Source organism: Arachis ipaensis, chromosome B7 (genome assembly GCF_059453495.1).
Source record: "Arachis ipaensis isolate K30076 ecotype BB chromosome B7, ASM5945349v1, whole genome shotgun sequence".
Classification (NCBI taxonomy): Eukaryota; Viridiplantae; Streptophyta; class Magnoliopsida; order Fabales; family Fabaceae; genus Arachis; species Arachis ipaensis.
Window position 1 is genome coordinate 137955899 of NC_142442.1, and position 72089 is coordinate 138027987.

Consider the following 72089-nt stretch of genomic DNA (forward strand, 5'->3'; position numbering starts at 1 on the left):
AAATAAATAAGAGAATTTTATTAATATTTTTAATGTGTATTTTATTATAATTAAAATTTTATAACACATTCTCAATAATAATATACTTATCATTATAAATAATACTCTTTAAATTTTTTTTTTTTGTAAATTGTTTGATGAGTAAAGATTCTTTTATGGGTTATACTAGATAATCAATGATTTTTTTGAATAACATGAACAACATGTCCTAAATTTAGTTATTATTAGATATTAATTACTCATGTCACTAATTAAATTTAAAATTAATTTACTTTTTTAATCCTATTATTCATATTTTTCAACAATATTATTGTCTACTTATACTTTTCCTTCTTTTATTTGTATGTTTGGTATGTAAATCGAGACAAAATTTACTCTTTTCGAAATCTTTTATCTCAAACTTTTTTTTAAGTTTTTATAATTATTAGAATTTCTTTAGAAATTTTAATAATATTTAAATCATCAACATACACTAAACACTATATACAATTATAATAAATTTAGATGTAAATTTTTTTATAAAAACATATAGATATATATTATTATATTCTTGAATCTCTTTTTCGTCGGATACTTAATAAAATAATTATATCACATTTGCCCAAATTAATTTAGACTATAAATCTTTGTAATTTGACTAAATAGTTAATTGTATTCACTGAAATAATTGGATTCATTAATTGTTAATCGTATTAATTGGGTTCATTAATTGTATATAATGTTATAATAGTTAATTGCATTCACTGTAATAATTGCATATTCTAAAAATTTCGTGAAATATGCACGGTAATATGACATATTAATATTCAAATATAATTACGTGTTCAAACCTTTATTTTAATTTTTAGCATTCAAATAGAAAAATGTACACGTGATATACCGATAAATTAAAAGAAAAATTAACATCTATCTCTATGTTACGGTGGCTGATTTGTTGGTCCCAACTATCTTTGGGATTAATGTTAGTCTCTTAATATGGTTTTTAATTTAAACCGTTAGATCATTTTATTATTATATCTAACGGTGTAGATTAAATACAAATATATATTTTTATTTTTATTAAATACTCCCTGATATTTACCGTTTTTACAAATAATTCCCTTCTTTTTTCTCTTATTATATGTTTTGCAGATGGGGTCTCTTCTTCTTCTTCACTACTGCGATGAAAACTGGCACTAGCATCAACTGTTAGGTCTGGTTCGAGACTACCCATGTACGCATGCAACTATCAGAGCCTGGATCGACACTATTTCGCACCCCTGCCCACTCCGCCTCTAAAATTTGTGTTCTTCTCCTCTCTTGGTCATCTACTTCGTGTGGTGTGTTCTTCAAAAAGGAAGTCTTTTTCATGGAAGCTGCCACACATACATACACAAAGACATATACTTCACACTTGAGACAGAAAATCAGAAAAGAAACAAAAAAAGAAAAGAAAATCTTCGCAGAAGATTATGGCCTCAAAGGAGACCCAAGACTTCTAGCCATTTCTCAAGCCATCAGAGTCGTTTCTCAGGTTTCCATTTTTTATTTTTTCTTTTTTCTTATTCATCAACAGATCTATAGCTGTGACTGTTTAGTTTCATAATATTTTTATGTTTAGAAGTCTGAAATTGATGGTGTTCCACACAGAAGATCAATGAAAAGACATGCATGAGATTAACTATAAACTAATAGAATAAATCTAACCATGAAACAAGAAAGCTCAGTAAATAATCTTACATTTTTCTTTCCCAAATGTATTTGTTGAAACTTATAGTTGAGTAGGACATAATTGAACTTTGTTAACCAGAGGAAGTGAGTGAATAATTGTTGATGAATAATTGTTGATGAATATTTTTTTAATAGTTAATTGGTGTTAAGAATATATTAATGAGAATACTCATAGCTCTTTGAAATGACCCACACTTAACTATCTGCTGTAGATTTATGTCCCAATTAAGTAAGAAGGTGACCACTGGTATATGGTTATTAGCTTATTGGATGAAAAATTATATCAGTTTGATTCTAATCTAAATGATGATCAAGTTGAGCCAAGATAAGAAATTATGAAATCCTTGGTAAGATGTCCATAACCCATTTCTTTATACACAGACTATATGTAAAATAATACATGAATCTTAACAGATTAGTCATGAACAAAATTTTCAGGCTATAAGATTATCAGATATGGTAACTTTTGGGCATTACCTAAAAGGTGACATTCCTGAAAGAAAAGATTCCATGAATTTTGATGTGAAAGAGGTTAGGGGGTGCCAATTGTCCTCAAAGGTACACATAATTGCAGTGAATCTTTTATTTACATCTTTAATTAAAGTGATTTTTTATTGATACTAACTAGTTAATATTGCCACTGAACTTTTAGCCGCGACTCTGGTGTTTGGGTTCTTCAATGGTTGTCTACGACAGAGAAGTTTAATCCCACGGTGTTGGTATTGTAAGTTTCAAAGACATATTGATTAATTATATACATGCTGCCATATTATTTAACTAATTAATCCATATTTGCAGCTAAATGAGCAATATATTCGGACATTCGTTGTGATAGATCTTTTGTTGGAGATGTTCAATGACCACAAATATGAGTTTCAGAAGAAGAATAATGATTTTTAGGCTAGGTTTTAGAGTGAATAGTATGGAGATCAACATTTTTGCCTATTTTGTTATTATTTGAAAAATTTGTTGTAATCCTCAATTATAAATGAGATTAGTGATATTTATAATTTATTTGTTGAATTATTATTTTAAAAAAAAAATTTTGTCTGATCTGAAAATTTTGGTACATTTTTATATAGGTAATAAATACAGAGATCAATAATATTTTTCTATCTTTATGTTTGTGTATTAATTTGGTCATTGGTGTAAGTAAATAATTGTAACTTTGTGCTCACCTATTATCATCTAAATAATCTGTGCCAAAGATTATTATTATGATCATAGATATCTAAGAATATATTCATCATGTGTTCTTTGCCATTTCAAATTAGAAATGATTAGTTAGAGATTCATACATGATTCTTTGTCATTCTAACATTCAGACACTTGTGTCTCAACAAACACATAACCACACCATCATAATACCCTCATGCCATAGCTAAGAAGCTTTTCATGCATCATGCACATATTCATCTGATTCTATTTTATATTGGTATGAAATACACACTATTTATTTGTGAACAAAACTTTGAAAGCAAATCATTAAATAGTAAGCCAAATTCTAGGCATGATGCCCAGAAATCTATTCACCAAATTTTATTCACCAAAACAAATTCAGAATTCCATTCACTAAGTTCTATTGAATTACCAAATTCATCATAAAAATTCATACACAAAGTTCTATTACCCAAGTTTTATTCAATTAGCACATAATAAAAATTCATATAATATTACAATGAAAACTCTTCAATAAGTTCCATGTCGGCACTTGCATCACAACCTCCTGTCCAAAATTCTTGTTCTTCATAATCTTTTTCAATATCAGATGCAATCCTGCAAACAAAATATTGATGAATCTCCACTCTTATTAATAAAAATTATATAATTAACATGTTGTGGTACGCAAATCGTTAAACCAAATATTATCATTTCTCCATCTGCATCCAAACCTTTTTCAAAAGGGTTCCTAATTATGCCATGAGAAGTTGCACAGCTCGCATTAGTCTGCTGAATGTCATTTGTCAATGGACAAAATTTTTTATTGTGCCCTTCCATGCGACAAATACCACATCGTTGTAGTTTTCGTTTGACTTCTTCAACTTGATACATTCTTTGGAATTTCTCTCTATCATCCGAACTCTTCTATCATCTCATCAAAGAATACTCTATCTTCTATTTGATCATATACTTCAAGATCTTACTCAACAATTTTATTTGTAACTGGAAAAACATAAAACAAATAGTATTCTAATAAATTAAAGTGCAGAGACCACTAACATGAAAATAATAGCACTGTTCTGGTTCTATATTTTTTTTAAAATTTATTAAATTCTAAAATAAGTAAAATAGAAGAAAGCATTGAAACTGTAGAAAACAATCTTCCTTATGCTATCAAACCCAATATCGATTAAAAAAACAAAAGGAAGAAGAAACATTAATGTCCAAGCAAGAAATATAGATAACTATATGCAAGAAACAGATTTAAATCTATGAAAAAATGAACATAAAACCACAGAGAATCGTTAATGTGGAAGGAAGAAGAAATTATGTGATAAAATACAATATTCATACATTAGAGAGAATTTACCAGGATCACACTTCTCTTGTGCCACCATCTGAACTGCCATTGTTGCCTCCAGTAAAATCTGCGTGCTTCATATGAACCCTAAGAGGTTTCAGATTTCTATTGTTTTGTTATTTAGAAGACTAATTATTTTATTTAATATTTAAATTAGTCATTAATGTAGTTTTAAATGACACAATAAAGAAGTAGGGATATAATGGTAAATGATCAATATTGAGTTATTCTTGTAATAAAGAAGAGATATAATATTGATATTGCAATAATAGGCTAAGGATGTTTTTGCAAAAAAAAAAATTCAATTATATTAGTCAAAAATCATGAAGGACCAACGTAAATGCCACCCTATGTTACTACTTACTAGTGCTAAACGCAGTACCTTGGTTAGAAAGAACCGAAGATTTTGAATAACTTTTGGATTCATATAACGAGAATGTTGCTAATACAGCTTTTCAAAACCATGGAAATTCACGCGAGATATGACGCAGTATGATTTCAATTAATTTGATAGTTTTTAATTGATATTTATATTTGTGTTTATTTATTGATTCTAATTTTTTTCTGTTAAGCATTTTATCTAAAAATTTGTTTAATATTTTTTTCTATATTTTTTTTTATTTTTATGACAATCCATATATAAAAATATGAGTTGTATGTATAGTAAAATTTATGAAAATATTTTTAATTTTTTTTAATTTTATGACAATCTATATATAAAAATATGAGTTGGATGGTAAAAGATTTAATTATTCTATTAATTTTTATAATTTTATAAAAATTTTAATTAAAACTCTATATTTTTTTTTTAATTAGGTCCCTGCACTAAATTTTTAATATCTTTAACTTAATATTCATAATTTTACACGCATAACATACATAATTTCATGTCCATAACATTTGTAATTTCATAAATATAATATTTATAACTAACGTATTTTTATAGCTAATATTATCCCATTCCAAACTATATATTATTGTATAGTTTAGATTAGGGGTAAGTACGATTTTGGTCCCTAAAGTTTAGCGCCAGAATCGATTTCGTCCTTCTTCTAATTTTGGTATTAAAATCGTCCTTAACGTTTTTTTTCGTATTAAAATCGTCCTTTTAATTTTTTTTGGACAAAAATACCCTCACCACTACTAATATAATTACCTCCTCCACCACCACCACCAACTGCCACTCCACCACCATTATTAACATCATCATCACTATCATCATCATCATCATCAACACCAACTGCCACTCCACCACCATCAACACCACCACCACCAACGCCGCCGCCGTCCCCCTCCCCCCTTTCCGCCCTTCCCCCTCCCCTTCCCCCCACCCCGCGTCCCCTCCCCTCCCCCTCACTGCCTCCCCCTTCCCCCACCCAGCGTCCCGTCCCCACCCGTCCCCTCCCCCTCCCTGTCTGCCCTTCCCCCCACCTCCACCTCCACCTCCACCTCCACCTCCACTTCCACACAGAGAAGCAGAAACAGGAAATCAACAAATCAGCAACAAATCAGCAACAATAATTCAGAAATCAATTAACAAACTTCTTCCATCAACAGCAAACAATTCAGAAATCAAGAAATTCAGAAATCAAGAAAACCAACAACTCAAAACTAATAATGATTCAACAAATCAAGAAGCAGAAAAAGCAGAAGACGAAGCAGAAACAGAAATCGAAGCAAGAAGCAGAGGCGGCGAGCAGCAGCGGCGAGGCGACGACCAGCAGCGGAGCGAAATTCGACGATGACGAGGAGGTCACGGCGGCGACCTCCCTGTTTCTCTCCCCTTCTTTCTCTCTCCACCCCCGGTAACGTGGTGAGGACGACGGCGGCAGCGCGGCGAGGACGCGGTGGTGATGAAGGCGCGGCGGCTCCAAGCCCGTGACCCCCTCACTCGCGATCCATCTCTCTTCATGGTTCTGCTCACGATGGCACGACGCAAACGGCGCGATGGTGGCGGTGACTGAAGCACGAACGGCGGCGACAGGGTCTGACGGCAGCAACGCGAGCAGCAGCGAGCTGCTCCCTCTCCGGCTCCATCCCCCTCCCCCCTTCCCCTCCCCTCCCCTCCCTTCCCCTGCCCCTGCACCTTCGTATACCCCCCCCACCCACCCACGCGTTCTCAACTTCAATGGACTACACCAGCAAATTGACAAAGAATATTGGAACTCCGCTTAGCTCAACATCTGAATATAGAAGATTAATTGAAAGATTACTCTATCTAATCAATACAAGGCCAGATATATGTTATGCAGTTGGAAGATTGAGTCAATTTTTAGAGTGTGCTACTGACAAACACTTTGAGGCAGCTATAAGGATACTTAGATATTTTAAGAATGAGCCAGCATTGTGGCTGTTTTTTTCATCTCAGACAGATTTGGAGCCAACCAATTTTTTAGACAGGGACTGGGGTACCTGTTCGGACACAAGAAGATCAGTATCTGGTCATTGCTTCTTCATAGGTACATCTATTGTATCCTGCAAAAGCAAAAAACAAAGTACAGTAGCTGTATCATCATGTGAAGCAGAATACAGGGCACTTGCTATGGCCACCAGGGAGGCACAATGGATTACTTACATCTTAGAGGATTTGCAAGTGAAATTGCAGAAGCCAATTGCTATATATTGTGACAGCCAATCAGCCTTGCATATTGCGGCAAATCCCGTCTTCCACGAGAGAACCAAACATATAGAGATGGATTGTCATGTCGTAAGAGATAATGGCAAGAATAAGTAATCAAGTTGTTGCCTATTACCACAATTAACCAAACAGCTTACATATTAACCAAAGCATTAGCTCCTAACATGTTTCAAAAATGTTGTGGCAAACTCAGAATGATGAATGTCACCGATGCTGGTTTGAGAAAGGGTGTTACGTAAGCTAATGAGTCATGTATAATAGTTAGCAAATTAATTAGTTAGGAGTTGCGTATATAAGCAGATTCTGTTAGTGAGTGATTAGAAAATAAGTTTGTTAGAGTGCTGACTAGATAGTTAGTTATGCAGCTCATTAAGTTGCTGCTATTTATTAATTAGAAAAGGTAAATTGAACTTGATTTTTTTAGTGTAATCAGAAAATGAATTAAAAAGTGACAAAATTATGACAAAACACACTCTTTTCTGTTTTCAAATTTCGTGAAATTTTTTTCTTCATCTCTTTTAAACTCACCATTTCAATAATTAGTTCAACAAATAATTTATCAATTAAATTAATAAACTAAAAATTATTAATCTGACCAATTCCATCACCAATTCAATTCTAATAATTATGCGGGATATATTAGATCCAAGATAATTTATAGATAGTAGCAACTTTAGGCTTTGGACTGAAGTTTTCCAAGTTCAAAATTTGCTACTACCACGTACATGCACTTTAATTTATGCAAGATTTGAAGAATGCAGATCTAGAGACGCACGTGTATTAACGTAAAAGAAAATGTTTCGATAAAAAGGGCAAAAGGGTATGGGTGCCGTTAACGTTTAGATAAGGTTTTTATCTTTTCAATATTTCATGAGTGTCACTTTCCCAGAGAAACTAGCTCAAAGTCTATATGTACTACTAGCGAAGAAGAATATACACACACATTTATTTGTAGGGTGCACATGACTTAGACCGACTTTTAATATTTTAGGATTAATTTAAGTGAATTTTATGATGTAGAAAGAAAGATTCTTTTATATATGTATGTTTGTGTTGTCAAAAGAATAGTGTGATAAGTGTTTAGAAAGAGAGTAATTGAAGAGATAAGATTTGACATGTTGCAAGTAAAATGTAGTGTATTTTGTCTTATGTAACATGTAAATGATGTATTGATTAAATAGGCTAATTATATTTATATTAATTAATTATTAAAGATAATATTGGATCTTGTATGATTTTCTTATTTTTGGACTTTTTGAATGTAAGCTCTCTCCCCAAAAATATTAACTTTACACACAAAAATTTATTAATATTTATTTATTTTAATATATTCCTTTTTTCTTTTTTGATGATTTAGATATATTCAGTTTCACAAATATAAAAATGTATTTATTTACATATTTTAACCAACAAAAAACATATAACTTTACGTATTTACATACATTTAAATTAACGGTAATATTTATATATATTTAATTTAAATATTATATTAATATATCTGTCAATATTACTCTGGGTACATATAGATATTTATAAAAAAATATTATTCAAACACCACATATTCTTGACATCTTATAAAAATAGTTTGTTATTAATTATTTTTATATTAAAATTTTTTAATTAATAAAACAAAAAAAAGATTATATTTAATTGTTTAAAAATTATTGATGTCAAAATAGCATTTGTAATACTGTCATTTTTATGGTGCAGAAAGAGAGAATATATATTTTGGGAGAATTAATTTTTTTTAAAAATGAAAATTGTAATAAGAAATTTTGCTTTTTGTTTTAAAGAGAAATTAAAAATAAATTTAATTTTAATGTAGTGTTAGTATAAAATAATTTTATATTTACATCTAATGACGTAACACTGTATTAACAAAAATAATTACTTTTTATAGACGGTGTAAATTGTCATCCAAAAGACCAAATATAATTACACTACTATGTAAAACACATTTTACACTGTCAATACATTAAAATTAAACTCACTAAAAATATGTGCACCCAAAATTTATATAACACCAGACATATAAAAAAACATGGTAGATACAAAAAAAAAATATAAGAAAATATAGTTATTTTTTAATATTATGTAGATGATATCTTGTTATTTTGTTTGCATTAAAATATCTATTTACAGTTGTTTATAAAAAATAATTAAAAGAAAATTTCAAATACTAAAAAAAAATCTTTTAATAATTAATACTTCAGACAAAAAATTGTCTAAAAAAAATTAAGTACTTCAAGTTATTATTGGAATATTTTAGATGCAACCTATTATTTATAATTAAATTATTAATTTTTTAAAATGAATAAACTATGTTATTGAGTGAATATTTAATATTTATTATTTTATTAAACGAAAATAGTATGTCTGAACAGATTTAATAAAATTATACGATTAGTTTCTTTTTGAGGGCATAGAAGTATGTTGAAGAAAGATGATAATTTTTCTAATATATATTATACATTCATTAATTTAATTTAAAATAAATATTAATAAATTTTTGTGTGTAAAAATTAATTTTTCAGATAATATTTATTATGTAAATAAAAATAATTAATTAAATTTTTTTTTAAGTAACATGAGTTGGAAGAAAAATTATTAACTTAGATGAAAAATTAATAAAAAAGAAAAATTCAATTAATTATTTTTCTTTCAACTCATGTTACTTGAAAAAGAAAATTCAATTAATTATTTTTATTTACATAATAAATATCATCTGAATAATTATTTTTATAAGATGTCAAGAATATGTGGCGTTTGAATAATATTTTTTTTATAAATATCTATATGTATCCAGAATAATATTGACAGATATATTGATATAATATTTAAATTAAATATATATAAATATTATCGTTAATTTAAATGTATGTAAATACGTAAAGTTATATGTTTTTTTGTTGGTTAAAATATGTAAATAAATACATTTTTATATTTGTGAAACTGAATATATCTGAGTCATCAAAAAAGAAAAAAAATATATTAAAATAAATAAATATTAATAATTTTTTGTGTGTAAAGTTAATATTTTTGGAGAAAGAGAGCGTAAATTCAAAAAGTTCAAAAATAAGAAAATCATACAAGGTCCAATATTATCTTTAATAATTAATTAACATAAATATAATTAGCCTATTTAATCAATACATCATTTACATGTTACATAAGACAAAATACACTATATTTTACTTGCAACATATCAAATCTTGTCTCTTCAATTACTCTCTTTCTAAACACTTGTCACACTATTTTTTTAACAACACAAACATACACATGTAAAAGAATCTTTCTTTCTACATCATAGAATTCACCTTAATTTAATATAATTTTATCGAATTTAGAATTAAATAGGAGTCTCAAAAATATATTTGATTATTTTTTAGAGTCGAATTTAGGTCGATAAGAATTTAATTTCATCCCATTTATCTACATCTTAAAAAAATTAAAAAATATATATATTTTAAATTAATTCTAATCTTATATTATATTTATTCTAAATTTATTATTTTATTTTTAATTATATTTGTTAAATTAAGAAATAGATTAAAGAAGCATAAAATTAAAATTTATGGACAAATTTAAATTAGGGACCACTTAAATAAAGACGCATAAAACGTCTTTTTTTTTTAAATATTTTTCGGTAATTAAAATTTTACATATATAATCAATTAAATCATGTTATTTTTGTCAAAATTAGGCTAGACAAATTAATTTAACCGAAAAAATAGTGAATTAAATCTTGAACTGATCTAAATTAATATTATTTTTTTTATAAAAAATAACTACAATATCCGATCCTTATTATAGAGAATGATTAAAATACTCTTATTATATATATATATATATATATATATATATATATATATATATATATATATATATATATATATATATATATATATATATATATATATGGTGAATTCTACTTTACCCCCTCTAAAATAACATGTAAGTTACCCTTCATGATGTATCACACTTTAATTGGTTATTATCTTAACTATAGTTGGGTTATTTTGTAATTTATTATTTGAGATGGGTAATTGTATAATTTCTTAAAATATTAAAATTCTACCCGCCTTTCACGCAATCTCTTTCTACAGTGCATCATTCCTTAACGAGTCGTTGAATTCTCATGGCTTGTCTTCGTTCTTCCCCAGTATAGTCAGCACCGACTTCATTGCTATCTCATGTCCTCTCACTCAATCTTTTTTTTTTTTTTTTTTTTGCCATGGATCACTCCTTACCAATATAATTAATGGTTAGTTTGGTTATTAAATTTTTTTCATTAAAAATAATATATGGAATATATATTCATATGTAAAATATAATATAATATAATATAATATAATAAATTTATTCAGAGTACTTAAAAGTATAATTAAAATCAGAAATATACAAATATAATAATAAAATTTGTACTCTAAACAAGTAAACATATCTTTTATCATACATAAATTATTTTAAAAAAATATAAATTGTTAAAATTAATAACACAAATTTAAAATGATAAAATTTAACTTTCTTACAAGTAATTTTTATAGTATTTTTATTCTTTTAATTTTTAATTTATTAATATTTTATTATTTAATTAATGATTAAACAAATTATTTTCATGAAAAATATTTTTTGTATAATCTTAAAGAAGAGACCAATATACCAATTTAAAAATTAATGTAAAAATGATATTTTAAATAAAAAATAGTTAATATTAAAATTTTTAAATACAAAAACAAATTATATAGATATTCAGGATATAAATATGAAATACATGTTTAAAATAAATAAAGGAGACAAAAATAATTATTTATTTTTCATGAGTACTCCCATTTTATCTGTTTTATTTATTTTAAGTATATATTTTATATTTATCTTTTAAATATTTATACAAATTATTTTTGTATTTAAAAATTTTAATATTAAATATTTTTTATTTAAAATTTTATTTTTACTTTATTTTTTAAACTACTATATTGGTCTCTTCTATAAGATAATACAAAAAATAATTTTTTATAAAAATAATTTGTTTAATCATTAATTAAATAATAAAGTACTAATAAATTGTAAATTAAAAGAATAAAAATATTATAAAAAATACGATAAAAAAGTTGGATTTTATTATTTTAAATTTGTATTATTAATTTTAATAATATATTTATTTTTTAAATAATTTATGTATGATAAAAAATATATTTACTTGTTTAGAGTACAAATTTTATTATTATATTTATATATTCATGATTTTAATTATACTTTTAAGTATTTTAAATAGATTTATTTTATTATATTATATTTTAAATATGAATATATATTCCATCTTGTAATTAAATAAAGATATATTTTTTTAATGAAAAAATTTAATAACTGAACTGACCATTAAAAAAAAGAGATTGAGTGAGAGGACAAGAGATAGCAATGAAGTCGGTGCTGGCTATACTGGGAAGAACAGGGAAGTTACGAGGCATGGGAATTCAACGACCCGTTAAGAAATGATGCAATGTAGAAAGAGATTGCGTGAGAACGTGCTTCAATTAACGGGGAAGAATTTTAATATTTTAAGAAATTATACAATTACCCATCTCAAATAATAAATTACAAAATAACCCAACTATAGTTAAGTAATGACCAATTAAAATGTGACACATCATAAAGGGTAACTTACATGTTATTTTAGAGGGGGTTGGGTAGAATTCACCTATATATATATATATATATATATATATATATATATATATATATATATATATATATTAAAAATTCTAACTCCTAACTCTACGATATAAAAATAAAGGACTAAAATTTAAAATTCTCAAAATTAATATATATAATAGAAGTATTTTAGTCATTTTCTATAATAGGATATTGTAGTCATTTTCTATAAAAATAATATTAATTTAGACCAGTTCAAGATTTGATTCACTATTTTTCGGTCAAATCAATTTGTCTAGCCTAATTTTGACAAAAATAACACGATTTAATCGATTATATGAATTAAATTTTAATTATTAAAAGACATCTTTATAAAAAGACGTTTTTAGTGTCTTTATCTGAGTGGCTGCTATTTAAATTTAAGTATAAATATCAACTTTTTGATAACAAATATATATTTTTCTTTTTTTATAAATAAGTACATTATATTTTTTTTACATAAATAAAGTTTATCAAATCTGTCTTCATCCCGTCAAAATCTAATTTTAATGGACTCAAAAATAGTATAATTTCAACAGATTTAAGATCAAATAAAAATTTTAAAATTAAATATAATCATTATTTAGGACCAAATTCGAATAAAGCTAACCCGCCTTCACCGGCTGATGTGCACTCTTATTTATTTGTTCGAACTTATTTATCAAGATTTTCTCGTATAAGGATAATACTAAATTCTTGGGAGTAGTGGTGTGCAAAATACGCTTCTAGATTTATGGTTAAAACTTAGCTATTTGGCCTTGGAATGAGTAACTTTACTACTTTCTCCCAATATATGCATCATCAACTTAGATATCTGTATGTAAACTATATATATATATATATATATATATATATATATATATATATCTTTGCGATATGAAAGAGCTACATGTAAGTACATAGTGAGAATAACTAATGATTGAGAATTTGAGATGTATGCCACACAGCCACAGTATATTTTTTGTTTTTAGGTGACATGCTTATTCGTAATTAAGTGATTTATTAATGAAATGACACTTGCATTTTTTTTTGTACTTTTTATCATTGCCTGCGAACAGACACAAATGGCAAGGCCCAAAAATGATTATGGTATTAGATACGCGAAAAATTGCAATGACATTTTTCTTGTCATACCTTACAAGGCGTAAGCATACAAATATCGCATTCTTCCACACCAAAACCCTTTCCAATATCCAACAAAAATTAAAAGGTAGCAGCCCATCCAATAAAATTACTTTTCTAAGGCCCAAAGGGAAAACGCATTATTTCTTTCTGGGACCCTTTTTTTAATATTTGGTTAATAAATGTTCACATATTCACACCAAAGAATACTGGATTTTTTTTTTCAGAATAAATATTTTAATTCTTTTATTTACCAAAATATGTAATTTAGAGTCTATTTACATTTTTAAGTCTTATTACTTATGTCATTTACACTGTTAACGAATTGATATTGTACGTATTTCATTTACACTGTAAATGAGATAAGACACATATCTTAAACAAAGAAAATAGATGTACATGTGATTTGTGTCGAAAGAGGACCTTAATGTATCTCGTTTACGGTATCAATTCGTTTATACTGTAAACGAGATAAGGGCATAATTAACTTTATGCAGTAAAATATTAAATGAAAGAAAGTTTTCCTATCACGTCGAGTGGTAACTGGTCCAACCAAAGATGCCATTGAAGGAGTCTCTCTTCAAACTAGTCCTTACTCTGCTGGGCTATACCTATCAATCTACAATCATATACAACAATAACAGGTTATACATTGAGAAAATAAATGTAACTACCAAGAAAATCCACAATTAAGAAGCTAACAAATGTATACCTCATGTCCAATAGAAAGGTCGGTGTCTCCTTGTCAGGTGGGCACCATACCAAAAATCGATGGTATATCCATGATATCAGTAATAGCATGCATGCAGCAATGTCTGTGATGGCTCGATGTGCCTGAGTAAAACGAGTGATACGTCCATGGTAGCACGATAAAACCTCAAGAGAAATTGTGACACCTATCAAAGTCAGGCAACAAAAGGGAAGCCACCTGATGTAAATCTAATTGTTCGAATTATCTGTCATCAGGCAGCAAGATGTAACACCTCGTGTAATGTCGAAGAGTGGCCGGATCTGTACCAACTGGCATATGCTATACTCTGTCCCTAAGTCATGTCAGCTTGATAGAAAATGACTTATTTTTCTACTCTCCTTGTTGTTGAGCATGTAGAGGGCTAGCAGTCTAGCACCGATGAGCTCCTCTATCCACTCCCATGTCGGGTATTTGTACCATATCTAGAAGACCCTCAAGTAGCCACCCACTATCGTTGGTGCATAACCCAATGTGGTACGCAACATCCTGCAAAGTGATCGTGCATTCACTCCAAGGCAGGTGAAAAGTGTAGGTCTTCGGACATCAACATTGGGTGACTGTAGATTATTTGATCTTCATATGATTGCAGAAGGTTCTTTTGGCACAGGAGAGGCCCAAATTCCTTAGAGATCACTAAGAAACTTGATCGAGTTGTTACTAACAGTGCTTAGTTATTTTTTTTTTTTTTTGGAAGCTTACGTTGAAATTTTGAATAGGATGCATTCAGATCATTATCCAATCCTTGTCAGGTGTAAGGGCTGTCCGCAAGCTAAAGGCAATAGACCATTCAGGTTCCAAGTTGCTTGGTCTATTCACCCGGCTTACAAGGATGTAGTGCATCAGTCTTGGGTGAAAGTGAATAATGGGATTCATAATAAGATGGTTGAGGTGCAACGAGGTGCTCTTGATTTTAATTCCAAAATTTTTGGAAACTTTTTTACGAGAAAAAGGGAATTGGAGCGTCTCATTAATGCTGTTCAGAATTGTTTGAAAAGAGTTGATACTCTGGCTCTTATAATTAAAGAGAGGGAGTTGATTGAATATTACAATAATATTCTGATCCAAGAAGAGTTTTTGTGGTTTCAGAAGTCAAGGGAGGAATGGATGAGGTTTGGAGATAGGAAAACTAAATTTTTCCATCTTCAAACTTTCATTCATAGAAAACATAACAAGATTCATCGGCTTTTTCTGGAGGACAGAGTTCGGAAAACAGACCTGGAAGCTCTTATAAGGAAAAATGGCAATTTCTTCAAACGTTTGTTCTGTACCACTAAAGAGATAAATCTAGATAGCCTGGTTAACACCTCTACTCCCTCTCTTAATGAGGATGCTTGCCAAAATTTGACGGCTCCTATCTCTTTAGAGGAAGTTAAAGTAGTCGTTTTCAATATGAGCTCATTTAAAGCCCTGGAACTTGATGGCTTCCAAGCATTCTTTTTCAAAGAATATTGTGATACTGTTGGATTGGATATTTGGAATATGGTTTGTCAAGCTTTCATGGGCAGCCTTATTAGTACCAATATTATGAAAACCTTAATTATTCTTATCCCTTAGGTAGAAGATCCTTCCTCTATGAAAGAGTTCAAACCTATCAGTCTCTGCAATATGGTTTATAAGATCATTACACAAGTTCTTGTCAATAGACTTCGTCTTTTCCTTGCTGATATTGTTGGTCTCCTTTAAGGTGAATTTATTACTGGAAAAAGTATACAGGAGAATATAATAATTGCTCAAGAAGTCCTCCACTTCATGAAGTACACTAAGTCAAAGAAAGGTACCCTAGCTTTCAAATTTGATCTTGAAAAAGCATATGACAGAATTGATTGGAGATTTCTTGAGCACACTCTTCTCTGCTTCGGTTTCCCTACACCAACTATTAGGCTGATCATGAATTATGTAACATCATCGTCCTTAGCTATACTTTGGAATGGTAATAAGTTGAAAAGATTTTCTCCAAGATGTGGGCTTAGACAAGGTGATCCCATGTCACCTTATTTATTTTTCTTATGTATGGAATAATTAGCTTGTTATATTAAGCATCAGGTAAATGAAGTTAATTGGAATCTGGTGGTTGTGTCAAGAGGGGCGCCTAAGATATCGCATCTTAATTATGTTTACTCATGATTTACTGCTTTTTTGTAAAGCGAGAAAGACTCAGGTTCAGTTGGTAGTGGAGGTTATGAATAACTTTTGCAAGGCCTCAGGGATGAACATGTTGAAATCTGATGATGAAAGATGATTCTGCAGTTAGCATATGAAGGAAAATTAATATTCACATACATTTCCCCTTTTATATTTCCAAGGCTTTGACTCCTTCTCACTAACCCTCAATCTATTACTACCCTTTTTTAGTTTCAAGTCTATTCCTCTTCTTAGCCCCCCTCAAACTCAAGGGATCTCTTGAAGTGATCTTGAGTTTGCTCTTGAATTTTTCAAAAGCATTTAGAGACAAGGGTTTGGTACAAATATCAGCAACTTGATAAAGTTCTGGGACATGTACAATATGCAATTTTTGTTGATTCACTCTGTCCCGGACAAAATGAAGATTGAGCTCAAAATGTTTGATGCGGCTATGCATAATCGGATTTGCAGATATTTGGACAGCACTAGCATTGTCACAGTAAAGCGTAGGGGTGCCATAGACAAGAATATGTAACTCATGCAGGAGATTTTCAAGCCAAATAATTTTCGTAGAAGCATCAGCAACACTGTGAAATTCGGCTTATGTAATAGAACGACCGACGAAGTGTTGCTTCCTGCTAGACCAGGCCACCAAATTTTCACCAAAGTAAACACAGTACCTAGAGGTTGAGCACTAGTCATCCACATCAGAGCCCCAGACTACATTAGTAAAAGCAAAAATTAGAAAATGAGAAAAGGGATGAAAAATAAGACCCTAATCTGTTGTGCCTGAAAGGTATCTGAGAATACGCTTAACAACTTTCCAATGAGAGATCAAGGGTTTGTGCATGAATTGGATGACTTTGTTGATAGCAAAACAAATATCAGGTCTAGTGAGAGTACAATATTGCAAGGCACCTACAATAGACCTGTAATGTGTAGGGTCATCAAATGATTCAGCACCAAACTGAGATAGCTTTTCGGAAGATAACATAGGAGTTGGAACAAGTTTCAAATCATGCATGCCAGGTTTTAACAACAAATCTTTGATATATTTGGTTTGGCATAGAAGGTAGGAGCCAGATTTTAATTGAAGAGCCTCTATGCCAAGAAAGGAATTGAAGGTACCAAGATATTTGAGAGTAAAAATGTGATGTAGTTTAGTCATTATAGATGTTATAACTGAAGAATTGTTACCTGTGACTAGTATGTCATATACATACCCCAATATATACACACTATAATCACTAGTTTGTAAGCAAAAGAGGGAAGGATTAGACCTTGTGCTCTTGAAGCCGAACTGAACAAGAGTTGAAGATAATGTAAGATACCAGGCTCTAGGAGCCTGTTTTAGGCCATAGATGGCCTTATTAAGTTTGCAAACCTGAGAAGAAGGATGAACATGTTGAAATCTGATGATGAAAGATGATTCTGCAGTTAACATATGAAGGAAAATTAATATTCACATACATTTCCCCTTTTATATTTCCAAGGCTTTGACTCCTTCTCACTAACCCTCAATCTATTACTACCCTTTTTTAGTTTCAAGTCTATTCCTCTTCTTAGCCCCCCTCAAACTCAAGGGATCTCTTGAAGTGATCTTGAGTTTGCTTTTGAATTTTTCAAAAGCATTTAGAGACAAGGGTTTGGTACAAATATCAACAACTTGATAAAGTTCTGGGACATGTACAATATGCAATTTTTGTTGATTCACTCTGTCCCGGACAAAATGAAGATTGAGCTCAAAATGTTTGATGCGGCTATGCATAATCGGATTTGCAAATATTTGGACAGCACTAGCATTGTCACAGTAAAGCGTAGGGGTGCCATAGACAAGAATATGTAACTCATGCAGGAGATTTTCAAGCCAAATAATTTTCGTAGAAGCATCAGCAACACTGTGAAATTCGACTTATGTACTAGAACGACTGACGGAATGTTGCTTCCTGCTAGACCAGGCCACCAAATTTTTACCAAAGTAAACACAGTACCTAGAGGTTGAGCACTAGTCATCCACATCAGAGCCCCAGACTACATTAGTAAAAGCAAAAATTAGAAAATGAGAAAAGGGATGAAAAATAAGACCCTAATCTGTTGTGCCTGAAAGGTATCTGAGAATACGCTTAACAACTTTCCAATGAGAGATCAAGGATTTGTGCATGAATTGGATGACTTTGTTGATAGCAAAACAAATATCAGGTCTAGTGAGAGTACAATATTGCAAGGCACCTACAATAGACCTGTAATGTGTAGGGTCATCAAATGATTCAGCACCAAACTGAGATAGCTTTTCGGAAGATAACATAGGAGTTGGAACAAGTTTCAAATCATGCATGCCAGGTTTTAACAACAAATCTTTGATATATTTGGTTTGGCATAGAAGGTAGGAGCCAGATTTTAATTGAAGAGCCTCTATGCCAAGAAAGTAATTGAAGGTACCAAGATATTTGAGAGTAAAAATGTGATGTAGTTTAGTCATTATAGATGTTATAACTGAAGAATTGTTACCTGTGACTAGTATGTCATCTACATACCCCAATATATACACACTATAATCACTAGTTTGTAAGCAAAAGAGGGAAGGATTAGACCTTGTGCTCTTGAAGCCGAACTGAGCAAGAGTTGAAGATAATGTAAGATACCAGGCTCTAGGAGCCTGTTTTAGGCCATAGATGGCCTTATTAAGTTTGCAAACCTGAGAAGAAGGATGTAAAACAAAACCAGGAGGTTGTGTAATATAGACAGTTTCATTTAGAGTGCCGTTTAAGAAAGCATTATTAAAGTCATATTGGTGAATTGTCCAATTTTTGGAGATTGCAATAATTAAAATAACACAAATGGTAGAGGGTTTGATAACAGGACTGAATACTTCAGTAAAATCTATTCTTTGAACTTGATAATTTCCAAGGGCTATTAACCTAGCTTTGTATCTCTTTACTTCACTAGAGGAAGATCTTTTAATAGCATGCACCTATTTTGTCCCAAAAACCTTACTATTAGACGGAGGATCAACCAGTTTTCAAGTCTGAATGCATTGTAAAGCATTCAATTCAGCAAGCATAGCATCTTTCCAATGTGGTAAAGTCAGAGCTTTCTTAATAGAAGAGGGTATGGTTTGAAGATGCCGAGGATCAGAATCAGATATAGAAAATGCGGATTTAAAAACCTTTGGTTTAGAGGAGGCAGTTTTGGATCTAGTTATTATAGGATGATTATTTTTAGTAGAAGCATTTGGTTTTTGAAGGGGCAAGTGAATTTCAATGCCAGAGATAGAGATTGAAGATGAAGAGGGTGGAGGGTGAGAAGAATTTGGATCAGGTGGAATAGATGGAAAAAAGGCTACTGGATTTGAAATACAAGGATTTGTTAGTGCGTCTACAAGATGGTGAGTGTGAGAGGAAGATACTTGTGCATGAGATGAAGAAGATCCAGAATGATTTTTAGTAGTAAAGATGTCAGAAGAAGAATGCAGAACAGGAATAGATAAAGTTGTAGGAGAAAATTGTGCAGGAGCTTGTTTAGCAGTGTGGGTATGAAATAATTCAGAATAAAGAAAAATTGTTTCATCAAATAGCACATTTCTAGAGATGATAATCTTACCAGATTTAGTTAAGCATTTGTATCCTTTATGATTTGGAGCATAACCAATAAATACAGCAAGATCAGATTTGAAAGAAAATTTTTTATCATTGTATGGTCGTAAATAAGGAAAACACCCACAACCAAAAATCTTGAGAAAAGAATAATCTAGAGATTTTTTATGTAAAAATTCATACAGAAATATAGCATGAGTGGTAGAAGATGGCAATCTGTTTATGAGATAGGTTGCGAACAAAAAAGCATCATCCCAATAAATAAGGGGAATAGAATCTCTAGCTAGCATAGACAATCCGATCTCAACAATGTATCTATATTTTCTTTCAGCCCTCCTATTTTGTTGATGGGTGTAAGGGGATGAAAATCGATATTCTATTCCACTTTTAATGAGAAATTCTGTAAAAGAGTAGGATAAATATTCCCCTCCATGATCAGATTGCAAAGCCTTAATATTAAGACCAGTGTGGTTTTCAATTTGAGTCTTAAATTGAACAAATGCTTGAAAAACATGAGCTTTAGTATGTAGCAAAAAATAAAGGTATACCTAGTAAAAGCATCAATACATGAAACATAGTAGCGAAAACCATGGTAAGACAGATTTGGGGAAGGACCCTATACATCTGTGTAAATCATGTCAAGAGGCTTATTGAATTGAAAATCATCTTTAACAAATGGTAAGGAATGCATTTTTCCTATACAACAAAATCTGCATAAAGTATCTATTTTTATTGAATTTGATATAGGTATGTTACATGAGTTCAAAATTTTCTTAACAACTATAGAAGAAGCATGACCTAATCTATCATGCCAAACAGAGAAAGAGGAGCATTTCGCACCAAACACACGAGGATCATCAGAAATAGATGGTGAAAAAGAAGAAGTACAATCAGAAATAGGTAAAATAGAAGGAAAAACACGAGCTGCATTACTGGAGGGAGAAGAAAAAGTAGCACAAGTCACAGAATCAGAATCAGTTGGAAGAGATGTAGCAATTGCAACACGATGAAATTGATATACACCATTATTAGGCACCCCTTGAAGCAGGATCTGATGAGTGCCCTGAGATTTAACAACATAATGATTAGCATGAAATTCAAAAAAACAATTATTATCTTGAGCAAATTTTTGCACGCTTATCAAATGTTCAGACATATCGGGAGCATGAATTAAATTTCTCAATAAAAACTTTTGATTTGTATCAAGAGACACCAAATAACTATGACCAATGTGGGAGATATATGTACCTGTTCCATTACCTAGCATAACCTGATCTGGACCTGTAAATTCCAATGCAGAAAGTAAGTGTGACTGGTCAGGAGTTATGTGATGTGAGGCCCCCATGTCCGGAAACCAAGAATGTTCAGAGAAATTTGAAGTAGTAGCCATAAAAGATCGTGGATTCTGAAAAACTGGACGGAGTGAGAGTAGGAACAGGGGATGAGTTTTGACCAGAACCAGATTAAGGAGGAAATTGTTGACCAAACTTACCACAAAGTTGACATTGTGGTCTTGATGAGAAAGAATTCTGAAATTGTAATCCTCTACCATAACCCCTAGCGGTTCCTCTTCCTCTTCCTCTTCTTGATTGAAACCCTCTACTAAAACATTTACCAAATGATGTTTGAGTGAAATTGGATTTTATATGCCCGAGTTCAGTTTTTTGAAATCTCTCAAGCATATCTTCATGCCCAAGAAGCAAGGATTCTACTTCCAAAATGGTGATATCATCAAATTTTGACAACATAGAAGAAAGAAATAGAGAGTAGTCTTCGGTTAGCCCATCAGAGATGGCATCAATGTGCCCATCGACAGTAAGTTCATGACCAATAGCAGCTAAAGCATCTACTACTGTTTGAATCTGTTTGAGGTATTCTGTGGCAGATAATCCTGCTTTCTTGATGGTTTTAAGTTTGAGTTTTAATTGTTTTACCTAAATCTTGGAAGTGTGAGGGAAATAATCTTGAATGCGCTGCCATACTTGATAAGCAAAAGTGCAATTAAGCATCTTGTTCTTAATTGACGTTTTCATGGACAAGAGTAACCAAGTCATCAAATAACGATCTTTGGCTTTCCAGTCTTTGTATGCTGCAGATTCAGTGTTTGCTTGTCTCTCAGCCTCCGTTAAAATTTTTTTTTGGAATTAGATGATCTTCAAAGGAATTTGCGCCAATTGCATGAAGAGCTAACTACAGCCATGTTTTGTAAGAGTTCTTATCGAGTTTATCAAGAACGGGTATGGAGTGGAAGGATTTGTTGGTGGAACCGGTGGGTAATGGAATGATTTCAGCCATGAATCCGAACAAACTCTGGCGTTCCGGGAGATGATTCGGTGTTGTGGGGATGGGATTTCTGAAATTTCAGAATGCCAGGGTAGAGGCGATCGGCGACCAATGAAGAGGCATGGCGGAGGTGAACAGGGGCGACGACAACAAGTGAAATGAGGGCACTGGTAAGGGTTGGCATTCAGTGACCAAGAAGAGTAGATTTTTTGTGTAACACCCTACCACATAGAGCTTTACACCTATGATGTAAAATAGAGGTGGCGAGGCGCTACAACCTCTAAAAGAAAAATATATTTATATAATATAGCAAGGATATTTTTATCTAGGAGCCTTTGAAGAAAAAAGGGTAAAGCAAAATTAAATAAAACAAAAAGCACAATATTCACGAAGCGATAAAGTAAACAAAACAAGATAGAGCAAGCTAACAAGATTATATCCTAAGAGTTCCAAAATACAGATAATAAAACTCAAGACTCAGCTCGCAAAGATCAACCGGTCCGAGCACATATATATATAGGAAACCCAAAAGAACCCAAAGTATAGAGTTACAAAACTTGTTTCTTCAAAATAACCTCTAAGAGGAAGTTAATACATCAAGTATATAATCAGTGGAGATATTAAGTATCTGAGTAAATACATATAACCAAAATAGAGCCCCAAAAGATAAGGATCTTCACTAATCAGAAGCTTCTAGCATGACTCAGTGAGGTGCCACCTGACCTATATCTAGAAACCACAAAATCCGCATGAGTGAGAACCGGAGATTCTCAGCATGGTAACAGTGCCCACATATCTAACATATAATGTCCTGGAAAAGCCGAAGGAAATCCTAGAACTTCCGACAATAAATTTAAAACTTAAAACCAACATGTAAGATCATAAAATAAGGTAAGGTATCTAAAGAGTTCTAACTTATCTCAATTCTAACTTAACTTAAAATCATCGTCTTTCCTCCAATCCTCCAAAATTTCGATAGAACCACATAGACAAACAAAACAGACAAGACAAACACAAGTAAAAGGCAGGTACAGCAAGAAAATCATATAGCAAGCTCACGTGTCGGTTACTTTCCAGAACCCGACAACTAACCCAGATATCGTCTTTCTATGTCTCCACACTCTTGGGATATAGTGCTCGTCACACTCATGGGATATAGTGTCCGTCGCATTTCCTGGGACAAAGTGCTCCCACACTCTTGAGATATAGCACCCGCCATGCCACACTCTTGGGATATAGTACCCGTCACACACATGGATATAGTGCCTGACACACTTCCCAGGGTAAGGTGCTCCCACACTCTTGGGATATAGCGCCCGACATGCCATGCTCTTGGGATATAGTGCCCGTCACACTCATGGGATATAGTGCCCAACACACCTTACAACAGAGAGAAACTTACATATTCTCATCATGAACAAAGTCTCAATCATCACATTCATTGACAGTCATGCATAATCATTTCACAACCATTCATCATTGCTATGGCATCACATATACTTCATGTATTCACATTTTCCATATATAAGTCATTACTTTCCAACCTTACTTCACTCCCAATATACCTCCTCTTCCCTAACTTCATCTCATTACTAGGTTTACTACTAAGATCTAGGGTTAAAAGAGTGAAAATAAAGGTTTAGAGGTTTAAAATACTAAAATCCTATTTGCTGAAAACAGGGGTCACGTGTACACGAGATGCCCAACCCGAATAGGTTAGTCACGTCGCATGCAGTGGTCGCGTACGCAAGTTATGCAGAACAGCAAAGATGTTGAATGCTGCAGAATTTTCAGCTTTGCACTCCAAACTTCCGACGTGCATAACTTTTTCGTTTGAAAATATTTTTCATCTGGTCTTCAAACGGCGTAAATTTCACAGACCTAATTTTTGTTTGAAATAAGTTTGAAGTAATTTGGGAGTCCGGAAACTAAGTTATGGCTCACCGAAATTCGACCAAAAATCAGATTTTCACAAAAATACTCTAACCTCTATTTTCAACCGTTCACCATTCAAAACCAACTTCCTATGCTCATAATCAACACCAAAAATACCATATCACAGAAACACAGTCCCACATCCTACCACAACCAATCATACCTCAATTTCAAACAATCTTATACATGAACTTCTCAATTAAACCAACAAGATCATCAATAATTCATTATATATATATATATATATTCATTTTCATCATCCTCATCATTCATCATTAAAATCATCATGCATCAATACATTCTCACCACAACATCAATTGCCAAAATTCATATTAACCCAAATCAATAATCATAATCAAGGATACTAAACATTTAACACAATCATACATTCCAACTTATCCTATGGTCATCTAGTCTAAGTTTTCACATTACATTACATTTTAGTCACGAGAAACCGAAATCATACCTTGGCCGATTTCCACGTATAACACAAGGCAACCCACAAGGCAAAATTGCAAGCCTCAATCACCAAAATTCAGCAACTAGATCTCACTCCAAGATTCCAATTAAGCTTCCAACATTTCTAATTGCTTCATATCACATATATATACCCAAAATTCAATATCCAACACATATAAACAAGGAATTGACTAGGGTTAATGATCCTTACCTTAGATGTGCCTCAATTTAGCAAAAATCCACTAATCTCTCAAGTCAATTTGATCCTAAAACATCCAATTAACCAAAATCTCAATACCCCAAAATATTGATATTTTTGAACGGAAGAAGAGAGAATAGGAACTGGAAATATGATTTTCTCATCTTATAACTTATTGGGCTTTGTAGAGCTCGTCACTGCGAATGCGTGGCCGCAAACGGTACGGCGATCGGAGCTCGGAGCGAGAAGTTATAGTGGTTGGATTATGGTGTTAAGGTTTGTCTTTATTCTCCCTCACCTTGAGCATTGCTTCAGCGTGCCTTAGCTGAAGGGAAGAAGAATAGTGTTTCTTCTTTTAAGTGTACGGGCTGATGGGTTGGGCCTTGGTCTCGATTTGACTGGTTTGGCCCGTTCTACCCAATCTTGGGCCAAATTCTTTAAAATTAGTGTCAAAATTATTGTTTTCATTTTTTCTATCATATTAAACTATAAAAATTACATTTCTTATTTCCTAGAATAATTCTAATTTATGAATTAATTATTTATTAATTAATCGGGTTTTACATTTCGCGATTGGGGGGTTTCCAATAATTCCAGATACAAAGAGAGTAGATCTTTCACGAGAGGTAGACAATTACATGCTTGAAACCATAGAAGATTGCTTGGCTCATGATACCATGTTAAAATCTGATGATGAAAGATGATTTTGCAGTTAGCATATGAAGGAAAATTAGAGAAGCGTGTTTTTGGTTTTCTTTTTCCCTCGAAAATTAATATTCACACATATTTTTCCTTTTATATTTTTAAGACTCTGACTCCTTCTCACTAACCCTCAATCTATAACTACCCTTTTTTAGTTTCAAATATATTCCTCTTCTCAGAACATTAATATAGCCAAGTCTAAAGCTCTCTACTTTCAAAATATTTCAGCCAGAAGAAAGGATATTTTCACAAGAGTTTTCTCTATTTATTTTGTTCAAGACCTAGGTAAATACCTTAGAGTGATCTTAGTCATTTTCGAGTAACTAAAATTTCGTTTAATGATGTGCTTGATAAAATTCGGGAAAGACTGGCCAGCTGAAAGGGCAGAATGCTCAACAAGGGCAGGTAAAATGTGTTTAATTAACTCTATTGCGGCATCTATTCCTACATATTATATGCAAGTCTCTATTTTTCTAAAGGCAATAACAAACAAGATTGTTTCTATGATGCGAAATTTTTTTTTTTTGGAAAGTAAAAGTAGATAGTAGGGGGTTGAATCTTACAAACGAAAACTCTTGTTGCTCCAAAGAAGTATCGAGGGATTGACATCTGTGACCCAATGTGCATCAATATCTCCTTGGTGGAGAAGTTAGTGTGGCAGTTCGTTAAGCATCCGAATAAATTGTGGGTTACAATTTTGGCAGCGAACTACCTTCTTTATCGAAGCAATCGATGTTGTTTTGAACCTGGAAAAAGCTCCCATGTGTGAAAAAGTATGTGTAAGACCTACCGTCACTTAGAGGAGGGTTTCATGTGGTGCACTGACCCGCTGGACCAGAATTTTTGGTTTGATAACTGGGGAAAAGAAGGGACCTTGTCGAAAGAGATGGCATATGTCCACATTTATGATTTGGCACTTCACATTTCTAATATTTAGGTCAACGGAAAGTGAAAAATTGATGGTATTTTCTCTCCTCTAAATCAAAATTTGATAATTAATATTAATTCCTATAATTCGATGGATCAATCTGGATCGGAGGCAGGTTGGAGTTGGTCTAGGCAGCTTCTAAGGTTTATAATGCAAGTAATGGTTATTTATAGTTGAATAAGAGAATTGTGGGATGGCAAGAACATCGAAGTTGGCTTTGGCTTTGAAGATAACAAATTTTGGATAAGTACAAACTTTTAGTGTGGTTGTGTCTTAGAGACGCTCTTTTTACGATTGTGTTTAAAAATAAACGAAATATCTTCTGCACAAAAATGTATCTTTTTACGACTATTCTTATAAGCTGAATTGTGATGCTAGCTATAAGGGGAATGGTGGTAAAATTAATTTTGCTTGTGTATACAGAAATTGGAATGAGAAATGATTAAGAGGTTGCTTGGGAGTCCTTTCCAATAATAGTGTTCTTTATGGTAAATTTTTTGTTATTTAGAGAGGATTTTTTTATTGCTTGAGATGGTAGGTTCATAAATATCATCTGTAAAATTGATTGTGTGGAAACCTACAATCTTATTCATAACGGAAATAAAATTTGGAGCTCAGATCGTTTATTAGTTAAAAAAAAAATTGAAATATTATGCACTGAAGCTGGGATATAAAATTACGATTGATTCAAAGAGAAGCCAATAAAGTTAGTGATAACATGGCTAAAGTAGTGGTATTAATAAAGGATCAAGCTCAGGTGAAGCTCCCTATCCCTCCAGAGGATTTCAAAGTGTATTTATGTAGGAACCTTACTCAAACTAGATAACCCTCAAGTGTTTTTTTTTCCTCGTTTCTTCTTTCTTTTCTTTTTTCTTTGTCTTTTCATCATCTTTAGTCAACAAAAAAATAATAATAATAATAAAACACCCACTTTTCCCTCCCCTAATTTTTAGGTGTGATTTCAAGGCCTTGTCCCATTTTTCCATTACCTAGCTCTTGTTATATTTAGTGCTAATATATACTATTTAATTATTATTTAATAATAATATTGTAGTATATATTTTATTGCATTGTATTAAATTATAAAAATATTTAATTATTTTATTATAATTTTATATATTTATTTATTTATTATCGGATCAAATAATTTACAAATAATCTATCAGTTAAGTATTAATTCGGTAATTCAGTTATTTATCTGGATTAATTAAAAGTTCGATTTTTCTAGCTATGTCTGGAAGTGAAAATAATATGGAAAAGACCTTTGAGGTGTGAATAATAATGGACTAATAATGGAGAAGGAGAAACGCAGCTGAGGGGAAAGAAAAATTGAGGGGGAAAAGGTTACACACTATTAGCCTACTATACGATAAATAATTTATATTAAAATGCAAAATTGGATTTGTGATTAAAGGCGCAAAGAACTTGTATTACTAGTTTGTTAAAGGTCAAAACAATAACGTTATCACAGATTAATTGTAAATTTTTGTGTATATATATATATATATGTATATTTGAGAATAATCGTATATATTATATTATTAGTAATGCTATATGACTAAGAATTTATAATAATTTGTATTTATATTTATATTTACAATAATTTATATTTAATTAATAATAATTTGCGTCTATATTTACAGAAATTTATACACAAAAATACATCAGTTTCATATATATATTTATGAGAGTTTATATATATAAGTCAATATAATTTATATTTATATTTATTAAAATTTACATACATAAATTAATAAAAAAATTTTGTTAAAAAGTTTACAATTTGATATTTATGCTGCATAAATACTTGTGAAAATTACTAAAAACTACTTGTTTCTAAGATTTTCTGTTATATTATATACATATATATTTTAATGCAGTTTGATTATAATTTGACCTAAAATTTTAAACCAATTATTTGATTGGTTCATTTATTGGTCTAATTTTTAGAGACTTGCCAAAATTTAATTTTTACCGTGCCTCCACTCTCTATCAACTAAATTCCTTTCTTTTCCATTTTTTATACATACATTAATAACTTCACTCCTAATTAAACTGATTTAACCATTAGTATTTTGAGATTTTTTTTTTTAAATTCTAGTTAAGTATATTAAAAGATTATGAAGGAAGGCAAAAAAAGAAAAAATCTAGGGGCAGCAATTTTTGTATTTGTGGCCAATACTTAACTATCAAAAGAAAAATGAGTGATCTCTTACTATTGGATATAATTTTAGAGAAATTCTCCACATACAAGTCTTTTCACATACAAGTCATTTATTTCTTCTTCTTCTTCTTCTTCTTCTTCGTTTCTGCACGTTCTTCTTCTTCTTCTTTCTTTTCTTACCTTCTCTTTCTCCTTCTTTATTTACGTGCTTTTTTCTCTGTTTTATTTCTTCGTTATTCTCGATTTCCATTGTTTTTTGACATCAAACTCTGAAATCGTTTTTGAAGAAGATGAGGAGGAGAAAGAGAAAGAGTTCTGCATAAGGTGTACTTCAACAAATTTTGAGTGTATTTCTTAAATTCTTTGGGTGTATTTTCGTAATCTTTTGGGTATATTTCTGTAATCCTTTGGGTGTATTTTTATAATCGTTTGGGTGAATTCCTGTAACCATTTGGGTGTATTTCTGTAATTGTTCGGGTGTATTTCTGTAATCGTTTTGGTGTATTTCTGAAGTTCCATTATCTTCAAAACGATTTCAAAGCTTGATTTCATAAACCATGAAAATCGAAAAAAAAAAAACGAAGCAAGAATACCAGTAATAAATACAAATAAAACAACGAATGAAAAGACAAAGAGAGAACGCACAAAGGAGATCAAATTTGACAAAAAATTTGTTTTCATGGAAGAAGAAGAAGAAGAGTAGGAGAAGAAGAGGAAGAGGAGGAGAAGAAGAAGGAGAAGAAGAAGGAAGATGAGAAGGAGAAGGAGGAGCACGCCATGAAAATCGTATATGGGTTAAACCAAATGACTTGTATGTGTAGCACTCCTCATAATTTTACACCATTAAAAATACTATTAATGACCAATTAATAATTACAAAACACAAAAATTACTGACCCTAGCACTCCTCGCAAAAAAAAAATGCTTATTTCTTAAACAACAGCAAAAAAGATTAGTTGGAACAAGAAAGACAATAAGAATATATATATATATATATATATTTTTCCCCCTAAATTGATCTCAGATGTTTAACTCAAAGCTAGGTTAACTTATAGTATCGGCAACAAAGAATTTGTAGTAATTTATGTATTGGGTGAAGTCACCTCTAATAACCTAGCTTACTCAGAAAGCCTATTGTTATTTGTGTGTCACTTTGTTGAATTAATTAATTAATGTTTAGCTTTATTTAGTGATAGATACATATATGAGGAATGACCTTTTGGGGGGTGTGTATGGAAAAGTACGTTGCCCTCCATCTCTGCTCTCCGGCAGCCTATTTTTATAATTTTTTAATATTAAAAATTAATTAGTAAAAAGTAAATATTATTTGTGAATGTCGCTGTGACATTCAGTTTGAGTTTGACCCGCTGCCAGCCCCAGCCACCGGCAGGTCTTTTATCTCTACTCCAATGCGGGCGGGTCCCACACTCCACTCTCTCTTTCTTTCTTTCTTTTCCCATCTTCTAAAAAAGCCAACCCTCTTTTTTCTCTTCTTCTCCTTCTCCTCTATCAACTCTTTTTTCTTCGTCTTCTTCCCTCAAACCCTAATTTATGGATTCTGGGAATAGCGGAAGTATCTCCTCTAGTGGCGATGACGAATATGACGATGATTCACGTTCGCATTCACTCTTCCTCAATCCAAATCAAAATCCGCCAGATGCAAACTTCTTTTCTGCTTCTTCCTCTTCTGCTATTAATCTTCTTCCTTCTTCCACTACCTTCCCTCCACAATATTCATTCATAAATTTGGATACTAATCATTCTTCTTCTTCTTCCTCCTCCTCACAAAGATTACTATCCATTCAACCACCCCCAACCCCAATCCTACCTTCTTCTTCATCTTCCTCTTTATTTCTTCAACCTGCACCACCACCGCCACCACCACCAACAACAACTACTATCGGTGTTGCTCATCATCGGAACGCTAACACTAAGAAGAGAAGCAGAGCTTCAAGGCGAGCGCCAACCACCGTTCTCACCACCGACACAACCAACTTCAGATCCATGGTTCAGGAATTCACCGGCATCCCTTCTCCGCCCTTCTCCTCCGCCTTCTCTCGCCGCCTCGACCTTCTTGCAACCTCCGCTTCCCTCCGCTCATCATCAGGAGTCATCCCTCACATGGACTTCCACCCTCTAACACGCACTTTCGCACAAAGCCAAAGCCCAAGCCCAAACCCAAGCCCAAACCCAAACCCGCTATTATTCCATCATCACAATCACACTAGCAGCATGCTTGATGCTATGGCTTCCACTACCACCGCCTCCAACAACCCCCTTAACTTCCATCTACCCCCTGATCTTGCTTTACCCTATCACCACATGAATCTAACCATGCAAAACAACAACCCTACCACCACTACTACCACTCCTTTCAACAATGTTCCTGCAGGGTTTGCTCCTAAGTCTCAAGCAAGTCTATCCATGGCGGCATCGCTTCATCAGGATCTTCATCAGCCGCCGAACAATAATAACAATAATGCGCAACTGATGCTACCACCGGATCAAGAACATGTAGCTTCCGATGAGGGTATCCCAAGCCATGATGGTAGAATAATTAGGTCTTTACATGGAAATAAGGTAGCTTATTAGCTGCAATCTGAAGAAGAAGATCAGAAGAAGAAAGATAATTAAGGTAAGGTAAGTTTAATTAGGTACTGTTGATGATGAAGGAAGTGTCAATTAGGGTTAATCATCAACCATGTGATGATGATGAAGGGTGGGTAAATAATAATAGTACAGAGAACTTGTGAATCATTACATTGTAGAATTATATGACTATCATGATGTTCATCATAGTGCTGCTTCTGTTGGTGCTTACCATCTTTCTTGCCTTTTCTCTTTTTTTTTTTTTTATCATTATTATTATTTGATATTAATTGCAGTATGAAGCTAGTTAGTCTACAATGAAATTATGAATCATATCTTTATTATGTACATTGGTAGATTATATAAGGAATAATATAACTTCTTTAATTTATTCCTCATTATAAATTTTATTTTGTACGCACATATAATTAGAATTTTATAAAAGTAATATATATACTAGTAGGCTAGTAGCAATTATATGAGGATGATGAATTCATGATAGCTTTATGATGTTCATTGTCATTTGGGTGACAGGTTTTACAACTTATTTGCATCGTGCTTACATGCAACAAATTAATTAAAATGCAGAAATATGCAAAAAAAAAAATGTGAAGGTTATTTTTAACGAGTGATTGATAGGCAATTAGTATTTTCTTAATTGAATGATCCTTTAATATGCCCTAACTCTATGATATAAGATGTGCCGGTGCTACCTAAACTTTTTCTTACAACAATAAAGAGATAGTTATGTGTAACCAAAGAAGTCGGTGAGAATAGTTGTGATACATCAAATAATATTTGACTATATGGAACTAACATCATTATCTTAGACATAAAGGTAAACATATAGATATATATGTAGGCAATTAGCATGATAAAATTGGTATTTGAGAAGTGCAAATTGGGCTTCTCATGGAGTTAATTAGTACTATTCAATATACATCCAATTCAAAAGGTTGCAACGATGGCGCTGGCTAACGCTCTCTTTCACTTTGGTCCAAATTATGTACCTAAGAATTTTGACTTTGGCACAATGCAACCAACTTTAATTTCTTTTTCTCCCCCTATCTCTTTCGTTCTATTTCCACTACGTATGGTTACCATCCATAATATTGTATATATATATATGTGAACTGAGATACTAGTTACTCTTAAAGTCTTAGGCTGGGTTTGGTAAAGCTTTTGCTTTTTAAAAGTAGTTTATGAAAACTGTCTTTTAAAAGATAGCTTTTTAAAAGCTACAGCACTTGGGTTTGGTAAAATCAAATTAAAAATGACTTTTAATAAGTACAAGCACCACAATTGTGTTTGGTAAAACAGCTTTTAAAAGTTAAAGAAATTATAATAAACATGTTTATAACAAAAAATAATTTCTATTTTTAAATTTTTTAAAAATTTATATAATATTTTAAAATAAAATAATGTTAAAATAAAAAATTTATAATAAACATAAATATAATAAATAAATTCTTTTATTTTTTAACTTTAAAATTTTATATAAGTATCATAAAAATTTATTTTATCCTAAACATCATTACTAAAAATACTAAATTAACATATTTAGTATTTATTTTATTATATAAGCATCATAATAATTAACATATTTACTTGATTTATTCTCTGTACTAATATAAATAGATTTATCATTAGTCAATAATAAAATTTGTATGTAATCCAATGTTAATACTGGGTACGTTCATTACCCACCTATATATATTGGCTCACCTTTATAGATCACAAAAAATAGGACACTTATCTCAAATAAACTACTCTTATAATTATATATCTATATTTACATATGTATATACATGTTGTTATTATAATTTTGACTAATGTTCATGCAAAGAAAATTTTATGATTGGTTTTCATAAACCAGATCAACCTCTTCCCGTTTCAAAGAACAGAGAAAAACAAACATAATAGATCTACTGAAAAAATACAAAATTAACGCAAAAAAAAAACATAAATAAATAGAAGTTCATACCTAATATGTGATAGAGATGTATTTGTATTGAAATTTGTGAAGATTAGGTTGAAAAATAAAAAATATATGAAGATTGTGTTAGAGTTTGTGAAGGTTAGGATGAGAAGTTAGAAATATACGAGAATTTTAATGACAATATAATAGCGGGAAATACGTGCGGGAAAATGAAAAAAATTTAGTAAGCATAAGCCAGCTTTGAAAAGCTCCCTCCTAGGTGCTTTCAAAAGCACCCCTAACTTTTAAAAGCCGTAAGCACAAGCACTTGGGCTTTTTAATTTACCAAACGCAAAATGACGTGCTTGTGCTTTTAAAAAGCACAAGCACATCTTAAAAAAGCTTTACCAAACCCAGCCTTAATCTTACCGTCATATATATATAACTATTTTTGTGCTTTTTCCTATTAATATATATAATAAGAGTCTTTATGATTAAAAAATTTAAAATTTGATCTCTATTGCTTCTAAAAAGTATTCGATGTAGGGCAAACACAAAAATTAAAAGAAAGCTTATAAGTTTCGTTTCAAGTCAAAAAAATCTATCACGTGCTATGAAGGACGGACACTTTGCTGAATTGTCATATCCGTGTGTCAGACACATTTTGGACACAACACTCGTCCGACACGCGTGTTTGCTGTATTCAATATTGTCTTAATAAAAAATAAAAAATTCTTCTCCGGACACACCTGGACACACCTAAATATCATCACGTGTCAGCGTGTCCAGTCTTATTCTTAACATATATTTTTAAAATAAATTTAGATATAGTATATATTATTATTTATTAAAACAAAAAATATTTTAAATACTTGATATAATTAAAATAAGACATTAAAAATAATTAAAAATTTTAATTTATATTTTAATATCAATAAAATATCAAAATATCATTACAATTTATCTAAAAAATACTTTATATTTTATATGTATGCTTGTTCCCGTCTAATGCAAGATTTTAAAATTTGCGTATCGGCATGTCCCATGTCGTGTCGTGTCCCGTGTCAGTATCAGTGTCTGTGCATCATAAATCACATCATAAATCACGTGAGAAGAAGTAAAAGAGTTATAGAGATATAATTATTTATGTATTTTTTTAATTTTTGTATTATATATGTGGAAAGTGGAAACTTGATATTTGAAAGTAAATTTTTTAGCTCCAAATATCTATTGCTAATACTATCTACGACCTTCAGCGAATGAAGACAATAATTTGATTGTATGTTAAAATACAGAAAATACAGAAAATCAAAAGAATATGTAAATCCAGGAATATAAGATCGTAGCACATAATTTATTGCATGTTAAAATAAAACACTGTTAAAACACTATGGTAGCGTTTGTTTTGAGGTATTGAGATAGAGATTGAGAGACTGAGAATCATTATTATATTTGTTGATTCAGAGACTGGTATTAAAATTTTTGTCTCTGTTTCTAAAATTTCAATATTTCAGTACTTCCAAAATGTAGAGACATAAGGGACTAAAATTTTTAGAGATTGAGACTGAAACTTTAATAACATTTTATACCTAAAATACTTTCATTTCAATTAATTAATTCCAATTTTATCCTTTGTGCAAATTAAATTAGAATTTCATTCTTGTTTCAATTTTTGTCTCCCATTTTGCACCAAATAGAATACTGATATTTATTTTAATCTCTGTCTCTTATTCTCTGTCTCTCAGTCTCAGTCTTTCCGTCTCTATCTCTCCATCAAACGCTACCTATTAATACTACCATCTAGGAATTAGTTTCTGGTTTTCAGTGATATGACCCATTTTAATTTGGATGTTCGAATATCATATCATACTCATTTTCATATGTATAAAATAAATGTATGAAAGATATGCATGATTTATTATATTGTACGTTTCTGCGTTACTAGCTAGCTGTTCTTTGATTTCATTTTGTCATATGTTTCAGTTTTTTCAACAAAGAATTATAGTATTTTCTCGATCGTGGAGCAAGCTAGGTAGCAAGATGTTCATGGATTATATTCTTTCTTTAACCAACTCATCATGGTTCATAATTTTTTTACGCCTCTTTTTGCATAGACCTCATATCTTAACATAGATCCGTAAAAAAATATTAGTATTCAATTGCAAAGGAATTAGTTTTATAGAAAGGATTGAGATTTTTTGGTGACTAGAAAGGATTGAGATTGTAATTAAAGAAGTCAACTTTAATTAGTAGTGCTAGATTAGGTTTGAAGTTCAAAAATTTGATTTGGTGGTTTTAGAAAAAGAAAATCATTTTCAAATGTATTTACGAAATTTAATTATATATATTACTTTAATTATTACGTGTTGTATTATGTAACCCTCCTTCCCAAAAAGGGTATGTGCATGCTGGATTTATTACATTTAGACTTTGTTTGTTAACATTTTTATTTTTTGCAAATAATTTATTAAGTTGACTTTTGAAAGATAATTTTTCAAAAGTTATAGCACATATCTTTGATAAATTTAAAGATTTAGCTAATATCGTAGAAAAATTTAAAGATTTAGCTAATATGTATTCTACGAGTACTAGTTCAAATTATTAATTAAAATTGTTTTTTTGAAAAAAATATAAAATTAAGTTTTTAATATATGTATTATTTATTTATTAAAAAAAATTTAAAATTTTTTATTAATAACAATCTTAATAAATACCTCCAAGACACAAAATAACTAGCTATATCCTAAAATAAATTAAAAGTAACTTTCAATCAATATTTTTTATTTACCAAATATAAAATAAAACTCTTGTACTTTTAAAAAATATAAATACATTTTTAAAGAATTCTATCAAATTAGGCCTTAGTTGTAATCTTTTAAAGTTTTTGGAATAACTCTATATATATCTTAGAAAAGAAAGCAAGAGAAATAGATTAAACTAAAAATATTTTTAGAATAGCGGCTGATTTTATCAAATCAAATTGGACGTCAATAACAATCGAATTTGTGATTGATCAAAAATTTATATGACCCAAAAAAAAAAAAAAAAACTAAATCAGTTACTAAATTTCTTAATGACGGATCTAGTTGGTCATTAATTTAGTCACCTCTTACTTAAAAATCAATTGATAAATATAATTTAGTGGCCAACGTTTTAACATATAACTAAATCAGTTTTTAAGGATTTAACGACCAATTTTGCTTGAAATTCGGTCGGTATTACGATAGTGTCATATATAATGCTAGATGATATGGCAATCAAGCATCTGTTATGTTATTTAAACGTCCAATCACATTTTTTCTCAGAAAAAAAAAAAGCTAGTATGATTTTTGTTTTTTCTTTTTTCTTGATGGTTGCTCTCAAAACAAGTTAATTAGCATAAGCGCATATCTTATCCAAATGACAAGTATCTTGACAGAGACTAGTTGTGTCTTTCACTCTTTTGTTCATACTTCGTTCATACCAACGGACCTTATTTCCTTAGCTTGTTTTAAGCAATCTAGCGAAATAATTACCGATATATCATCTTCATCATCATTATTTGTCCTTTAAGTTTTTAAGCTAAGTTGATAACGTGCCAAAATTTCAATAGCAAAGGTTATTATTATTGATGCTTATAGCGGAATGACGTACATCATATTATAGCTGCCAAAATACATAGGTAGTTCAATTACAATGCAAGGGGATAGGGCAAATTCTTAAGCAATGTAACAAAGTATGTATACAGAGATTATTTCATGTATTAAGCTGTCACACATAATTTTTTCATTATCAATTCCGCTAAGTAATCAACAGGAATTTAGGCAACAATAAATCAATAAACATTTTTTAACTGCATTCTACATTAATTAATTGTGATTAATTAGTAATTATTTAAATTTTATTTTAAAAATATAAAATTAATAATTATTAATTACAGTTATTTAAAGTTGGTTGATTAAGAATTATTTTTCTATATTTTTTCTTTTATTATTATTAGATATGACGTAAAATTTATTAATTTTCATTTTATCTAATTATATTGTTAGAGAATGTGTATTAATAACTTGATATATTTTATAAAATAACTACATAATAGTTTTTGAAAAAAGAATATTAAAAAAATCAAGAACTATATCCCATTGAGGTTATACTAGTCCTATAGCCGCTAATTATTTTTTATACTATAGTTGAAGTTGTGTAATATATTAATATGAATCTAAATTAGTATATTCTATATGTATGATGCACAACACAATTTGTAAGTATCAATTTATATAACAAAAGAAATCGTAATTTATGATTTTATAAATTATAATTTTTTTAAATTAAAAAATTGAAATCGTGACTCAAGATTTTTAATTATTTTTTGTCCTATTTAAAATCATAATTCACGATTTTTAATTTTTTATTTTTATTTTTTATCTTATATATTTTTTATATCAATGTATTATACAAAAACATTATAATATTAACTAAAATTATCAATATAAAAAAAAAATTAGGGTAGCATAGCAGGTAGGGAATTATTATGGGTAAAACAAGTAGAAAGGAATATAAGAAAAACGATAACAAAGAATGATGCTTATGATGATGATTGAAAGGAGATGATTACATGAAAGGAGAGAAGAGGAGAGAGAGATAAGTGACATGTGAGTGTTCCCCTTTGGGAATGGTAGTGGCCCATGCCGGACAATAATCTGCTCTCTAGCAATGATGATTTATTATTCATTATTCACCCCCGCCTTCTTCTCCCTTTCCAACTTTAATTTCTTCTGTGAACTATTAGTGTCTGATTTCTCAGTTTTCAGTGTCATATGTACTCAATAATGATAATAATAATAATAATGTTATGCAACAACACTGAGTGAGTGAGTGAGTGACAAGGCCATTAAATCATATATCCCTCAACTACTACTGGTGGTATCAAGAATAAGCATATATATAAGACAGGCATAATTAGGAATCAATTGCTTTTGACATCTCTTTTTGTCCTTTATACTCATTTTGGACTTGGTCATTCTATCTCTTCATTTCAAATTCCAACTCGGTCTCTCTTTTTCTAGTCTTAACATCATCTCAACATGGCGGTATCATTGCTCTCTGGTAACTACTAATAATAATAGCAATGGTTTCTACTTTCAATGTTTTTAATTTATTTTATTGTCCTAATTGACGAAGAATTAAGAGCAATTCAATTTTAAAAAAATTAAAGTATAGTTTAACTCATCATGTTCAATGTACATTCAAAATTAGTCACTGATCTATCAATGAGACAATGAGTATATGTTTGTGCATATTTATATAAATTTATACATTTTATCAAATAAATAATAATCAATTAGTAGAATAATTAAACTTATATTAAACGAATCATTAAATTTTTTATAATAGTATCATAACAAAAATTTATGAGACGTCGAATATATATTTTTATACACATTAACTGATCAGTGGGTAATTTTTAAATATGCAAATACAATGATTGATAATTAATTAGATAAACTAAAAATCGAATTGTCTATTATAAAATCTCTCACGGCGCAGTTATTCTTTCATTGACGATTTAATGATTTTGGAAAAATTCAGTCTCCTAACCATGAGGAGTCACTAACAAAATCCTGAAACCTAATGTCAACTTCAATTGGCCCCTATTATTAATTTAATATAGCAGGTTTTATTTTTCTGGGTACATGATAAAAAAAAATTAAATACCATAAAAGTATAGGTTAAACATACCATAAAAAAATATTTTAATATTATTTATTATATAAATAAATTTTTTTATATTTTTAATGCATAAAAATAATAAATAAATTAAAACTTTAAGATAGCAAAACCCTAAACATTAAGATACCACAATTTCTACCGTAATAAACTAATATAAGAAGAAAAAAGAGTCTTTCTATTGTTTTTTTGGACATGGGGCCTTTCTCCTCTCCGAACTTATTGGATTCAGGCCCCAACTTAGTCTGGATGAGATTTGGGCTGCATAAGCTTACCAGGACTGTAAAATAAATTAAAAAAAAAAAGACAAAAATAGAGAGTAGCGGTGAGGTGAGGGGCGTTGACGAGAAAGAAAGAATGGAAAATTCAATGAAGAAAAGTCGTGTTGGTGTAATGGTGTCAAAGAAACACAGCAACGCGTATTGAAGTGAGAGAAAAGGCCCATAAGACAATGATGACTTGGTGAAGTGAACGGTGGTGATTCGATGATACGATGAAAGGAGAGACGGTGACTCTGCTGCTTGTGAACCTGGCGGGGATCATGGAGAGGGCCGACGAGTCCCTCCTCCCCGGCGTCTACAAGGAAGTCGGTGAGGCCCTCCACACAGACCCCACCGGCCTCGGATCCCTCACTCTCTTCCGATCCATCGTCCAGTCCTCCTGCTACCCCCTCGCCGCCTACCTCTCCCTCCGCCACAACCGCGCCCACGTCATCGCCATCGGCGCTTTCCTCTGGGCCGCCGCCACCTTCCTCGTGGGCTTCTCCTCCACCTTCTTCCAGGTACTCCCCACCTCTCTTTCCAAGGCGCGTGCTACGTTTTCTCGCATTTAGATATTGAATTAATAATCAATAATAGGTGGCTGTGTCACGAGGGCTTAATGGGATTGGCCTTGCACTCGTTACCCCTGCAATTCAGTCTCTTGTTGCTGACTCAACTCATGACAACAATCGCGGCATGGCTTTTGGATGGCTTCAACTCACCGGCAACATTGGTGCCATTCTTGGTGGCTTCTTCTCCATGTTGATTGCTCCCTTAACCATCATGGGCATCCCTGGTTGGAGAATTTCCTTCCATCTAGTTGGATTCATTAGTGTTCTAGTTGGTGTGCTAGTTTTCCTTTTCGCCAAGGATCCACACTTCTCGGATAATGGTAGCCGTGAACTTGAACTTGAACTTGAAGTTTCTGCGAAAATGCGCCGGAAAGACGCTGCCGGTAGAACATTCTGGTCGGAAGTGAAAAATTTATTTCAGGAAGCCAAGTCGGTTTCCAAGATTTTGTCTTTTCAGATCATTGTTGCGCAGGGTGTCACCGGTTCATTTCCCTGGTCAGCTTTGTCATTTTCACCAATGTGGCTTGAGCTTAGTGGATTTTCCCACCAGAAAACTGCATTTCTCATAGGTTTGTTTGTGGTTTCTTCATCCATTGGGGGTTTGTTTGGAGGCAAGATGGGGGACATACTTTCGAAACGGCTTCCAAACTCTGGAAGGATAATTCTGGCACAAATAAGCTCTGCATCCGCAATCCCCCTTGCAGCAATACTTTTACTGGGGTTGCCACAAAATCCATCTACTATTATACCTCATGGTTTGGTTCTGATCATTGTGGGGTTCTGCATATCTTGGAATGCTCCAGCTGCAAACAAGTAATTTTCCCACTTATTAGGAACTATTGTTTGTGATAATCTTCTGCATAGATTTTGAACTTAGACTCTTAGACAACTTGTTAGGCTTATTGCTTATCCATAGGTCTGATTTATCACAAACTGCATGGACATCAGTCCAATTTTTGCAGAGATAGTTCCAGAGAGATCTCGAACTAGTGTATATGCGATGGATCGATCTTTTGAGTCTATACTATCATCCTTTGCTCCTCCTGCGGTGGGGATTTTGGCTCAACATGTTTATGGGTATAAGCCTATTCCTAAAGGTGCTACGGTATCTCAAGAAATTTTAACAGATAGAGAGAATGCTGCATCACTGGCAAAGGCTTTATATACAGCAATTGGAATTCCAATGGCGCTATGCTGTTTCATATACTCGTTTCTCTATCATGCTTACCCAAGAGACAGGGAACGTGCTAGGATGGAGGCTCTAATAGAATCGGAGTTGCAGGAAATTGAATCACCTAGTTTGCCCTTGGATAGAGAGTTTGAGAAAGAAGGGTTGACTGGTGATTTTGATCATGATGGTGAAGGTAACACATTGCTCCAACGGAGGTTGACATTTGCCGATTGGACAAATAGTTTTCGCAACTCTGCAGCCGGCTGAGGTTGCTAGGTTCAAGAGAGATTGTATATCAGGTTAAAAGAGATTGTATATTTTAGTATAGGCCTTCCATAGTTTTCTCTTCCATATTTTTATATTCTCTTCCTTCCACTTAACTTTGTTGACAAAACTATGATGATTGTGACATATAAATCAAATGCAAAATGAAAGTGAATTATGATGGGTAATCATATTTACATCTAAATCAAGAATTTTGAGATTTACATCTATAATCCACCATGACTTGTTTATGCAGTGGTGCATTCACTCATGACATCTATGGCACATAAGTATGTGACTTATATTAATTTTGCTAAATGGAGCAAATATTATCATGATCTGCTACTTATTTATCAAATGAACTGTGTAAATCCTTCAGTAAGATGTATATAAGGTAGCACAGGAATCAGCACCAGAAAACTCAAACCTTAACTTGGTTTGGTAGCAGAAATCATCACAAAAAATCCATTTCTGATGCATTTAAATCCAACCAGCCCGCAGGCACTGCAGAGTTCTTCAAGTTCACGTTCAGAGAGAAATAAGTTACTTCCGGATACTTGCTTAAAACTCTACAATGAAAAACGAACTGATCCATTATTTAAACTTGCCAGAAACATTTTCTTATGTCCTACGAAAAAATATGAGAAATTTCCTATGTATCATCAGAGGGATTAATCATGAATGAAATAAAGCGCACAAGATTAATGCAATTGAGAATATAACAGTGAGTCTGGTTAGTGGTTACTATCACCGAGGTTACCAATAAATGCAGATACGAGTGTCCCAAGCCAAAAAGATTCTATACCTGACTGAAAGTACTTCTAAATGGGACAACAATGAAAGGCCCATCAATTATTATGGTGGTTGCAACAAAGACACCTCCAGGTCGTAAAACACGACTTATTTCAGCTACCTGCATAATATGGATCATGGAAATTATAGGAAACAATGCAAATAAAGTTAAGGTAACACATCATAGTTTAAATGATTTGCTCCAAGAAATTGTAGATATTCTAACCAAATTAAACACTTCTTTAAAATCCAAATATTAATGAACAACCATTTGCTTACAGCTGCTAAAGGTGAAGGCCAACAGTGGAGAGCTGCACCCGCATGCACTGCATCGACAGAACTTGAAACAAAAGGGAGTCTTGATATGTCTGCTCTAACCAAGGTGATGTTCCTAACAACAGATGCACTACTGAGTTTGTCACATAAACCAAAATGTATAATAAGTATAACTTTGAACTCAAAAGTTGAATAAAAGAAATATAAAATGTATACTCTTTTGGAAAGTTCTCTTCCTGCTGAATGAATTCATAACACTGTTTCAACATGTTTTCTGAGTAGTCTAGAGCAACAACCAAAGAAAACCATCCACTCTTTGCAAATAATCTTGAAAATAATCCACTTGCACAACTAGCATCGATGATATTTCCACCCAATACTGGCTTTAAGAACTCCTTCATTAGTTCAAACTGCAATAAAATTCAATAACATGCATGATTATATGAGGTAAATTACAGTAGCCATGCATCAGCATTGCTTTGGAAGTACATATGACATGCATGGTGAAGAAGGCAGATCTCAATATAAATCTAAAGAACTTGGTGATCTACAACACAGAGCAATTATATAAATGGTAGAAATGTGAATGACAAGGTAAATATGAATTATTCTTCTCATCAACGTCCACAAAGTAAATATGACAAACTTAATGATCAAGATTTCAGGACATCAGCATTAGCTAAGTTTAGGTTTAGAGGTGCTAATTTGGTTCTGGCAGTGGCAGTAATTTCTTGCATAGTTGGATGAGCTTGTGAAAGCAGCAAAACTTATTTTAAACTGATTTTGCTAAGCACATATTTCCAGCTTATGACAAATTACCTCAAAATTTTTGTCTTATTAGTTGCTTAGCATACAAATTGACTTTGAGTTTGAGCCGTTATTAAACACTTATCAGACTGTTTGTTTGATGGATGCTCCTCAAAACTCTAAAAGTCACCAATATAATGTCATATATGAAGAATCATTATTGTTGCAATTGCACACAATCTTATGCAAGAAGCGGAAGAACAAATAATGATAAATAAGAAACCAATATAAATTTGGAATACAGTCAAGTTGAAGAACAAAAAGATTTGATTCACCTCTTTCTCAGGACCTGGATAACCACCCCATACAAAACTTTGGCGCCAGCCTCTCTCATAGAGAGCTGATATCAATGGCAACCTGGTTCAGAACACAATCATTGTCAAATTATACCACTGTATTTTACTTTATTGATGTGCATATGTTAGCTTAGAAAAGATCATAATATATCAAGAAAGAAGAGATAAAAGTTGGATACCTGAAAAACTCTGTGGTAAATGGCATAGGTTCACCATAGCTTTTGGCTCCGGTTGTTACCGTGAGGTCTAGATGCGTTTGGTTTCCAACATATGTTTTCTTACACGTTCCACATTGTAAACTAGACCCAGCTATAGCATCTCTGAATCAAATTACCCAATCAAGAAACAGCAGAGGTTATGTTAAGCTTACAGTGTACTCATTTTGCAGAATCGAACCAACTCTTTCGTCATCTTCCATTTGATTGAATTTCAATATCACTCACATTTCATTCAATGGTCCACGATGAATAAATTGGCATACTGTTTCAACACATAGTAGTAATAATAATAATACAGCAAACATTTCTCGAACCTAGAACTTACTATGGTTACGAACTTACGATACTTACTATCTGATTATAAGAAGAAAAGAAGAAAATCAATCAAAAATCAAAATATAGAAGCAAATTAGAAGTTCATCATCGGTAATCACAATCATAATTCAAAGATGGATTTGTATTAATGAGATGAACTCACACTGATAAGGAAGGATGACTAGTCCAATTCAAGGAGTCGTAACAAACCGGACAAGCCAATAAGTTGCTGCTGTGCTTCACTTCGTTCTCCTTCTCCTTCTCCTTCTCTGCAACGATGGAATCCTGAACTCACAAAATTACGCTCCACGTATTATTGAATAATAAACTATATATACACAAACAAACAAAAAAGTATAACAAATGAAATTGTTTGTTGAATTAGTGAAAGAAGAAGAAGAAGAAGCGCTACGGTTGGGTTGGTGTCGACGAAAGTAGCAGTGGAAGAAGGAGAAGAAGAAGCAGAGGCAGCTCGAAGGCGAAAGTTGGTGGGAGAGAAAGCAACAGAGATGAAGAAGAGGCGCGTGGAGCGGTTGAGCGAAGGAGAGAGCGTGAGGTTAGAGAATAATGAGGTGTTACCGATAACTGCCATCGCTGGGGGCATTGTTGCCGTTGAGTTGAGCAGCTTCGAAGAAGTGGACCGTGACTGTCTCCCGTGCTATGGATTACCACTACCAGAAAACTCTCTTTTCCTTTTAAAACTCTTCTAGTCCTCTATCTTCGCTTGATATTATATATTATTTTATGAAAAAATAAAAATAAACCATCGTGATAATTATTTCGAAACACAATAAAATTCTCAATAAAAAAAAAAACTTTTTTATGACATTAATTAGTCTGTTATTAATATTTTTTTATTAATGGATTAAATTTTTAAATGTTGATTTGTTCGTTAAGAATCAACTAAGATTGATAAATTTTCTTTTGTTGAGAGTCTTACTGTCTTTTTGAAGAGAATTGTTAATGTCGTTTAAACTTTTTATATTTTTTGTTATTATTTTTAAATACTTTAGTTAAATTTACAGTGTAAAACTAAAAAATATTAGTGATTTTTAAATTATTTTTACCTATAAAAATTAAATAGAGAATATATTAGTGATTAACAGATCACATAAGTATGTTTTGAAGAGAGATCATTGACAAAAAAATGAATCAGTTCCACTAAATTAATTATCAAGAGTCAAATTTGTTAGGGACCTCAAAGTCCTTAAAAAAAATTATCAAGAGTCAGAATGAATATTCACACGAAAAAAATGATGTTTGTATTATATTTGTTTACGTAAAATTTTTATTTTTTCTTATTTTTTATCGATGATTTTTAATATAAAAAATTAGAAGATTTTAGAAAAAAAAAAATCGGTTACATATAACATTCCTTTTATTATTCTTCAAGTTGGAAAATAATAAAAAGGAATCAACTACTTTTTTTTTGGGTGTCTTCAGAAAAAATCAACAACTACTAGACAGAACTCTTCAAATTGATAAATTAAAGGGAAGGACCAATAACAACAACTAATTAATATAAAAGAGACCAATTATATTGTTATTATTAAAAAGGAGTTATTTAAATAAAATTTATATAGAAGGATCAAAATATTGTTTTAAAAAGGCAATCATGTCATTAATTAATTTTTAGTCTAATTTTTTTATATATAAAAATATTTTTTAATACGAAAAAAAAGCTTCAGTTTATTATTATTTTTATCCCAATTTTTCTTCACGACGGAAAAGATATCACATATCAGAATTATTTAATAAGAACAATGCAAACAATAAGCATAATCTTAATGCAACTAATGACAATACCACCAAAGCATCGATGAAAATGAATTTGTACAAGGAGAATTGTTGCTACACTCTTTAGATTAGGCCGTCACACAAAAGCTCAATTCTGCAACTCCGCAACCAGACGGAAATCTCTCTTTTTCTCTCCCAATTAAGTGTGAAAATGAGTTAAGTCGAGTGGAATTTTAATTTTAACGAGTCTTACTCATATTATAAATAGTTGATTTAAATTTATGTCTATTATTTTTTTATAGGCCTTTTTATTAAACTAGAACTTTACCTATTTAAAATTCGACAAGTTTACGAATCTATTTAAAAAGCGTATTTCGTTAATTTTTTGTTGAAGAGAGAGTTCAACATTCAAGTGGAGCAAACAAACAAAAGTAAAATAAAATAATTTCTACGTCATCTCTGGTATAGCCATCAATAACATGAACTATTTACAACACCACTCCTCAGCATATGAAAAAGTTTGAGCTACACAATCTACAATTTCTGTTGTCTTTCTCTGGAAAATGACACGATTCTATTGTAACCAAATATTCCATATAGTTGAGAAGAAACCAAGTAGCCAACACTTTTGCGTAGCTCTTTACTCAGCGGCATGGACCTCCAGCTCTCAAAGTGTTCTTTCAAGGTACCAGGTACAATTCACGTCTGTCCAAACTCTGAAATCCAAGCACACCACACCTGCCAAGAGTACTCACAAGTAACAAATAAGTGTTGAATATTTTCTACTTCGTTGTTACACAACACGCACAAATTATTATTTTGTTGTAGCAGTCCAGCCTACTTAGCTGATCTTTTGTATTTACTCGACCTACCAATACAAACCAAGTGAACAACTCCACTCGAGGTGGAACTAGGCCTTTCCAAATGTTCTTTGTGAATCTGTATCTCAGGAGCTCCTCATCCAAAGACAATAAATATTAAAACTCAAAATAATACACTTAAAAAAATTAAATTGACAATAAATATATTTTAAAATTTATAATTCATAATTTGTAAAGAATAATTTATTTATATATGAGTAAACTACCATTTGTACCCACGAAAGTTGAAAACGCTGACATATCTACCCATAGAAAAAAGAAATTACCATTTGTACCCATAAAACATGAATTTCGCACCAAACACTAAAAAATTATCTAAAAACCCCAAAATACCCTTATCATTACCACTGCTACCATCATCCCCCATCTCTCTCTTTGGTCACATGAACACTCTCTGATCTAACCTCCATTTCTCTGCCACAAACCACTTCATTGTCACTCCTTCATCACCATAACCTTCACCTTTGGAGGAATCAAAATCAACCCAGAGAGGAATTTGAAATGGATGACGATGGGTGAGAGTCAAAATTGGATCTTGGTTTCAGCTGAATCTGAAGCTGTTTGAGAGAACAAAACATTGAAAAGGGTGTCATGGAGAAAGCTAATAGAAATAGGGCAAACAAGAACACAGATCCAAGGTGAGAAGAGAGTGAGGAGAGAGGATCAAATCTGAACAATTAAACACAGAAGCCTCATGTATTAATTTGGATTCACTTTTTCTGGGGGAAAAGAAAAATGGTGAAAGAGACAGAAAGAGAGAGAGAGAGCTCACCGCGATTTTGGTTCGCAAAGGGGACCGCGGTGGCGGCGGCTGGCGCAGTGGCCCATCAGGGGCACTGGTTCGGTGATGAGGAGAAGGTAGTCCCGGTAGGTGAGGGTGGTCGGCGGTGAAAAGAGGAGAAGGGGGCACTGCGGCTCTAGGGTTGCTAGCGACGGCGAAACAGGGGCGGAGTGGGAGCGAAGGTCCTCTGGTCGGCAAGACCGAGACAGGGAAAGAGAGAAGGAGGGGTGGTCACTGACAAGGGTCTCTAACGCGGTAGGCTCTGATTTGAGGCCGATGGTGATGGTGGCGAGGAGAAGCTGGCGCGGTGCTCTTGGGCTGGCGGAGGTCCGCGACGTTGCTAGCGGAGAAGGGTGAACGATGATGAGAAGGGTGAGACGGTAGTTTGTGGTTGATGCTGAGATTGAGTGGCTGTGAACATTGAGAGAGAGAGAGGAGGGAGGTGGCTGTGAACATTGAGAGAGAGAGAGAGGAGGGAGGAAGGAGATGATAGTGTGGAGAGGAGGGTAATTTAGGGATTTTAGATAATTTTTTAGGGTTTGGATAATTTTGCCTGTAAAAACAATTTTTTATGGGCACAAATGGTAATTTCTTTTTTCTATGGGTAGATATGTCAGCGTTTTCAACTTTCGTGGGTACAAATGGTAATTTATTCTTTATATATTAATTATTAGTTACATATCACAATCATATTACAATTCATAATTTTTTTTAACAAAAAAGTTACAATATTAACTAATCTTAATTATTGATACTTTTTTTATTTTGTTTTGTGTTTAATATAAATGAAACTAAAAATAATTTATTTTTACAAAAAAATATTTTAACGAATAAATCTAACGAATTTTGTAGATTTTTTTAACTAATAGACTTTTTAAAAAGTCTAACATAATCTGTTTAATAAAATAAGTCGAGTCAAACCAAATCTAAAACGAATTGAACTATGAACTCCCGCCGAATAGTCCGGTCCACTTCCATCTTTACTCACAACTAAATCCTGTTAATGGTCTATTTTTAAGTATTCGTGACTAAATTATAATAACAATGGTTAGAATAAATCTCATAAATAATAGTATTGATAGTGTTCGAGGAGTAATACCTGAAATATTACCGCATTAATAAAAGAATAATATAAAATTTAGTGTTATTAAATTTAGAAATTTAAGATTTTAAAAATACTCATTTAATGTTAAAGATTAATTTAGAGTATTATTGTGCATGTAATAATTTATTGATCAGTAACAAATACTTAAATAAAATTTAAATCTATAATAAATTAGTCTTTATCCTGTCAAATTGAATGACTGTAAAAAGCTAAAAAATTTTAAATATTATTATTTATTTAAAATAATAATTTAATTTTTTTTCTTTAAATTTTATTTAAATATAATTTTTTAAATAATTTCGATGTAATTAATCTTTTTGAATAATTAACTCTTGCTAGTGATTCTTATTAGGGTTAATTTTTCCTATAGTAAACAATAACAAGTTGAATAACAATACTAGTTGTAAGTTTCCCAAAAAATAAAAAATAAAAATACTAGTTGTACTGTACGTATAGTTTGTGTTTGAAAGGATAAATGCCGTAAAGTAATTAGGGTTTTTCCTTATTTTATTTTTTTATAAGGAATAAAAATTATTTTATATTAACCTGCTCTAACATTTAGATGACACTATAAGTACTCAATAAATTTATATTTTATAAAATGAAATATGGTCATTTTGTATATTACATGAAAGATGGCACTAACCTTTCTTATAAAATACCATAAAAACTATATCGATGTGTTTAGAAAAAAAAATTTGGAATTTATTAGTTGAATTTTGTATTAATTATTATGTTTAAAATAAACTATAAAATAATAATTGATTCAATTAAAAATAATTTTTTATGTTTGAAATGAGTAACAATTAAATTGATTATTTAAGTTTAAAATATTTTATTTTTATTACGTATTCTCTAATAATTTCATAACAATCCATTATCATTGTCAAACCACCATGTGCTTTAATTTTGTCTGATCACCACCACCTTCTTAGTCTCTAAGACTGCGTTTGTTTCTGAGAACAGAACAGATAGGATGAGAATAGAATAAAACAAAATATTCTTGTATTTTATTTAGTGATAAATTAAAATAAATTATGAAAATTCAATTTATTCTTATTTTTTTTCATTCAAAAAATTTAAGATAAAAAATATAATAATAAAAAATATAATTATAAAAAATCAATAAGAATAATGAAAAAAAATAAAAAATAAATTGTGTCATTTGTTAGTGTTTCTGTGTCCTTCGTTAGTGTTTCTGTGTCCTTCCTGTCAAGATGGACACAAAATATACTAATTCAGTGTCGCTAGACACATTGTCTCTGTCCATGTCTCTTCTATCAAATGCGATTTTGTGTCTCTGTATCCCTGTCTCAGTGTCCTGTCTCTATAAACAAACACAGCCTAAACTCTCTCTTTAAATTAGTGTCTAAAGAACAAATTATTCTCTTTATTTTTTAAATTTAAATTAATCAAATTCAATTACAACCAAATTCTATAAAAAATAATATTTAGAGAAATTGAAATGACAAATAAAATAAACTCATGAGATTTCTAACTCAAGTCAATTCTCATTTTTTTCTAATTTCATATAAATTAATTGATTTACAAATCAAATCAATTCTATGTTAGATCTATTTATGGATAATACATATATTAATTATAATATTAAATTAAGTTATTTCACATTAAATAACTTATATAACAATGATCTTATTTATTGTCATAAATGCTGAATTGAATAAGTCATTATTACTCTTAATTTAGAATTAAATGAGAATAAAATTAGATATACTATGATGTTAGAATGTAACAAGTATCCAACTCAAATATAAATAGTAACTTCAGGGTTTTTGTCTATAACACATCAAAGTCACCTTTGTGACTCTTTTCTCATCAAACGAGTTACAATATATTTTAGCTCTTTAAAATTATATTAGTTTGCAAAAATTACATTGAAATTTGATTATAAAATATTTTTCTAATATGTTTCACAATTTGGTACATTTTTTAAATATTTAAATAAATAAGCATCTGCCCGTCTAGCTCAGTTGGTAGAGCGCAAGGCTCTTAACCTTGTGGTCGTGGGTTCGAGCCCCACGGTGGGTGTTTTATATTTTAACTTTCTCCTTTAATATTTTATTCTATTAGGTGTAGTGGACATTGCAGCAGGTGCTTTGTTTGATCTTACACTTTAATGTTTGATTTGTGCTTGGTGAGTTGGGCTATTCAAAGGTTCTCCTTGTCATCTTCATTCATCTTCCTGCCGACACACAAATTATTATATCAAAACCCCTTAGACCTGACCCCATCACATACCAAAACCCATCATCAATTGATTTTCTTAACACTTAACACCATCCACTTTTTATTCTGATTCAATCTAATCTTCAATCATTACTACACTGAATTAATGTTTAGCTATGAATCCAATCCTCACCAAATCTTATTTATTGCTTTTAAATTACAATAATACACAATTCATTGCAAATGAACTTCACGTTTGCTACTACTCCTATTGAAAATGAACCTACCACAAATACACATTGACAATACGATAATAATTAAGCATTATGGTTTTGAAGAAAATTGAAGGATGATTAGTTAAACACTGGTGTATAGTGTATATATAAATTCAAAACATGGTGGACCACAAGCAAGCAACAACACCTTATTTCTAATGCTTAATAGGTTGTTTGGTCACCCATCTCTATATTGAAATTATATTATTATTATTCATTCAAGTCCTTGGTAATCCAACCTTATTACTCATTAAAGAGTGAATACCCATCCGGCCCTGACAATTATCTCGAAAGGACAACGAGGTTTCCAAGAAAAAAAACATCAAATTCGGTATCTGATAATTTTTTTTGGAACTAATTAGTTTCTGTGCCAAAAAAAATAACATTGATTTTTTTTTTGCACAGAGACCTAGTTGTTCTTTCGAGGTAATTGTCAGGAATCGGGTTGAATTTTTTCTTGTTGTCTTTCGAGATAATTGTAGAGGCTGATTTAGATTTTTTTCTCCTCATTTAAATATTCAATTCTGATGGAGTTCATTTTTCAATTTCTTGTATTCTCTCCTCCAAGTAATGTACAAGGATTGAGTGGATTATTAGGTATAAAGAGTGTATAAATATATTAAGAAGTGTAATAATATTTGGTTTGCTTGATTGATGGAGAATATCAATGGACAATAATAAATCAATATACATGTCAGCTATAAAAACTGTAATACAAAATTAGCATTATTCCAAGAACTTTATTTGAGCACGTCAAACTAAATTAGTAAATTACAAAACACTTTTTTTTTAAATAAATAAAAATACCACCTTATCCAAGAATGCTGAACTTGTTTATCCGTTGGTCGGTGTAACGTTTTATTCTGAATGACGTGCCATTGTCACAACTCACAATAGAGCTCTCTTTTAAATTTTGAGGCCATGTATACATGTGACCAAGCTTTAACATGATACAGACTTTTCATATTGGATCAATGCATAAGAAAATTTTTGAAGTATTGTGAAAATATTAGGGCTTCACAACTAGTTTTAGTTATTTGTGTTTATTTTATGATTGGCATTGACAGCTAAAATTATTAAAATATAAAGTTTAGTAGTTAACTATTTTTTTAGAACTGATAAATGGAAAGAGTGAATTCATGAGTTTTCGATATTTTAATCAAAGTTTTCACTGCATATTAATTTTTTTTAAATGGATTCATGGCACGTCCACTCATAATAATCATAATATATGATCCGAAACTGTCCCATGAATGAGTACTTTTAATTGTTTAATATTAATGATCATGATGAGGGCAGCTAGTAAACATAGAAAATTTTAGAATAAATTACCATTTGTATACATGAAAAATACAAACGCTGATAAATGTATCCATATAAGAATAAAACAACAATTGTATCAACGGAAGATAATTTTTGTGTGCCAAAAATACCCTAACGGACCAACTGTGTAACCAACGTCTGGGTACTCTTGGCACACGGAATTTCGTGGTTATAATTGTCGTTTTATTCTTATATAGATACATTTGTTAGTATCTGTATCTTTTATGGGTACAAATGGTAATTTATTCGAAAATTTTATTTTAATGTACTATTCTAACATTGGTGGATCGGTGGAAGCGAAATCAAGGGTGTTAAAACCTACTTCAAGGAATCTCTTCGATTTGTTAGCTGAGTGTGCTTCAAGTTAGGTTGCACTGAGGCGTAATTGTAGTAGGGACATTGATACATATATTTGTTTGTGGTTTTGGGGCATTCTTGTTTTCTGGTCCTCAGTTCTTAATTTCCCCAAAATTTTTGGTCACCTAAATGCAAATGATGAATCATGTGTTTCTCCTACGTTCTAGCATATATAGTTACCTACTTTTAAAGAAAGTACAGTATATGATTACGACGCAAAAAGTGGCACGTTCAAAGTTGCATTTCCTACTAATTAATGATCGCTTCGTTTATTTAACAGTATTTAGTATAATCGTCAATTGGAAGTTATATAACAAGGGCGTCAAGGCCAACAAAACTTTTATGTACACACTGAAAATTAATTATCAAATTATATTTATATATATTTATACAAATAACTATTTTTTTATATACTCATAGTATAGTAACTAATTTAATCTTTATGAGAATTCTATAGGACAAAACTTATGAATATTCGAGGGTTGATCAGCCCGACGAGCACCTCACTTCTTAAACACAACTGATTTATGTAAAGTTGTTTAAATATATAACTCTTGATATTAGAAAATGTTGATTTGATAATCACAAGTCAAGTAATTAATGACAAATAATTATAAAAGAATTATTAATACTATTTCTTAAAAAATTTTGTTATTATGAGAACAATTTTAATTTTTTTCCTCATAATTATTAGTTATTGCTAGATTTTTAGACCAGGTACGTAGGCTAAGCAAGTAAGCACAATGTTAGTACTAGGAGTGTTTGCGGTGCGGTTTGGTTCGATTTTTGAGAGAAAAATCATCCGATCCGATCGTCTAATTAAATTACAGTTCGATTTGGTTCGATTTTTTTATCGAAGTCATTCGAATCGAACCAAACCAAACCAAACCAATTAAAAAAGCACTACCATACTATTTCACAAAATCATAACATTGAAATCGACAAACACAAATAAAGTGATTTAATTGGTGACTGATTTTTTATATTCATATGACATGATATATTTAGAATCATTTATTTTTCAAAAGAAAAAATCACTTTTAGACGAATTATCAAAACATAATCAGTATAGATCAAAATCAATTCTATAAAAGTTAGAATGCAAACAAAGCTTACCTCTACAACAGAGCCTATTCTAAAAGTTCCCATGACCTCTTCTTTAGACACCAATGTAAGCAGTGGAATGAGTGCAATGAACTCTCTGATGTATTAAAAACTATAGCAGCTATCATTGTTGGAATAATAGCACAACTTCTAGTAATCAGTGACTTTAACCATTTCTTTATATTTAGTTTCAAAAACCCTTCAGTTATGAATTATCCTGCATATGTTCCTATAATTGTGCTATTTTGTCCTGCTGCTAACAAACCAATTCCCCATATATATAGAATTGGAAACAAAAGTAATAAATCATACTAAATTAGTTCAAAAGTAATTTTTTATTTTTCCAAAATAACTAATAATAATAAACCAGAAGCAGTTTCAGATCAAGTTTTCGGATATTATCGAATAATAACAAATAGAACAGCAATTTCAGTATGAACAACAAACAGAACAACAATTTCAGTAATTCGGTATGAACAACCCATAAGCAATTTCAGTAATTCAGTATGAACAGCAATTTCAGTATGAACAACCCAGAAGCAGTTTTAACGATTCAACAGAACAGCAATTGAAAAATGAACAACAAATAGAACAACAATTTTAGTCCAATTACATAGCTGACTCGGTGGCTCAGGCTCCATTATTTGACTTGAATCGGTGGCTGGGTGGGAGGTGTTGTGTTGTGGGTGGCCAGAAACACTACTGGGTGGTGGCGTGGTGCTGTGCAACTTGCGACTTGCGAGGGTGCTGCTGGGTGCGACTTGCGATGGTGGTGCTGGGTGAGTAGGTGGTGCTGGTGCGACTTGCGAGTTGCGAGGGTGGTTCTCGGCTGTTGGGCGCTGGTTGTGACTGGCTGTGTGCTGGGCTACTTTGTCCGTGAGGAGGTCCTGGGAACAGTGGCAGGAAAGATTCAGCGGCGCTGGGAGGAAGGCTTTGGCGGCGCTGCGAGGTGGTGGGAGGAAGGGTCTCTTGCCGGCACTGGGAGGTGTAGAGAGCGAGGCAGTGAGAGCTGAGAAGGTAGCAGCTAGGTTTCATTTGGGGGGTGGAATGTGGGGGTTCGTTTGGGGGTTAGGTTAGGTCACGTACTCACGTTCATTTGGGGGTATGGGAATGGGAGGGGCCGAGGGGGGCTTGGTTTTTTTAGGATTTTTTTAACCTCATCGGTTCGGTTGGAATTTTCATTGTCAGAATCGAAATCAAATCGAACCGCAATAAAAACAGCAAAATATAATTTTTTTTTTTTGGTTTTTTTGGTTTTTAGTTTATTCGATTTTTAGTGTTTTTAGTTTGGTTGGTCGATTTAGTTCGGTTCGAATCAACTTTGAACACCCCTAGTTAGTACGATAATTTGTCTCCCATAAGTAAAACCTTTGTCTTTTTATATATAACTTGTACACTTCCGGAAGTGGGTAATAAAAATGCGCGAGGATGCGCAACATATGTATCATTCTAGGCGATCTGATTTGAAAGTTTGTGGATTATTCTTTAGAAATTTGTCATTTAGTGGGGAGCACATTACACCATGAATAGGATGTTTACACATCGGGTTAATTCAAATTTAAAGTAAAATTAGAATCGAACCAATTGAATTATAATTGGTTTGGATTGGGTCGAATTTACATTTTTTTTATATATATACTCGAACCAAACTAAACCGATTAAGAACGGATGAGTTCGGTTAGGATAATTGGGTACCCGATAAAACAAAAATTCATAAAAAAATGAAATTTTTATCTTAAAAATCTTATAAATATAATAAACATGTAAAATCAACCGTGACTGCATTTGGAGAGGATGAGCTTCCAACAACAGTGTCGCTGACAGGATTAATTTTTTCCATTTTTAAAACTGCGAAACACATAATAGAACTATCAACTACACAAAATTTTTATACATCTTAATATTTCACAAGAATTCACAAATAGAGAGTAAAAAATGAGCAAATAAATTATCAACAAGAACTAATGATTCAGAATTTCAACAAAAAAAATTAAAACATAATAAAAATTGAACAAAAAATTAACAAGAATAAATTTTGAAAGAGAGTAAAACAATTAACAGATAACATAAACAAAAAATTAACCCTTAACTTAAAAAAAAACTAGGTCCTTACTTGATCGGAGAAGACGACAACCACAGACGGAGGAGATGGCATCGTTGACGAGTAGATGATGCCACATACGTCGTTGACGCACACTAGACGAAGCACGCTGTTGGAGAGGACGACGGAAGACGAAGACACTGCTGGAGAAGATGACGACTGATGGAGAAGACGACGCTATCATTACTGGAAAAGACGATGCTTACGATCATGGAGACAATGATGCTGACAGAGATGATGATACTGATACTGACAGAGACGCTGACAGAAAGAAAGCTACCACCGATTTGGTTGGGTGAGTAACGGTGAGATCGTGAGGGACTGAGGGTGCTCTACTAGGGTTCATACCATAGGTGATTGCCGCTACAATGTGTTTAGGTTAGGGTTAGAATCACTAAAATGTGTGTGTGTATATATATATTAAATTTATATTTTTTAATTTAATTAATAAAATTTTGGGTTTAAGAGTTGGTTTGGGTTTCGTATCTCCAAAATTATTATCCGAACCAATTATCTAAAGTGACATCGGTTTTGGTTCGAATTATATCTGATTACCCATTAATTTCAGAATCAATTTATATAAATAATGTGTTTTAAGATTTAACTAATGAATTATTCTCCATATACAAGCATTTTTCCTATACAAGTCTTTACAAGTCATTTATATTCACGCGTTTCATGCTTGAAAGAACCTAGCAGCGGAAACAACACAAGAACAATATGGAAGCACTCACAACACAATATAGCAGCAACTATAACAAGCAAATATAGCAAGTAAAGCAATAACAAGAACACACCGAGATTTTAACGTGGAAAACCCCCTCAATGTGAGAGGTAAAAACCACGGGTCATCTAGACCAATGAAATAGCTCCACTATAATCAAATGAGGTACAAGAGAGTCTCAAACAAAGCACAAAAATATGCATATAACTAGCCAAAACAACAAAGCACCAAAGCTCATAAATGTAAAGCAAGAAGATGAAAAATACCCAAAAAATAGAGCTGCTATCGAAGCCAATTTCTTCCTCTGAAGACAACAGTTAAAATCTCCACTGTTCAGAATAAAAAACAAGATAAGAAGAATTTGCAGTCCAAATTTCACGTCGATCCAACGGTGAAAAAATGAGAAACTACTGTTCAAAGATTACTGCTCTGTGTAAAAATGGGAAATCTAATTTCTCTCTTACGAAGCCAATTTCTCCCACTGAAAATCTCTAATCAACATCGCCACCAACCAGAATGAAGAACAAGATGAGAGGAACACGCAGTTCAAATTTCAAGTCAATCCAACGGTGAATGAATGAGAAACTGATATTTGAAATTTACTACTTTGCATAAAAACGAGAATTATATTTTTCCCTCTTCTCTCTCACTTGATGCTACACTCTCTCTTTCAAAAGACTTCAAAAAATCTTATTAGGGTAGAGATACTTGGGTGCAAGAATACACCCCCCAAAAAGTTGGGCTTTGATCTCACAAAGGAGAGAAAAAATTCAATAGTGTCGTTACTGCACGTTCTTCTTCTTCTTCTTCTTCTTCTTCTTCTTCTTCTTGTTACTGCACGTTCTTCTTCTTCGTTATTTTTCTTTTTCGTTATCGTCGTCATCAACACCACCTCTTCCTTCTCCTCCCCTTCCTCATTCTTTTTCATTAGAATTTCTTCTCATCAACACCACATCTTTCTCCTCCTCCTCTTCCTCCTTCTTTTTTTATTGGAATTTCTTCTCCTCCTTTTATTGTTTTGAATCCAATCAAGTGGCTAAGATGTGATTCAATTCAATAGAAAAAAATATAGCATTAGAGGAAATATTTTTTTGTATTTTTAACAAATTTGGGTGTAACACGAAGATATTTGGGTGTATTTTAAGAATTTTGGGTGTATTTTTATTCTGATAAATTTTGCATAATTCAAAACTCTTCCTCTTCCTCCTCCTCATATTCTACTGCTTCTTTTTTTTATCATCATCACCATCTTCTTCTTCTTTTTTTCTTATTCATCTTTTCCTTTTTATTTTATCTTCTCAAATTTTTTCTTGTTTTACTCTCTTAACAAGAATAAAAACAAAAAAAATCAAACAAAGAAGAAGAAGAAGAAATACATAATACTACAAAATTACTTGGAAGAGGATGAACTTACATTTATTTACCTTAAAAAAAGAAAGAAATAAGAAAAAAAAGAAGAAGAAAAAATACAGTATTAGAAGAAATATTTTTCTGTATTTGCAGTAAATTTGGGTGTAACACGAAGATATTTGTGTGTAACATGAAGATATTTGGGTGTATTTTTATTCTGATAAATTCTGCATAATTCAAAACTCTTCCTCTTCCTCCTCCTCATCTTCTACTGCTTCTTCTTTTTTTATCATCATCACCATCTTCTTCTTCTTTTTTCCTTATTCATCTTTTCCTTTTTGTTTTATCTTCTCAAGTTTTTTCTTGTTTTACTCTCTTAACAAGAATAAAAATAAAAAAATCAAACAAAGAAAAAGAAAAAACACATAATGCTGCAAAATTATTTGGAAGAGGATGAACTTACATTCATTTAACTAAAAAAAAAAGAAAGAAATAAGGGAAAAAAAAGAAGAAGAAAAAATGCAGCATTAGAGGAAACATTTTTCTGTATTTGCAGCAAATTTGGGTGTAACACAAAGATATTTGGGTATATTTTTATTCTGATAAGTTCTGCATAATTCAAAACTATTCCTCTTCCTCCTCCTCATCTTCTACTGCTTCTTCTTCCTCATCTTCTTATTTCATTTTCTTATAATTCTTCTTGGAAGAAAAAATCAAACAAAGAAGAAAAAAAAATGTATAATGTTGAAAAATCAATAGAAAGAGAAGGAGAGAAAAAATGAAGCAACAATAATAACAATAAAAATAACCACGATGAGGATGAAACACGCGAAGAAGAAGAAGAAGGAATGCGAAAAAAAAGGAGGAGGAATGCAATGAAGAAGGAGAAGAAGAAAAAGGAGAAGGAGGAGGAGGAAGAACGTAGAATACAAACGTTGAAGAAGAACCGTTTCTCATTTCACACTATTCAAAGTTGAAGAAGCATGTGTTTACACGCTCTCTAAATTGAGAGTTGTTTTTGTTGGGTTTGTGCTAACTTATATAGACTTATATGTCAAAAAAAATTTATATATGTAGCAAGTCTCTTGTCTAATATTTAAAAATATTACTACTAATTAAAGTTAAATTTAATTATAAAATTAGGTTTTAACATAATTATTAACTAATTTGCTAGTGTAGTGAAATTAATTATAACTATTTGTTGATTTATTTATTTATTATTTATTTAAAAAAAATATAATCTAATAAGCAGATAAATATATACATCTATATATATTTATTAATTATTTTATAAATAAAAAAGTATGAGGAGCCAATGAAATATTTGTACAATGGAGGATTGGGGAATATTAGATATATAACCATTAGTGTCACCTTTTGTCATCAGCTGAAACTTTTGGGATGAGTGGTATCATGACATGGTATTAGAGCTTTGGATCCGAAAGGTCAAGAATTCGATTGGATCAAACTCTTGACCTTTTAGATCTAGCGCTCTAATACCATGTCATGATACCACTCATCCCAAAAGCTTCAACTAATGAAAAAAGGTAACACTAATGGTTATATATCTAATACTCCATAAACCTTTATTGTACACATTGTACAAATATTTCATTAACTCCTCATACTTTTCTTTTTATAAAATATTTGTGAGCACAAGTATCCCCTCTTTCTACAACCTCGGTCCGTCCCAGAATATATGTATAAGTGTGTAATATGTACGAATTTGTAATGTTATATCTAAAATTAAAGATTGTTCAACCTATTTAAAAAAAAAAAAAGCTAGTAGATTAGAAATTGCTCAAATTAGATTACAACTTACTTTGAAGTTGATCAGGACAGGTGGAAAGATCTTCTTCTCAAGAAATAAAAGTCTATGCGTGAGATCAAAATTAAGTAATTTTTGTAATTACTAAAAAATGTCATTAAAAAGCTACGTGAAAATAAAAAATATTAACTACTACATTAGAAAAGATAAAATATATTTTTTATTTTTAAAATTTATTAAAAATAAAAAAATATTCTTAAATTTTATTTTGTTTTAATTTTATTTCATAAATTTTAGATTTGCATCAAATATATTATTAGTAGCTAAATTTTTAAAAAATTTAAGACCAATCAAACAATAATGCATGACAATTATATCTGATTTATTTGTGTTAAAGGTTTTGTAAAATTATTATTAAATTGGTCATAAATTTTTTGAAAAATAGACATCAGAGGTATATTTGATCGAAAACGAAAAATATTGAAATAAAATTAAAATAAAATAAAATTTAAAAATATTTTTAAATTTTTTAACAAATTTAAAAAAAAAATTATTTTATCCTATTATATATTATTTTCATAGATTTTTAATATATATTTTGTACTCTATTATATATTTTAGGGATAAGTATGGTTTTGGTCCCTAAAGTTTAGCGCCATAATCGATTTCGTCCCTCTTCTAATTTTAGATTTAAAATCGTCCTTAACGTTTTTTTCGTATTAAAATCGTCCTTTTAATTTTTTTGGACAAAAATACCCTCACCACTATCAACATAATTACCTCCTCCACCACCACCACCACCACCAACACCAACACCACCGCCACAACCAGTACCAGCACCACCACCACCACCAACACCAACACCACCCCCCACCCACTGCCACTCCATCACCATCTGCATCACACCAACCAAAACTCAGAAAATCAACATCATCATCGTTATCCTCCACCATCATCATCATCATCATCATCATCATCAACACTCACTGCCACTCCACCACCACCAACACCACCACCAACGCCGCCGCCATCCCCCTCCCCTTTTTCCCCTTCCCCCACCCCCACCCCCACCCCCACCCCGCGTCCCCTCCCCCTCTCCCTCCCCCCACCTCGCGTCCCCACCCGTCTCCTCCCCCTTCCCGTCTGCCCTTCCCCCCAGCCCCCACCCCTCACCTCCACACAGAGAAGCAGAAACAGAAAATTAACAAATCAGAAAACAGAAAGCAACAATAATATTTCACAAATCAGCAACAAATCAGCAACAACAAGAAGAAGAAGAAATGGACGGCGGTGCAGTGGCAGGAAAAAGAAGAAGAAGAAGCGGCGGGCGGTGGTGCGGCGGTGGAGTCGGCGGTAAGAAGAAGAAGAAGAAACGGGCGGCGGTGCGGCGGTGGAAAGAAGAAAGAAGAAGAAGAAGCGGCGGGCGGCGGGCGACGGTGTGGCGGCATGGCGTCCCCCTTCTCTCCCCCCTCCACCCTCCCCCCTCTTCTCGCCCCCCACCCTTTTCTTTCTTTCTCTCCCCACCCACCTCGCTTCTCTGTATCCCCCTTTCTTTCTTTTTATTTTTTTATTTATATTTATTTTATATTTATTTTATTTTAAAATTTTATTTTTTTATTAAAATAGGGGTAGTTTAGGAATTAAATTAAAAATTTTATTTAAAAAGATGATTTTAATACGAAAAAAACGTTAAGGACGATTTTAAATCCAAAATTAAAAGAGGGACGATTTCGATTCTGGCACAAAATTTTTGGGACCAAAATTGTACTTATCCCTATATTTTATATAAATAACTAAGTTGGTGGTTGCTTTTTTTATTTATATATAATATGACCAAATATCATCTTTCCATTTTATCTTTGAGTAATGTTGGATTTAAACTCCAAAATGGTCCATTAGATTGGCGTCGTACACTAAAATCGTCCCTGATATTCCAATTGCACCAATTACGTTCCTGAGATTGAAAAAATTGCACCATATTAGTCCCTAACCTATTTTCCATTAGCGACGTGATGACATGGCATGATAACGTGGACTGTAAGTGACACGTGTCACTTCATGATTTGGCCACGTGTAATGGTATGATGATGTGGTGACCAGTGACACGTGGCTTACTGACGTGGATGGTTGTGCCACGTGTCACAACCGTATTCGTCCACGCCTCATCTATTATGTCATCGTTGTATATGCACAAAATTAGTCCCTCACTTTGCATTAAATAACTCATTTTAGTCCCTGAAATTGAATGTCGTGCACCAAACTAGTCCCTTCACCAGTTTTTTCTCATTTTTTTTCTATAAATTCAAAATTCTCAATATTTTTGAATGCATTAATTTCAATTCTATTTTTTCACATGTTCTTCAAATAAAAGTATTTTTATAAAATATTTTTTCTCTCGCGAATACCCTAACCGCCGACTTAGAATTGACGTGAAGGGTTTTCAAGCACCTTCACTACCATCTCTGACCTCTTTCAGTACTTTTATAAAATAATTTTTTTTCTTACGAATACCCTTAATAACCGCCGTCTTAGAGTTGACGTAAAGGCATTTCAAACTTCCCTCGTTACCATCTCCGACCTCTTTCGTCTAGACTGCAGAGGTCAAAGATGGTAGTGAGGGTGCTTGAAGTGCCTTCAATCTAGCTCATTTACACATAACGAAAACGTGTATTTCATAAGAAAAAAAATATTTATTTTAATTATTAATTTATTATTAAAAACACATATTTTTATGAAAAAATGTGTCTAATCAATCATATAATTATTTTTTTATAATAACATACTTATGTATTACAAAATTTACTAATGTTAAATTATTAAAAAAATTATATAATTAAAACTTAAAAGTAAAATTTTAAAAATTTTTATGAAAGCACTTGTATTTAAACGATATATGAAAAAATAGAATTGAAATTAGTGTATCCAAGAAATTAAAATTTTAAATTTAAAAAAAATGAGAAACAATTGGTGCAGGGACTAGTTTGGTGCACGACATTCAATTTCAAGGACTAAAATGAGTCACTTAATGCAAAGTGAGGGACTAATTTGGTGCATATACAACGATGACATAATAGATGACACGTGGACGAATACTGCTGCGACATGTGGCACAAACGGACACGTGGCCAAATAACATTGTGACACGTGGCACAACCATCCACGTCAGCATGCCACGTGTCACTGGTCACCACATCATCATACCATTATACGTGGCCAAATTATGAAGTGACATGTGTCACTTACAGTCCACGTCATATTGCTATGTCATCACGTCGTTAATAGAAAATAGGTCAGGGACTAATATAGTGCATTTTTTTCAATCTCAGGGACGTAATTGGTGCAATTGAAATCTCAAAGATGATTTTAGTGCATGATGCCAATCTCAGGGACCATTTTAAAATTTAACTCAACAATGTTGTATAGCTAAAAAATATAAATAATAAATAAAAAAATATATTTATTAATAACATTCTCATCTACAAGAGAGTATGGATTATTAATTAATTTTTTTTATAAATATCTTCTTTTATTTAATTATATCCAGAACCAATTTAAATTTTGTTGGTAATCAAATCCCAAAAATTCTTCTCTCATCATTAGCTTGCATCTATAATTATATAATTTTTATTTTAAATAAAACTCTTAATCTTTATTTATTAATCCTTATATTATTAATCCTAAAAAATATTTTCAAATTATAACAACACATCTTATAAAGAAAAAATCCAGAATCTCAAATTCGTTATTCTTAATTTATTAGAAGTAAAAAACATACAAAAAAACTGTTGGTTTATAACCTGCAAAATAAAAAATAAATAATAACAAATTAACTTTAATTTGTGGATTTTGGATGTTATATGCTTTTTTTTTTTTGGTGACTTGGATGTTATATGTTTGAAGTTATTGATGTTATATAGACGTGCTAGGTTGCTCAACATTTTTCGTCGTCGATAATAGACTCATTTGGCGGTTCGTCTTTCTTGTAGATTTTAATATTTTATTATCTTTTAAAAATTTATTTGTCATTTATTTGAGATTTTCGAATATTATTTTAATAATTTATCATAATTAATATATTAGACTATTTGGGTGAAATTATTATTTTTTTAGTTGAGTATTTCAAATTTTGAACTTTTGTATCATGAGAATATTTTTGAAGTTGAGGTGCACAATATTTTGAAATTTGAAATAAACGTAATTAGCGTCTACAAGATTTTGCTTTCCAACGGATCACTCTATCGTTACATTGGATGCCGTTACACTTCGTCAAACCAAAACCTACGTTGCACTTGATTGACCAAAATGTCCTTATACCCACCGTATATTCACCTGTTGGCACAATTGACAATAAATGTATAAATTTAACTAAATTTCATACACAGAAAATTTAACTTGTTTCTTAAAAATATTTATTTGTAAATATTTTACTATTCTATCCTATTTTGGAGGAACTTTTTGAAGTTGGAATTGGGATTTGGGAATGTGGACGGGAATTTCCAAAGGAGGAAAAAAAAAAGGCTGAAAAAGCAAAACCTTAGCTTATGAGCATGTGAGGGAGGGGACGACTTTCTCACTTGATAACACAAAACGATTCATATAATCTTAATCATGAATCACACAAGTTGGCACTTGGCAAAGAGATGCTCATTCACCACACGTGACACCTTTTCTTGTTTATTGCTTCTGTCCCACGAATGGTTTCTGATTCATTCAAATATGTATTACATAAGGATAACCAAGAAAAAAAAGGGAATTTCACTTACCGAAAAAAAAAAGATAGAATTAAAGCTCAGTCTATTAATTCTGGAAGAAAGCTCACTTGATTTAATGCTTGTTGCGTCTTTCCCTCTTAGATTATGTTGTGCTAGTGTATAAGAGAGAATATTAATTTCCCAAAGTATGACAAATTAGTTGGCAATGCTTGACTTTTTGCACATGAACATCACGAGATTTCTGAGCACAAGGAATGTGTAGCAGCTGTAATGTTCGTGTGTAGAAGTAGAACCCACTACACTAGCCACTAATATCGGGTTGCCAACAAGCTCTATAGAACAATCGTCATTAGGAATGTGCCTTAATAATACTATTATAAAAATTTCACTTCCTGTTATTAATTAGTCACAGGACAGTATAGTACTTAATTACTTATTTCACATTTCCAATGGATATATATGTGTATATATTAATGTAAAGTTGAACGTACATATTAGGAGGTTAATAAAAAGAGTAAGTACTAAGTAGTAGTAGGAAATGACGTGCGGAAAAAAAAATACGGAAGGAGAGTAACGGAAAGAGAGTTTTTGAGGGGAGGAGCGAGCCGGGAGTAATGCGTGCTCCGGTATAGCAACCGACACGTGGCGGTACGTGGTTACCGTCCATAATTAAGTTTAATTGAAAAGGGTAATACAAAGACTAGAAACAGAAATACACAAATATGGGCGGTATAAGATTCAAAATTTTAGGGGAGAGAGAGACAGTAAAAGGCAAGAAAACAATTAAAGGAATTAAATAAAATAAAAAAGAATAAAGGAAAAAGGTGAGGTCAGGTAAGAGAGGAGTGGGGAGTGGATAATAAATAAGGGAGATATGCGAAGCGAATGGCATTGTTGGCGTTTGCTTTGTTTTTAAAACACAACCAAGTAGAGTAGCTTCTACTGCTTCTTCTACTTGTAGCTGCTTTATTTTCTTTTATACTTTGTACTGGTCCTGTTCTCTCTATTTTCCCCCAATTCTCTCATCGTATAAAATCGAGTGTGTCCTCTCATTCCGAAAAGGAATCTTCGAGATCAGCAAGGTCATCGTCGTCATTTGTTCACTGCACACAGAGAGAGAGAGAGAGATTAGTACTAATATTAACAAGACACACTCACTCATCACCAACAGGCACGTCTCTACTTCTTACTTATTTCTTTCTTGTTTGTTTGGGTAAAGACTAATGAGTGTTTGGTTGGGTGGATTGGGAGAATAGGAATAAGAAGAAGAAGAATAGGAATAATGGAGAGGAGCACTCCGGTGAGGAAGCCACACACATCAACGGCAGATCTGCTTGTTTGGTCCGAGATTCCGCCAGCTGATTCTCCAGCTCCTTCCTCCGCCCTTCGCTCTCACCAGGTTTCTCTCTCTCTCTCTCTCTAGAAGGTATTAATGGAATAATAGTAATAATAATAATAATAATAATAATAATTTCTGTGATGGAATAATTGTAGCCGTCCGATGGGATCAGCAAGGTGGTGTTTGGGGGTCAGGTCACTGATGAGGAGGTCGAGTCCTTAAACAAACGGTGAGATCTGTTCCTCATTTTCTCCATTTTTTTCGTATAAATTATTACTTATTATCATTATCTAATTAATAACATTCCTGGATTACTATGGCCTAGAGGTGGTAAAAGGCATGCTTCTGGAATTGGTTCTTTTATTTTTAAGTTTTTAAATGGAATAAAACTTTCCCAAATTTGTGTTTGTGTATTCCTATATCTGTAGTCAATTAATAATTACTTCTTTTTTAGGCCATAGTCCTCCATAGTCCACTCACACATCCAGCACCCCGCAATAGAAAGCGAATGTCTGAGAATTGGTCTTATCTTTTTGCTTAAATTGTTTTACTTGGATCAGCGGATCTATCATTTCAAAATTTCAATCATAGTTCCTAGTTTTCTTCTGATTTACGTTTATTCCCAAGGGTTCACCTGCTTTACTTTCTTTTGTTCTTTCTTTCGTTTTTCGTTCATCATTTCGGAAAGGAAATAGGGGAATGTGATGCTTCAGTTCAGTGTCATATCAATGTCATTCTAACATTAGAGTACGGAAATATCATGTTAAAAACTTTTGGGGTTGGTTATAAATAGTAATATGAAATTCAATTCTGTGCTTCTTTGCTCTAATCCCATCTTTCCCTATAATAAGTATCGCCTCTATTTTTTCTTGGGACCGTATCAATGATGGTCCTAACATCATCGTAACTTCTAATTATGTCATGTCTCAGAATGAAGAAATCCCTTCACTTGTTTATCTATCCTTTCCACCAATTTGGCCCAAATCCTGGGGCTTGCAAGACAATGATAAGCCCCCCAAAATATTTGACGCCGCAGAGATATTTCGATACAAAATAAAGAAGGGCTATTTCACTAATTTCTTTTAATTGATACTTTGTGTATGTGCTGCTATAGCTCTGCTTGCTGCATATATGATTTGCAAACTAGTGTGAAGAAATGGATTTAATCACAATAAATATGATGACAGAACTATGTTTTTCCCATATATGAAATCCCATATCAATTTGGTTTGTGGCTTTATGTTTTGCGGCATCTAACATTGTTTACATGTGGACTTTCCAGAAAGCCTTGTTCAGAGTATAAGATGAAGGAGATCACAGGTAGTGGAATTTTTGTGGGTGAAGGGGAAAGTGACGCATCAGAAGCTGGCAGTGCCAACCCTTCTGCAAATAAAACAGGATTGCGGATGTATCAGGTATCATTTTAATTTTTATATGAACATGGATAGTTGGTGAATTTCACAAATTATATGCGTTATTGCGGTGGATCCCTGCTAACAAGCACTGTGATTGTTTTTGGAAATTGCAGCAAGCAATTGCAGGAATCAGTCATATCTCCTTTGGTGATGAGGAGGCTATTTCTCCAAAAAAGCCCACTAGTTTACCAGAGGTGGCCAAGCAGCGGGAGCTAAGTGGAACTCTGGAAAGTGAAGACTCTCAACTGAAAAAGCAGCTTTCGGATGCCAAGTGCAAGGAGCTTAGTGGTCATGACATATTTGCTCCACCACCAGAAATCAAACCCCGGCCAATAACTCCTCGCATAATGGAGTTGAAAGGGAGCATAGATATTGGGGAACCCGCTGCACATGTATGCACCACTATAAGTTGCTAAACTTGAATTCTTGGGGGGAAATGTTTTTCAAAATCTAGTTAGATGTCTTTAATAAATTATGGATCATACTTCATCTATGCAAAATGATTAGTGCTGTGATTCCACAACAAAGGGAAACTGAGGTTAATTGTGTCATAGAATGAATAATGGAGACTAGACATTATAATTGACTTTTTGAGATGCTAGTCCATGTTGCTTGTGCATCTGAAATATCTAAGTTGCTTGTGTTGTGGCTTTGTTTCTAACAGGGTGATGGAAAGTCTAATGGGGAACCACTTAAAACAGCAAAGAAGATTTACAACCAGAAATTCTCAGAGCTTTCGGGAAATGACATATTCAAGGGGGATGTGCCGCCTTCATCTGCCGAGAAATCGCTGAGCGGGGCTAAACTACGAGAGATGAGCGGCAGCAACATCTTTGCCGATGGGAAGGTAGAATCTAGAGACTACCTTGGGGGCGTACGGAAGCCGCCGGGTGGGGAGAGCAGCATTGCATTGGTATAATTTGTTAGGGTCCTAACAGAGTCATTCTCATATACTGTCCTTCGTTTTGTTAATTTAGTGGGGATGTGTTATTATATATATTATTTGACCATGTATTTTCTGGGTTTTGGTCATTCGTGTCTTTAGGCTTCTTGATGTCTTCTTTGACTGGGAAAAGGACCATCTGCTAATTGGTTGTATGTCCATAATCCTGTGTTTTCCTCCGTGTTTGGTTTAATGGAAGTTTGGACTGTTTACCTGATTTAATTAAAACGTACCATTGTACTTTGCTATTCATTTTGCATTAATTAACTTGTATAAATTTGAATCGGCGCTGTGTAGAAGCATGTACTATTAGCTGATATTAATGAGGACACCAATCACCAAATTTATTTGGGTGATGAAGTCAAGAAGTTGCTGGAATAAGGAGGATTATTGTAGGTTGCATCCTCAAATTTGAAAAGCAGTCAGGTAAAGAAAAAGTCATCTTAGGGTAGCTTTGAAGCGAGGCAAAAAAAATAAATTTCATGAGTTATATTGTTATGTATATCTTTTTTTTTTTTTTTACTAAAATATGGGGGCTTTTTGGGAAAAAAAATTAGAGGTTTAATTTCAGTATTCTAATTTTTTATCTTTCTTATTTTGTAAAAAGTGAATTCGGATAGTCTGATTTTAATTTAAAAATTAATTTAATTTTTTAAACTGAAAATTGAAGGATTCAATTTTAATTTTTAAATTTTTTAAATTTTTGAAAAATAAAAAATGTCTGATTTCAATTTAAAATATTTTAAAAATTTTTAATTTTCAGAAAACAAAAATCAAAGATTCTCCTATTTCTAATACTTTTTAAATTGGTGGGTGTAATATTTACGCATCATTACCAGAAATTGAATATTCTCTGTCAATTGTCAGCTGATTTTTTTCAATATTAAAGAAATTTCAATATTTTTTAATAAATTTTTTAGTTTTTCATATTTGCAAGAGTTGTTTTTTTTAAGGGAAAAAAAAAGCTCAACACTTATGAAGCTTATTAAAAAATAAATAAAGACAACTAAAATGCTATTAATTCTATGTACTTCTACAATCTACAGTACTCGCAATAAACATCAAACCAAAATATATTATGATTAGGAGGAATTTTAACAAGGTGGTACCATTCACTTTATTTGCGGGTATTTGTAAATATCTGGTCGGATAAGATTGTTAATTTGATTTGCTGCAGGTAAAATTGAGTGTAGAGTAAGTTTAAATATAGGTCGGATAATATGTATTGAGTTTTAATTTTATTCGATTAATCTTTACTTTATATATATATATATATATATGATAAAAATAAAAGTCTTTACTATTGAAGTAAGATCATCAATTGATAGTTTAACAATTTTGCGAATAAAATTAGAGATAAATTATTCTCAATTTACAGGTAAAAAAAAATTAAATTTTAATAACAAGTTCAACATATACATAAAATTAGAATTGTGTTCAAACTTTATCCTACTCTATCCTTTATTTCCCCTGAATTCATAATATGGCATGTAGAAATTTTTGTTATTAATTTTTTTTTTATGGTGTTTATAATAAAGATAACAAGGGCTATCATCGGATGAACCCTTATGATTGGTTTGAATTTGAAATATTTACCAGAAAATCCTTTTTATCATAATCATTAAATAATAGTAAAGTATTGTTTTTGTCCCAAACATTTGGGTAAATTTTAAAGTTGTTCCTAACATTTTAATCGTCTTATTTAAGTCCCTAACGGTTCAAAACTGACTCAACGTTGTCCTGCCGTTAGGGATCCGTTAACAGAATTGAGGGGGAACAAAATTGAGACGATTTTAGAACGTTAGGGACTTAAATAGGACGAAAACGTTGGGGAAAAAAATGATACATAAAAATAAAATTTAATTTTATCCTTCAATAATATCAATTTTTTACAATACATAGTATTCAATTATTTTTTAATCATATCTAAGTAAATTACACTTAATCGTATTACTTTCATTTTAAATAAATTATTTTTTTATAATTTTACTTGTAAAGATTTTTAATTATCATGAAATGTTTATAGAATGCCTAGTATATAAATTTATAGAAAAAAATATATATACAATAAAATATAAATTATACCTTTTGTCTCTAATGTATCAAAATTCTTTAAAATTATAAAAAAATAAATTTATTTAAAATAAAAGTAATGTGATTAATTGTAATTTATTTAGATGTAATTAAAAAATAATTGAATACTATATACAGTAAAAAATTAATATTATTGAAAGATAAAATTAAATTAAAATTTATTTTTATGTATCGTTTTTGTCCCTAACGTTTTCGTCATATTTAACTCCCTAACGTTTCAAAATCGTCTCAATTTTGTCCCGCAGTCAATTTTGTTAACGGATCCCTAACGGCAGGACAACATTGAGTCAATTTTAAAACGTTAGGGATTTAAATAGGACGATTGAAATGTTAGGGATAACTTTGGGACTTACCCCAAACGCTTAGGACAAAAACGATACTTTACTCAACTTATATACAAATTAAAACAATCAAATAAAAGAATAATGTTAAATAATTACTTTTTTTAATTGACATTAATAAAATTTTTAAAAATAATTTTTTAATTTAAATTTTAAATTTAAATTATGAATTCTAAATTTTACATTAAAAATTATAAATTTTAAATTTTAAATTGACTCATTTTTTAGTAATGAAGTCTTTTGATGTGTTACAAAGGATTATGGAATGGTGATGTGTTTTGTAAACAATTTTTTTTTAAATTAAAAAAAAAACAAATCAAAGGTTTCAATTTGACTTCTTTAAATTTTTATAGAAATTTGATATCAGATTTGTTAAGAAGAAAAAAAAAATTGAAGATTCGATTTAGATTAGTTATATAATTTAAGGGTTAAATTTATATATTAAAAATTAAAAAAAATAAAATACACAAATTTAAATGTCAGATTTATATTTCAAGTGACAAACCTAATGGTCCGATTTATATTCTCCACATCTAAAATAAACATATCATATTTTAACATGATTGTAAAATACCATGTTCTGCACAATATAAAAAATAAAAAGTGCTCCTAAATTTAGTTAGATTTTAATATTTTTTTTAAATAAAACAAAAAATAAAATGTAAATAAAAAGAACAACGAATTCAGAGTATTCAACCGCCTAAGTAGGAATGTGAGATTGGATTCTCACAATTTTATCGGATCAGGCCAACAATTTGCACAATACTGCACCCAAAGCAAAGCTGAGAGAGAGAGAGAGAGAGAGAACAAAAAGAAGAAAGTGTGGTTGTTCGTAGCGTGGGTGGCTCTTTAATTTGGGGGCGTGAGCAGCAGCAGCACCCAGTACACTCACTCCCTTAAACCTGTCACTCTTACTCTGTCACTGTCACATTAATCCCTCAGCACCACCCACTCTCTCTTTCTCTTTTTCTTTGCTCCCAAATCCCCATGACACTCAGACATTCCATTTTTCATTGTCCTTTCTAATTCTATCCCACTTTCATTAACCTAGTTTTCAATACCCCAATTTCTTTCTTTTTTTGTTCTTTGTCTCCCATTAACCAGTAATGTTGAGGATCCCGGACAACAACAACACCAATAGAAGGAACAACCTTGAAACTACCAGGAATCGCAGAGACGACAATGAATCTTCCTTGTTCGGTGGCGTTCCCAATAACACCTCGCCGCCATTGATGAACCTTCGCCCCGACCACGTTGCCGTCGGCTCACCTCTCACCAACAGAGCCCCTTTCACCACCACCAACAACAACAACGCCGCCGCCTCTCGTTTCTCGGCCGCAGACGGTGGCCCTGTCGGCAGTTCTCCTTATCCAGCTCAGTATCGCGGCGACCACTGTCTCTGGATGGACACCGATCAGGCGTCGGGATTCCACGTGGCAAACACCACCTTCGGCGCCGACAAATGGGTCGACGATCTGGGAGGAGGAGGAGGAAACGCACTGGCCAACAACTTCTCAAGAATGAGCATCGTCGAAAACGGAACCACCAAAA

General features: G+C 31.9%; 5 protein-coding genes, 1 long non-coding RNA gene and 1 other non-coding gene across 10 annotated transcripts in view; 6 read left to right on the top strand and 1 right to left on the bottom strand.

The window, feature by feature from the left end:
* The first annotated feature begins 1094 nt into the window (after positions 1–1094).
* Positions 1095–2724, top strand: LOC107606140 (uncharacterized). Of its 2 annotated transcripts, XR_001612627.3 has the most exons (5): positions 1095–1513; positions 1923–2057; positions 2149–2268; positions 2363–2434; positions 2509–2724. It is a non-coding gene; the product is annotated as an uncharacterized LOC107606140 (long non-coding RNA). The 2 variants fall into 2 exon arrangements; XR_015891949.1 differs by lacking the exon at positions 1923–2057 and having other exon boundaries at positions 1154–1513.
* Positions 2725–30249: 27525 nt separating this feature from the next.
* LOC107607871 (uncharacterized) lies at positions 30250–31810 on the top strand. Its single transcript, XM_016309769.2, has one exon. The coding sequence runs from the start codon at positions 30369–30371 to the stop codon at positions 31407–31409; it is 1041 nt and encodes a 346-aa protein (XP_016165255.1). The 5' UTR covers positions 30250–30368; the 3' UTR covers positions 31410–31810.
* A 7343-nt stretch (positions 31811–39153) lies between these two features.
* Positions 39154–41481, top strand: LOC107606137 (uncharacterized). 2 transcript variants are annotated; one of them, XM_088492672.1, is made up of 4 exons: positions 39154–39457; positions 39499–39811; positions 39888–40675; positions 40811–41481. In XM_088492672.1, the coding sequence occupies exons 2-4, from the start codon at positions 39524–39526 to the stop codon at positions 41298–41300; spliced, it is 1566 nt and encodes a 521-aa protein (XP_088348798.1). In that variant the 5' UTR covers positions 39154–39457; positions 39499–39523; the 3' UTR covers positions 41301–41481. The 2 variants fall into 2 exon arrangements, with proteins under 2 accessions (XP_088348798.1, XP_088348797.1); XM_088492671.1 differs by having other exon boundaries at positions 39352–39811.
* On the bottom strand, positions 41415–44717 carry LOC107606139 (S-adenosyl-L-methionine-dependent methyltransferases superfamily protein). Of its 2 annotated transcripts, none has more exons than XM_088492674.1 (8): positions 44414–44717; positions 44165–44286; positions 43648–43788; positions 43448–43529; positions 42582–42775; positions 42369–42480; positions 42103–42210; positions 41415–41866 (listed from the first exon to the last, which is right to left on the bottom strand). In XM_088492674.1, exons 1-8 carry the CDS (start codon positions 44603–44605, stop codon positions 41726–41728), a joined length of 1092 nt encoding a protein of 363 aa, XP_088348800.1. In that variant the 5' UTR covers positions 44606–44717; the 3' UTR covers positions 41415–41725. The 2 variants fall into 2 exon arrangements, with proteins under 2 accessions (XP_088348800.1, XP_088348799.1); XM_088492673.1 differs by having other exon boundaries at positions 42369–42495; positions 44414–44709.
* A 5764-nt stretch (positions 44718–50481) lies between these two features.
* TRNAK-CUU (transfer RNA lysine (anticodon CUU)) lies at positions 50482–50554 on the top strand. The gene has a single exon. It is a non-coding gene; the product is annotated as a tRNA-Lys (tRNA).
* Positions 50555–65219: 14665 nt separating this feature from the next.
* LOC107606141 (N-lysine methyltransferase) lies at positions 65220–68332 on the top strand. Its single transcript, XM_016308129.3, has 6 exons — positions 65220–65577; positions 65663–65805; positions 65901–65974; positions 67028–67160; positions 67274–67552; positions 67825–68332. Exons 2-6 carry the CDS (start codon positions 65689–65691, stop codon positions 68077–68079), a joined length of 858 nt encoding a protein of 285 aa, XP_016163615.1. The 5' UTR covers positions 65220–65577; positions 65663–65688; the 3' UTR covers positions 68080–68332.
* Positions 68333–71644: 3312 nt separating this feature from the next.
* LOC107608433 (uncharacterized) overlaps positions 71645–72089 on the top strand; it is a 4447-nt gene continuing 4002 nt past the window's right edge. The window contains exon 1 of the mRNA XM_088495095.1: positions 71645–72089. This exon is cut by the window's right edge and continues 718 nt beyond it. Coding sequence (XP_088351221.1) covers positions 71645–72089 — 445 coding nt within the window.

Excerpts from the sequence above, each read along its gene's own strand:
- LOC107607871 (XM_016309769.2), top strand. The coding sequence starts at position 30,369 with ATGGATTCTGGGAATAGCGGAAGTATCTCCTCTAGTGGCGATGACGAA.
- LOC107606137 (XM_088492672.1), top strand. The coding sequence starts at position 39,524 with ATGAAAGGAGAGACGGTGACTCTGCTGCTTGTGAACCTGGCGGGGATC. Across the intron at positions 39,812-39,887 it reads TCTCCTCCACCTTCTTCCAG|GTGGCTGTGTCACGAGGGCT; the intron begins GTACTCCCCACC and ends AATCAATAATAG. Across the intron at positions 40,676-40,810 it reads AATGCTCCAGCTGCAAACAA|TCCAATTTTTGCAGAGATAG; the intron begins GTAATTTTCCCA and ends CATGGACATCAG.
- LOC107606139 (XM_088492673.1), bottom strand. The coding sequence starts at position 44,605 with ATGCCCCCAGCGATGGCAGTTATCGGTAACACCTCATTATTCTCTAAC. Across the intron at positions 43,789-44,164 it reads AGTCATCCTTCCTTATCAGT|AGATGCTATAGCTGGGTCTA; the intron begins GTGAGTTCATCT and ends AATTTGATTCAG. Across the intron at positions 42,776-43,447 it reads ATCCAGGTCCTGAGAAAGAG|TTTGAACTAATGAAGGAGTT; the intron begins GTGAATCAAATC and ends ATTTTATTGCAG.
- LOC107606141 (XM_016308129.3), top strand. The coding sequence starts at position 65,689 with ATGGAGAGGAGCACTCCGGTGAGGAAGCCACACACATCAACGGCAGAT. Across the intron at positions 65,806-65,900 it reads CCGCCCTTCGCTCTCACCAG|CCGTCCGATGGGATCAGCAA; the intron begins GTTTCTCTCTCT and ends GAATAATTGTAG. Across the intron at positions 67,161-67,273 it reads CAGGATTGCGGATGTATCAG|CAAGCAATTGCAGGAATCAG; the intron begins GTATCATTTTAA and ends TGGAAATTGCAG.